The sequence below is a fragment of the Hemiscyllium ocellatum genome, chromosome 14 (genome assembly GCF_020745735.1).
Source record: "Hemiscyllium ocellatum isolate sHemOce1 chromosome 14, sHemOce1.pat.X.cur, whole genome shotgun sequence".
NCBI lineage: Eukaryota > Metazoa > Chordata > Chondrichthyes > Orectolobiformes > Hemiscylliidae > Hemiscyllium > Hemiscyllium ocellatum.
Genome location: NC_083414.1, coordinates 63,437,104 through 63,501,042, shown reverse-complemented (window position 1 = coordinate 63,501,042; position 63,939 = coordinate 63,437,104). Strand labels below are relative to the sequence as shown.

At 45.2% G+C, this 63,939-nt stretch overlaps 1 protein-coding gene across 1 annotated transcript; it reads right to left on the bottom strand.

The window, feature by feature from the left end:
- Positions 1–12,278: 12,278 nt before the first annotated feature.
- oxtra (oxytocin receptor a) lies at positions 12,279–60,122 on the bottom strand. The gene is made up of 2 exons (XM_060835742.1): positions 58,984–60,122; positions 12,279–14,513 (listed from the first exon to the last, which is right to left on the bottom strand). The coding sequence occupies exons 1-2, from the start codon at positions 59,924–59,926 to the stop codon at positions 14,251–14,253; spliced, it is 1,206 nt and encodes a 401-aa protein (XP_060691725.1). The 5' UTR covers positions 59,927–60,122; the 3' UTR covers positions 12,279–14,250.
- Positions 60,123–63,939: the final 3,817 nt, after the last annotated feature.

The following is a 63,939-nucleotide window of genomic DNA, read 5'->3' as shown; positions in this document are numbered from 1 at the left end:
CTGGATATAGATCGGCCCACAAAGGGAAACAACCTTTCTGCCTCTACAGGGTCAAATCCTGGAAGGATCTTCTGTGTTTCAATAAAGTCTCTGCTATTTTTCTGACAGCCAGTGAGCACAGGCCCAACCTGCTCAACCTCTCCTAAATCTCATCATCACAATCTCTCTGTACCCAGGGTCAGCTTAGTGAACCATCCCTGGAATGCCTCCAATGCAAGTGTAGCTTTCCTTAAATAAGGAGACCAAACCTGTTCACTATATTCCAGCTGTGCTCTGACTAGTATCTTGTATGGTTGTCACACAGTCTCCCTATAGCAATACACTATTTCCTTTGAAGTAAAGGCAAATATCCCATTTATCATCCCCATTCCCTATTGTACTGTATGCTAGGCTTTTGCATGAGGACTCCCAAATCTCTTAGTGCTGTAGCTTTCTGTAGCCTTTCCCCATTTACATTATTTAGCTCTTCTAGTCTTCCTGCCAAAGTGCATAACCTCACATTTTCCAATATTATATTCCATCTGCCAAGTTTTTGCCATTCACTTAACCTATCCATATCCCTCTGTAGATTCTTTGTGTCACCCTCACCACTTACATTCACATCTATTTTTGTTTCACCTGAAAACTTAGTTGTAGAACATTCACCTTCTACATCCAAGTCATTAATATATACGATAAATAATTGTGGCCCCTGCACTGATCCCAGTGGTATTCCACTAGTTCCAGGTTTCCATCTTGAAAATGACCCCCTTATCCCAACCCTGTGTCTTCTGTCAGTTCACCAAACTTTTATGCCTTTGTTAAACCTCTTTGACTTTCCATCCCCCTCAGCACCTTTAAAATTCACATCTGCAATTGAACCTTTGGTCACCCCCATCCAAGATATCATTCCTTTTCTCAATCTTCACCATTGTCTCAGTATCTCTATGAAGTGCCTTTGGACCTTTGTCCTACATTAGGAGAATGACATAAAATCACTTTTAAAAGGACTGTTGTGGCACAGTGGTATTGTCCCTACCTTAGGGCGGATTCAAGCTCTGGGTTCAAGTCCCATGTACTCTAGATGTGTGTCATAACACATCTGAACAGGTTGATGAAAAGACTAAAAGCAATTTGTTGTTAATTGGAAGTTGCCTTAGTCGGCCAAGTGCCTGGTGTTTGTAAAAATGCACCAACATGTCAAAAATAATTCCAACCCAAAAGAAATCCATACCAGTCAATGTTCGGTGTTTGCGATATTTAGTGCAAACTCTGTCCTACGTTGTTACTGGCCTGTCCTCCAAATGATGCCAGGTCTAAAAGTCTTTAATCATGGGGACAGGTTTGTGTAGATTTGGCTTAGATTCTCTTGAATATAGAACATTAAGGAGTGACCTGATCGAGGTGCTTAATACGATTAAAGGATTTGATCATGTGGCCATGCTGTGCTAACTCAGAAGCCTGGGTTGTCGCAACATGCCCTTTTACATGATTGTTGTACCTGGAGCCATGGATAATCACAGTGAGGCTCCAATTTTCTTTCCACCATGGGACTGACCTAGAATCTCCCCAATTATTTCCTGCCATTGGCAAATTGGAAGTTGGCAAACAACCTGTTTGACCCATCTCCCTTGGCCATCAAATTCTGACTGGGACTTGAACCCAGGGCTTCTGGCCCAGAGACAGAAATGCTACCTTATTGCATAATGAGACCACCTACTTGATAGTTCAGTACAAGACAATCTACTTTATCTGATGAAGGGAGCGCAGAGAAAGGAAATGAGCTTAAAAGGAAAGCTCGGCCAATTAGGATGACACCCAGAAGAATTTCTTCATAAAAAAAAGGTAGTGGAAATCTAGAACTCACTGCCGAAAAGCTCTTGAGATGAGGAGTCAAACACATATTGATGCACCTTTATAGGTAAGGTTATGGAACCAAGGCAGCTGAACAGAGTTTGAGATGCACATCAACCATGATCTATTTGGATGGGAAAACATAGACCAATGGCTACTCCTGTTCCAGTGTGGCCACCCTGTGGGAGATTAGCTGACTTTTCCTGTGGTATGGTGGAGTAGCAGGACAGTCTTGGAGTTTATGTTCTGAGAGAGGCAGATGTGAGGAGACAAATCGATGCACCACAACCTGTGTAACTGATTCCTGTCCAATTGTCTGATGAAAAGATGAAGGTCAGCTGAGTTCAATATGGGACTGTGGATGCCCTTCGTGACTGATTAGTCTGTGTAAGTCCTGCCCTTGTTAGTTTTACCAAAATCCAATACCGTGCATTTATCTACATTAAATTCCATCTGCCACTTCTCAGCTCTTGGCCCATCTGATCATGATCCCTTTGTACTCTGAGTAGGCTTCTTCTTCACTGTCCACTGCATCACCAACTTTGGTGTCATCTGCAAACTTACTAACTGCACCTCCTAAATTCTCATTTAAATCATTTATATCAATGACAAACAGTGGAGTCAGCACCAATCCTGACAGAACACCACTGGTCACAGTTCTCTAGTCCAGAAAACAATCCTCTGCCTCCTACTGTCAAGCCAATTTTGTATCCAACTGGTAAGCTTTCCCTGAATCTCATGTGTTTTACTAATCATTCTACCATGCAGAACCTTGTCAAAGGTTTAACTGAAGTGCACGTAGACATTGTCTATTCCTCAGCCCTAATATGTACAGTTCTGAATGCTTTGCTATAGGATGGTATTAAATTGGGGACAGTTCAGAAAAGGTTTACAAGGATGTTGCTGGGATTGGAGGGTTTGAGTTATACAGAAAGGCTGGATAAGCTGAGACTAGTGTCACTGGAGTGTAGAAGGTTGAGGGCTTGCCTTTGAGAGCTTTTCAAAATCATGAGGGGCATAGATAACATGAATAGCAAAAGGCTTTTTCCCAGGGTGGGGGAGTTCAAAACCAAGGCGTATATTTTTATGGTAACAGGAAAAATAATTAAAAAGGTGACTTTTTCACACAGAAGGTGGTTCGTATGTGGATTGAGCTGGCAGCGGAGGTGGTAGATGCAGACAGTTTCAACATTTGGACAGCTGCATGAATAGGAAAGATATAGAGGGAAAAGGGCCAAATGCAGACAAGTGGGACTTGTTTAGTTTGGGAAACTTGGTCAGCATGGATGAGTTGGACTGAAGGGTCTAATTCCATGCTGTATGACTGTATGACTATAACACAGTTGGGCGGGATTGGTGAAAGCAGCTAACCATTTTAGAACCAGGTTGGTGGACATCAGGCGAGGGTTAGACATTGAGCGCTGGGAATCAAAGGCAGATAAATGGCAATAATATTGACATTAGCTGTAATGCAATTAAATGGCAGAAACAGCTGCAGGGGCTGAGCTCTTCTGTATATCTGCCCAGCAGGATACCAGTCATTTGGGTATCAGGAGTCTATACTTGCCTTACAGTTTCTGAGCAATAGTGGAGTTTTTCATGTCCTACGGCAGTCCTGTCATTGATCAGACATTTGTCTTTCCTGTTTCACTGATTATTAGCATCCTTCGTGTGGTTGTTAGGTGAGTGTATTACATTTTCAAAGGTAATGCTGCTTCTTCCATCTCCTCTGAAACGGTAGCAACTGCAGCATAGACATTAGCTGGGTGAACTTTAGCAATGAAGCTTTTGACAGGGTTCCCCACAGGACTTCATCTTGAAAGGATTCCTTTTCAGGAAGTACAAGCCCTCTCCTCGGTAACTCTCTCAACTCTGAGATCAGGATGTGGGCACAGTGCCAGGGAACACATTTGCTGTTGGTCATCGGGGCACTCAGCCAACTGCCAAGACTCCAGAAGGTTGCATACCACAGACTTCGTTGAGTGGGAGTGAGATGCCTCCTCTGTGTTCAGTAGTATTTTTATCACCGTCTTCTCCTCTAGACATGCCCTGTGCAGTGGTGGTGACCCCTGGCTTTGCACAAGTCTGCTGGTATATCACCTATTTGTTTGCATGTGATATTCCCAAGCATCTGCTGCCCTGGTCTGTCTAGGTGGTTGAGGTTGTCAGGCATGGAAGTTCATTTTGAAAGAGTCTCGGTGATTTACTTCAGTGTTTTTTGTAGGCAGTACACACTGCTGCCACTGTGCATCAGTGGTGAATGGAGTGAATGTTTAAGATGGTGATTGGGGATGCCATTGAAGTGGGCTACTTTATCCTGGAGAATGTGGAGTTTCTTCAATATAATTGAAGTCTGCATGCGAATGAAGAGTATCCCATTATACTTGTAACTTGGGCCAATGAGCAGACATTAAGGAGGCAGGAGGTGAGTCACTCACTGCAAAATGGCAGCCTCTGACCTGTTCTTGTGGATACAGAACTTATATTGCTAGTCTATGTCAGGTTCTGATCCATAGTGAGTCTGTTGATGGTGAAGGATTCAGTAAAGCTATTGAATCGAAAAGTGTGGTGCTGGAAAAGCACAGCAGATAAGGTAGCATCCGAGGAGCAGAAAAATCGACCTTTCGGACATAAAACCTTCATCAGGAATACATTCCCAAAACATTGAGTCTCTTGCTCCTTGGATGCTGCCTGACCTGCTGTGCTTTTCCAATGCCACACTTCTCAACTCTGATCTCCAGCGATGGTAATTGGACTTGTGGTGGAGATTGTCATTGCTTAAAACAAGTAGTGCAGGTGCTTTGTGCTGTTTATCAACCTGTGCCTGAACATTGCTCAGTGCTTGCTACATGTGAACATGGACTACTTCAGTTAGTGGGAGAGTTGCGAACAGTGCTGAACATTATGCGATCATTCACGAATATCCCCCACTTAGAGTCATAGAGATGTACAGCACGGAAACAGACCCTTCAGTCCAACTAGTACAGGTCAACCAGATATCCCAACCTAATCTAGTCCCATTTGCCAGCACTTGGTCCATATCCCTCCAAACCCTTCCTATTCACATACCCATGCAGGTGCCTTTTAAATGTTGTAATTGTACCAGCTTCCACCCCTTCCTCTTATAGCTCACTCCACACACATACTATCCTCTGCCTAAAAAAGTTGCCCCTTAGGTCCCTTTTATATCTTTCCCCTCTCACCCTAAACATATGCCCTCTAGTTCTGTACTCCCCCACCCCAGGGAAAAGACCACGTCTATTTACCCTATTCATGTCTTTTATGATTTTATAAACCTCTGTAAAGTCACCCCTCAGCCTCCAACGGTCCAGGGAAAACAGGTCCAGACTATTCAGCCTCTCCCTATAGATCAAATCCTCCAACCCTGGAAACATCCATGTAAATCTTTTCTGAACCCTTTCAAATTACACAACATCCTTCCGATAGGAAGGAGACCAGAATTGCACGCAATATTCCAAAAGCGGCCTAACCAACATCCTCTACAGCCATAACATGACCTCTCAACACTTGTAGTAAAAAGTGAGGTCTGCAGATGCTTCATTCCTGATGAAGGGCTTTTGCCCGAAACGTTGAATTTCCTGTTCCTTGGATGCTGCCTGACCTGCTGCGCTTTAACCAGCAACACATTTTCAGCTCTCAACTCCTGTAGTCAATACTCTGACCAATAAAAGAAAGCATACTAAACACCTTCTTACCTATCCTATCCACCTGCGACTCCACTTTCAAGGAGCTATGAACCTGCACTCCAAGGTCTCTTTGTTCAGCAACACTCCCCAGGACCTTACCATTAAGTGTATAAGTCCTGCTAAGATTTGCTTTCCCAAAATGCAGCACCTCGCATTTATCTAAATTAAACTCCATCTGCCACTACTCAGCCCATTGGCCCATCTGTTCAAGATCCCGTTGTAATCTGAGGTAACCTTCTTCACTGTCCACTACACCTCCAAGTTTGGTGTCATATGGAAACTTACTAACTATACCTCCTATGTTCATATCCAAATCATTTATATAAATGACAATATATATATGACAAAACGTAGTGGACCCAGCACTGATCCTTGTGGCATTCCACTGGTCACAGGCCTCCAGTCTGAAAAACGACCCTCCACCACCACCCTCTGTCTTCTACCTTTGAGCCAGTTCTGTATCCAAATGGCTAGTTCTCCCTGTATTCTGTGAGATCTAACCTTGCTAATCAGTCTCCCGTGGGGAACCTTGTTGTGACGCCTTACTGAAATCCATACAGATCACATCTACTGCTCTGCCCTCATCAATCCTCTTTGTTACTTCTTCAAAAAACTCAATCAAGTTCGTGAGACATGAGTTCCCACACACAAAGCCATGCTGACTATTCCTAATCAGTCCTTGCCTTTCCAAATACATGTACATCTTGTCCCTCAGGATTCCCTGCCCACTTCTGACATGATAATGAAGGGATGAGGCACCTGAAGATGCTTAGGCCTAGGACACAACCCCGAGGAACTCTATCCTCAGCAGAGATGGCTTAGGGCTGAAATGAACAACTATTATCTTCTTGCTGTATATTAAGTACGGCTCCAATCAGTGGAGAATACTCCCTCTGAATTCATGGACTTTGTTTTGGTTGAATTCCTTGATGCTATAATTCAACAAATGCTGTATTCATGGCAAAGGCAGTCATCCTCATTTCACCCTCTAGAACTGAATTGTTTTGTTCTTAGGTTTGTAATTAGATCCAGAGCAAGTGGTCTGAGCAAAAGTCAAATGAAGTAATGATGAAAAGGTTATTGGTGACAAAGTGTGGCTCAACTGTTTGACAGTCAATGACACCTTCTGACAATCTGGTATGGATTGAGATCAGGCTCATGAGACAGTAGTTTCCCTGGTTGGATTTATCCAACTTTTCTGGGCAGGGCATACTTGTAACATCTCTTCTGTAATGTGGACTCCATACTGAAAAACAATAGATGATTGCAGCCATCAAACTCTTTGTCACAGGGCAAGTTTGAGGTGGAGACCAAGCAGCTTTTATTGGAAAATTAGAATTTGAAGAAGGGCTGGTGCATTTAAGATGGGCCGAATGGATTCATTTCTGCAATGCAATGGCAGTCTGAAGCAGGACACAAAGCAGAATTCCAGCCAAGAATGTGCAGGAATCTGCTAGACATGCAGCACTTAAGACATCAAGAAGCAGCGCTGACAGGAGGTGGTATGAAGGACTCAAATCACTCAGTGAACAACTGGTCTTCAAATCCCACAAGTTACGGCTGCCATCTCATCAACTCACCCACGCACATTCTGGTGTAGCACTGGAATCTGTACACTGGGTGTGACTGCAAATACTCTTGTTGGCTTGTTCCTCTGGTTTGTGCTGCCATTGCTCAGTCCTTGGCAGCAGAGCTGGCTATATCAGGGGCAGGAGGAAGATTTGAAAGGCAATTGCAGTCAGAGATTCAATAGAAGGGGGAATAGATGGATATTTCTGTGGCCACAGGCATGAATCCAGGATAGTATGTCATTCCCTAAGGGCAGGGCCAACGATGTCACTAAGTGGATATACAGGTGTGTGTGTGTGTGTGTGTGTGTGTGTGTGTGTTGTTGTGCGTTGTGTGTCTGTGTGTGCTGTGTCTGTGTGTGTTTTGTGTGTGTGTGTCTGCGTGTTTGTGTGCGTTGTGTGTCTGTGTTGTGTGTCTGTGTCTGTGTGTGCTGTGTCTCTGTGTGTGTTATGTGTCTGTGTGTGTTGTGTGTCTGTGTCTGTGTGTGCTGTGTCTCTGTGTGTGTTGTGTGTCTGTGTGTGCATGTGTGTGTAAGCAGATAGCAGCTATGGTCACTGAAGTATGAGGTCCTTTAGGCAGAGGTTAGAATGCGAAGAAAGAATCCAGCAAGCAGGATTTCAAAGATTCCCAGCACAACACAGTAAATCTATAAACAGGACAAGAACTGAGGAATATGTAGGAATAAGGACTTCAGATTCCTGGGATATTGGGATTGGTAATGGAGAAGATATATACAGGTCAGGCAGTTTGCACCCCGACTGGTGATCCTTGCAGGATTATTTGTTAGTGCTATTGGGTTTAAACTAACAATAAGAAGATGGACACTGAGAGGTGATGATCAGAAAACTTCAAGTTGCAGGTTGGACAGACAGCTATGGTAGGAAATAGAAAGGTATTAGGTCATTTATACACCACAAATGGGATTGAAGGGGACCATTTGGCCAGGCTGGCTGACTGCAAAGCAATCCAGTCAATCTTAATCCTCCACTTGATCCCTCTCGCCCTGCCATGTTATCTCAGCCGGGGGAGGTACTCGGATTCAACGTGCACCATATGAGATGGTGGACTTTTGAGTTCAAAAAAGATCTGGAATTATGAATCTAATGATACCCATAGTTGATTGTCTGGATCATGAATGCCCTACAGGGAAGGAAATCTGCTGTCCTTACCTGGTCTGGCCTACATGTGACAGACTAGAAATATGCGTAACTCTTAACTGCCCTCTGGACAATTGGGGATGAGCAATAAACACTGGCCTACGAAAGAATTAAACAAAGAACACATCCAATTCCTTTAAGAATTATTAATTGTTTTCACTTCCACCAACCTTTTGGATTCCAGGTCATTACCACTCACAGCATAACTCACTTATTTCTAACATTTTCCATTGCATCTCCTACCCAAAGTCTTCAATCTGTCTCCCATGACCATGACACTTAGCCAATGAAAACAGGGCTTCCGTGTCTACTTTATCCAAACATGTTGTAACATTGTATTCCTCGAGCAAATTTCCTCTCTATTTACTTTTCTCCGAAATTCCCAAATTCTCTAACCCTATCTTGTAAGTGAAATCCCCTATTCCTGGAATCATGCCAGCGATTCTCCTGCCTACTCTCAATGATTCCAACATTCTTCTTAAAGTGTTGATCAGAACTGGATGGAATACTGTAGTCGGGGTCTAACCAGAGATTTATAAAGATTCAGCATAACCTACTTACCTTTGCACTGGACTTTTGATTCCCACGCAAGGTGGGAATAAAGTCAGGACAAGGTAAAATATTGTGGATGGGGCTTGAATTTCAGAAACCGCCTTCCATCTCTGCTACTCTCAGGGGAAAATGTTTGAGGCATGACTCCGCACACAGCACTTGAGATGTCTGGCCTAGGGGTAATTCATCCTTCATCTCCAATACAATACTCAAAGAGTCAGACAGGTACAGAAGAGCTGAAAATGTGTTGCTGGAAAAGCGCAGCAGGTCAGGAAGAAGGGCTCATGCCCGAAACATCGATTCTCCTGCTTCTTGGATGCTGCCTGACCTGCTGCGCTTTTCCAGCAACACATTTTCAGCTCTGATCTCCAGCATCTGCAGTCCTCACTTTCTCCCAGGTACAGAAGAGGCCCATGTAAGAAACATTAGACAGGTGCATGGATGGGATAAGTATGGAGGGGTGTGGGCCTAACACAGGCAAGTGGGATTAGTTTAATTGTGAAAACTGAGCAGTATGGACAAGTTGAGCTGAAGGGCTTGTTTCCATGCTGCAGACATTCATGACTCTATGACTGTACCACCAAAACTACAGTAAATCTACAGTAATCCCACCTTCCAGCACTGGGCTCACAGCTTTGCATGTTATGACATTTCAAGTGCTCATCTAAGTACTTTTTAAAGGTAGTAAGGTTACAAATTCCAACTACCCTGCAGTGCATTCCCAACTCCCACCATCTCTTCTGTGAAAAACATTTTCTTCAAATTCCCTCTGTACCTCCTGCCTTTCACCTTAACATTGTGCCCCGTTTTTATTGAGCCTTCGACTAAGGAGAACATCTGCTTCCTATCCATGCTCCTTATAATCTTATCCATCTCTGTTTAGGTTGCTTCTCAATCTTCTCTGCTCCAAAGAAACTAACCCAGGCTTATCCAGTCTCTCTTCCTCACTAAAGTGCTTCACACTGAGCAATATCATGGTGAACAGTACAAGCTGACTGAGCTTGTAAATTTCAAGGGAAACCTGCAGAGGAGCTGGGAACCATCAGACAAATAAGTTTAAAGATTCTTGCCAATGTCTCCTCATATCAACTCTTCCTCCCCATGCACCCTCATATCTCCTCTGTATCTCATTCCCCCTGTACCTATGCTCCTTCTCTACCCCTTCCATTATTCCCACATATTTTTCATGTTCCCTCTACAATCTCCATATCTATTCTTCCATTATCCACTATATACATTTATGGAATCATTGAGCCATTGGCAAGTCTTGCAAGTTTCTGTAATGGTCCCAAAATGACATAATAAGCAATATGGCTTTGAAATCTCCTTTTCAAAGCAATTGCTCATCTAATAACCTTCTAAAAGTGCCAATTAAACATAGATATTTGAAGTGTCAATTATAAAGGTAACATCGTTTGACATTATCCAAATCAACAAAAAAGTATTGGGAAATAAATCAAAGAAGGAATGCAAAATAATAAACTTATTATAATGTCATAAAACCATCAAGCAAACTAATCTTCAATCTGTGTTATCAGATGCCTGATAAACTAAACCCAGTTTTCATTATTGGAACTCAGCCCAGCATTCGTAACACTAACCTGTGGCAACTATATCAACAGAAGCAGTTTGAACAGATGGTCAGACATCATGCATGGTCTTACTTTTATATAGTTGTAAGATCAACAGCACAGTGAAAGTATTTCATTGACTGAACTTGTTCAAAGAGTGTGCTTTCACTGCTTTGGGGATGATTTCCCAGACTTTGTAAGTGGCTTTGGAGCTGTTGGCCTTCATAGCAGCAGACAAGCTGTCGATGCAGCTGCATTTTAGATTTCAGTTTAGCAACAAGAAGAGGAACAACAGCGCTGTGACACTAGAGGGAGAAGAAACAATATTCTCCTTGACCACCGATACTCCACAGGATACAACCTTTTGAAAGATCTCTTGAATGTGACAATCTCTGTCAGTCCACCAGGATCCGGGCTTCCCTATTGTGTTGGCCACCACTTCTTGTGTGCAAATGCAGGGTCTGCCAGCTCTCACTGAAGATACCTGACAAGAAAGACTCGCGACTACGCAGTCCTCATTTTCAGCAATGTAAGGGAATCTTCTCCTTCATTCAGACACCATTAGAGTGCATGCTAGCTATACTGGAATTGGCAGCTAACCCACTAAATAAAAAAAACCTATCAAGGACTTGTCAATGTCTACACCTTTACAGAAGTACTATTGACAATTTAGAGAATGACTGAAGTGTTGCAGCATAAAAAGAGGCTATTCAGCCCATCATGCCTGCACTAGCACATTAAATGAGCATCATTACTTCGTGCTTATTTCCTGCTTTTTCCTCATATCCTTGCACACCATTTTTTTCTCCAAATAATCATCCAATTCCCAGTTACAGCAAGATTTCCCCTGTGCCGTCTGAACCATACTGCCAGGCTCAGTCCAAGTGAGATACGGTCACTTGTTCTCCTTCCCAGAATTTACGACCAGACAGCAAGTTCGAGAAGCTGCACAGAGTCCCAATGAGAGGGCTTCCAGTGTGAAAGATGGGAGCATGTGAGTTCAGGGTTGCTTTCTGCAATGTAGCAGTCAGTGTGGCAAGTAAAAGGGGCATGATGGGGGTTAGTTACAGGTACACTGGGAGGGCTTCTAGACATGCCTGGGATCCACACCACTTCTCTGCCCCAATTCCTCTCTGTCACCAGCAGCTGTATGGTTCCCCATTACCTCTGGAGACCAACCAGGAAATCTCAGTCAGCCTCTATTAACTGGTCTTCACCGACCCTTAAAAAGGCTTGTTGGTTGCTTCCCTCCACAAAGGAAGCCTGGGGGACGAGTGGCTTCAGAGATAGTCAGGATCCCTACCAGGAGGCTCAGCCTCAATGAGAGGGGAGGAACATCAGTCCCATGAGTCTTTTGTTGATCATGAGCAGCTGACACACTCAATCCTGTGTCCCTGTTCCTCATGTTAAATCTAGGAGAAAGATAATAAGTGAAAGAAAAGACAAAGTTAACAATAAGTGAGTGCATGTTCCCCTTGAGTTGGTCGGAATGGCTGGTGTCACCAAGGGCACTATTACACTGAGACCTTTGAACACTGCAGGAATGCAGAGATTCATGTCATTGGGAATCGCTGTCCTTTCCAAGTCCATGGCTTTTGCATGATGCAAGCAGCAATTTTTGTTCTTGGTGGGCTGGTCAGAAAGCTGCTCCATAAGGATGAGAATGGGCACAAGGAGGTCCCTGTGGCGTTTTTGGTTCAGTGAGAATGTGAACCTGCTAGAAGAGTTATGGTGTGATGGCCACAAGGTTTGTAATAAAGCTGATGAAACAAAACATGTTATGGATGTACTTTTGGATAAAAGGGTCACCAGATCTTCCAAAAAAATCCTCCAAGCACAAGTGTATGTGGAACAGGGTATGTTTAATAATGAATAGAAATCTCATAACAATATCATCTCAGAACACAATGGCATTTTATAATTTTGTCTTTCACCTCAGTAACTTCTTCCTCTATCCCATATATATCCAAATTACCTTATCCAAGATAGGAAGAGCCACAACTCCTCCCAAATATCCCAGACTCTTATGATTGTTGCACTCTATCCCATCCCTAACGTGCGCTTTAGATTCTCGAAATTGGATACTCACAGGGCCCATGGAAAATTCTTTACGTTTGGGCTACAGGAACAAGGGAGATAGAAGTAGGCCTTTCTGCCTCTTTAATCTGCTCTGTCATTCTAGATCATGCCGATCAGCTATCTTAATGCTACTTCCCTGAACTATCGCCATACCCTTTAATGTAATTAGTACCTAGAAATGTAGGAAGTTCTGTCTTGGATGTCCCCAGTGATCGAGTTTCCACAGCTGTCTGGGGTACAGAATCCCAAAGATGCACCATTCACAAGAACAAAGCAATTCCTCCTCATCTCAGTTCCAAGTCCTTAGGTTAGTCTCTAACATCCCATTGTAGATGACACCTCAAAGACCTAATTGATAATCCTGTTCAGCACTGAAGATGAATATGAAGAAATCCATAGAGAGTGATAATTTGGTCCAGCGCTTTTGGGAATTGTGAGTCATTTTGGGATCTACAATCTTTTTGAGTGGAACATACTTTCCATCTTTATTCCTTTGAATGACTACCAATGTTACCGATGTTACATCTGAATTAGGCCATAACATTCCTTAAGCCTACTATACCATTTCATTAAATTATAGCCAATCTGAATGGTGACCTTCAACAAATAAGATCACCAGTGTTATAGAAATAAAGCTACAGGGATAAACGGAACAACCTTCCATTTTTCAGGCAGAGGATAATGAAACTTAATCACTCACGTCCCCTCCATGCATTGCCTTATCAATAACCTCTAATCCGAAGGGACCAAATGTTTGGAGATACCTGACTTCAAGGTCGCTCAATGAAAATATTGCATCATCCCATATATCCAGCTATCTGGAAAATAATTCAAACAAGTATCAATGAGCTGAAGTTACGGCTCATGGATCAGGGAAAATGTCCAAAAGGGTACATTGTTTCCCTCCCCACCAACTCCCACACGTCTTACAAACTAGTAACATGACATGAGTAAATGCCCAGAAAAAAATGCCTCAACACCAATCAAAATAAATACAGAATAAGCATTCTAGTACACAACAGAAACACAAACTGACAACAAGTATGTAGTGGCACTCTGGAAAAAAAAAGCCTACTTGTACAGACCAATGGTTGTTTCAAATTGCTGGTGTGGAGATGGTGAGAAGGCACAAAAATGCAGAGGGGGACCTGCTTAAATCATTGTCACAACCTTAGTCAGGCTAGTGCTGGCTGTCACAGGACATCAGAAAGGTGCTTGTTTGTTTCCTGGTCACACCACCGTCCACTTGCATCCCCAACAACTGAGGGTGTTAACCCAAGCATCCGTTCCCCTGAGAAGGGTTCTTGTGGCCCAGTGGTAATGTCCCACTAGAAGGCCTGGGATCATGTCCTACCCGCTTCAGAGGTGTGCCACAGTATTCCTGACCAGGCTGTTTAAAGTTATCTACTCCACTCTCCCGGCTAGGCCTTCACCAACCCATCCTGTTTTGTCAGCAGGGTAGCTGTGTAAATGCCCAATGGACACAAAGCATCAATGAATACCAGTCAGGAACAGGAACCATTGTACCACCGCATTCCTCTCGTTATTTAATCTCCGCTAGCTGCCTTCTCCTGGTGGAGCATAGCCCACAGGACCCAGCCACTATAAGGACATGCTTTTGTCAGTGCATCAAAATCCACTGGAGAGGAATTAGAACTTATCGCTCATAGTTAGCACAGCATTTTACATCATGGATAAAGGCCTGGGAAACATAGAGAAAGGCCTCGGCAGTCTGGCCCTCGCGAAACATACACACAAAGAAAGAGTTGCCCAGGACTTGCTTTACTGCTCATGCTGCTGATGAAGTGAAAGGCTCTTCTGACTGCCCGAGCTCTTGAGGCTGATGGCGAGGGTGGAGGAGTTGCTTTTCTTGCTGCAGGTCAGCTCGTTGCTGGGCTGCTCGGGTTTGCTGAGCTTCGGGGAGCAGCAGCAGAGCAGTCGCTGGACCAGGTCGTGGAACAGCCGGCCAGTGAAGAACATGTAGATCCAGGGGTTACAGCAGCTGTTGAGACTTGCCAGCAGCATGGCGATGACAAACAGCCAATCTGTGGTGAGATGAGAAAGAGGAAAAAAGGGCCATTAACACTGACCATCACCCTGTTTTCTTCAGAATCAGAATATCACAACGAACAGGAGCTAGCCAGTTGACAACTCAAGCCTGCTTTCATGGCTGTTGTGATCATGGCCTTAACTTCACTTACCATGGTTTCCCACCCTACCTCTTGGCTCCCTGGGAGGTCAAAATCTTTAATATGCTAAGCCAGCCTTCACTGCTCCCTGGGTAGCGAATTCCAGAGATTAATGACTTCTGTGAGAAGAAATTCCTCCTCACTACAATCATAAATGTGAGAAATCATTTTGAAACCACGTGTCTCCACTCCAAATTCCTCCACAAGAGGTGGCACCCTTTGGCATTACCTCTGTCAAACCCCTTCAATACAATCACCTCTCATTCTTCTAATCTCCAATGAGTATAGGCCTAACCAGCACAACCTTTACTCAGATGGCAAACCCTTCATCTGCAGGAATCAGCCTTTTGAATCTCCTCCGAAATGTCTCCAGTTCAAGCTTATCCCTCATCATTTTCATCTTAAACACCATGTTTTAGTCCAAAAAGCCAGCTGGTGAAGGATAAAAGTGAAGCAATCCTTCACACACTTCTACATTTATTTAACAGGTATTACATTACATACACACACCTTGAAATCCAACAATCACAGTTTTAGTTTGTGTCTTGGGATCAGGATTCCCTTAAGGTTAACATGTGGGCTCAGTTGGTGGTGGGGAAGGCAAATGCAAGATTATCATTCATTTAAAAGGCCAGAATACAAGAGATGTATGCTGAGCCCATACAAGGGTCTGACCAGACTACACTTGGAATATTGTGAGCAGTTCTGGAACCTCTATGTAAAGAAAGATACGTTGGCATTGGAGGGGGTCCAGAAGATATTTATAAGAATGATCCCAGGGATGGTGTGCTTGTCATATGAGGAGCAGCTGAGAACTCTGGATCTGAACTTGATGGAGTTCAGAAAGATAAGAGGAAATCTGATTGAAAGTTACAGAATACTGAAATGAGTGATATTGATAGAATGAGGAGAAGATCATTCCACTCGTAGGAGAGACTAGGACCCGAGGGTACAGACTCAGAATGAAGGGATGACCCTTTAGAACTGAGATGAAGGAGGAATTTCTTTAGCCAGAGGGTGATGAATCGGTGAAACTCATTGCCCTGGAGGGCTGTTGAGGCCAATTCATTGAGTATACTTAAAATAGAGATAGGTAGGTTCTTGATTAGTAGGGGGATCAAGGGTTATGGGGATAAGGTAGAAGAATGGGGTTGAGAAATATATCAGCCTTGATTGAATAGTGGAGCAGACTCAATGGGCTGAATGGCTTAATTATGCTCCTACACCGACGGTTTTATGCTCTGCGTTATCTCATTCTTAATAACAGAGCGAAGGGTCAAGAGAGTTCTTAGTTAGTGACTATGACCTGTATACAATTAAATACAAAAGCAGATTCCCATCTCCTCTTTGAGCAAAACTTAAAAGTTAATATGCACAACCAACATTCCAAAACAGCTTAAAGTCAAAAACATTCATATTATGCAAAGTGTTACTCTGTGACAGGTCCTCTAGGATTCTTGTACATGAATGTATTTTTGTAAAGCTTTCAAAAATGTGATGACTTGCATCCACTCATTGTAATTTTAGAGATTTTCCTTCTCTCCAGCACTGGTTTCAATCTAACAATGCAATTTCCCAATATTCCCTCACTGAGACCTTTCAAAAAGTGCACATTTATCCATAATGAATGAATATTTACACATCAATCAATAAGTAAACTGTTTTCAGTTATGATAATTGTGCAATATCTCACTCAAATTATTTGCCAAATAGAATCCAATTTCATTGCTCTACCCAGATGGAACCAGTGGTTCAACAGTTGATGTACTTTTAACAAACCTTCTTATTTTCTTAGCTTCTTGAAGTAAGGACTTTATTTCCCATTTTCAGTCCCATGGACTGGAGTAATCTTCAAGAAGATCAGCATGTGAATTATTGTTAAACTGTCTAGTTTTCTACTCTTTAAGATATCTAACCACATATTTATCCAGATTTAACTATGTTAATGTTTATTTTGCTCTTAATACATTCCTGACCTTAAGACATTTTAAGGCAATACTTAACTACAATGCATCAAAACTAACAAGCAGCTAGCTCAACTGACCAATCAAGTTTCATGATTTCTCTTTCTCTTATTTATATATAAAACACCACCTTTCCGCGAGAATCGGGAGGATTTGGATTGTTGATTAAACGTTATTCCAGACTGACTCTGTTTCATTTCTAAAAGCAATACATTTCTACCTCCCGCAAGCCAAACACCCACATTTAAATTTTGTCTGAATCTTACCCATTATACATTTATCAAGTTCCTCTTGAAAGTGCCTTTGCAGGTAGACAGGGTGGTAAAAGAAGACATTTGGCATGGTTGTCTTCACAGGTCAGAGCACTGTGCATAGGAGTTGGGATGTACAAGACGTTGGTTAGGTCACTTTTAGAATATTGTGTACAATTCTGGTCGCCATGCTATAGGAAGGATGTTGTTAAACTAGAAAAAGTACAGAAAAAATTTACAAGAATGTTGCTGGGACTAGAGGGTTTGAGCTATAGGGAGAGGTTGAATAGAGTGGGGGTTTCTTTTCCTGGAGTGTCAGAGGCTGAGGGGTGACCTTATAGAGGTTTATAAAATCATGAGGGGCATAGAATAGCCAAGGTCTTTCTCCAAGGGTAAGGAGCCCAAAACTAGACAGCATAGGCTTTAAGTGAGAGGGGAAAGATTTAAAAGGGACCTAAGAGGCAACATTTTCACACAGGGACTGGTGCGTGTATGGAATGAGCTGCCAGAGGAAGTGGTGGAGGTGGGTCCAATAACAACATTTAAAAGACATTTGGACAGGTACATGGGTAAGAAAGGTTTAGAGGGACATGGGCCAAATGCTAGCAAATGGGACTAGTTCAGTTTAGGAAGCCCAGTCAGCATGGACGAGGTGGGCCAGAGGGCCTGTTTCCATGCTGTCAGACTCTATGAATTATTTGCATGCACAGAAAGACTGTCTATCATGAAGTATTCCTTCATGATACTAAAGGGAACTGCGGGATCTGCTAATAGTGGAACACAACCTATTTTCAGCAAAAAAACCCACCCACACCAAAAATACCAAACCTCAACGTAAATTCCAATATCTCTGACAATTTAATTCCCCATGCTTTGCTCTCTTTAATTTGACAAGATCATTGTTTTATAGCCACCAAGACTTGACTATCATGGTCACTTCTGCTTCTAATTCTGTTTGAGATTGTTTTGTGCCCTTTATTCCATTGTGTAATCTATTCAAGGTACAGCTCCTACTTATGTCTGGGAGGCTACTGCTGTTAAATTGTCCTAGGTTACTACCTGAGGGTGTTACTCCAGTATTTGGTCTCTTTCCAACACTGGACTCACCGTGAGTATTTGCACAATGCAAATTTTGAAGTACTGCCTTTGGAATCTGCTACGATGGGGACTCTGCAAGATTCATCTGTGCAACTCCCATCCACACAGGAATAATGACCACCTGGCCCATGGAAAGTCCAGGCAACATTTGACAGGTTTATTCGGATTCTTTCAGAATGTGGTAAGCAGGTGGATAAAGGGAAGCCTGTAGATACAGTGTATTTGGATTTCCGTATGATATTCAATGAAATTCCACATGAAAGATTACTATACAAAGTAAGAGCTCATGGGAGCTGATGTACGTGTACACTCTCTCAAAACTGGTGGTGTATAAAACAGAGTTGTCTGAAAACTTGACAATTGTTGAATGCGCCATGCATCTTTATTTTCTCAATTAAAATAATTGGACAATTTATGTTGTGAATACATGGTGCTGAGCTTATTATTGGTTTTGCTACTTACACTTTGCCTAATTCTTGTGTTTTGAGTGACCTTTAATTCCACCTGACCTTGATTAGCTTGAACTTCCCATTGTCCAAAGCAAAATCCACATCTGGCACAGCTTCAGCCTTGAGCCTGACAATTTTGAGAGTCTGTACATGTTATATAATAGTACAAATAGAGGATTATCTTACTAACAAGAAATAGACAGTAGGAAAAAATAGGTAATTTTCAGGTTACGAACTATAACTCATGCAGCATGAATTAGTGCTGGGATCTCAATTATTTACAAACCATCTTAGTAACTTGGATGAAGGGGCTGAATATATTGCAGGCAATTTTGCTGATGATACAAACATAGGTCAGAATGCTGTTTGTGAGGAGGATGCCAAAAAGTTTGCAAAGGGATACGGAAAGTGAGCACACAAAAATCCAAAAGATAGTCCAGTTCTGGTCGCCCTATTGTAGGAAAGATGTGGGTGCTTGGGAGAGGGTTCAGAGGAGGTTTACCAGGATGCTGCCTGGACTGGAGGGCTTATCTTATGAAGAGAGGTTGACTGAGCTCGGACTGTTTTCATTGGAGAAAAGGAGGAGGAGAGGGGACCTAATTGAGGAATACAAGATAATGAGAGGCTTAGATAAAGTTGATAGCCAGAGACTATTTCCCAGGGCAGAAATGGCTAACACGAGGGGGTCATAGTTTTAAGCTGGAGGAAAGTATAGAGGGGATGTCAGAGGCGGGTTCTTTACACAGAGAGTTGTGAGAGCATGGAATGCGTTGCCAGCAGCAGTTGTGGAAGCAAGGTCATTGGGGACATTTAAGAGACTGCTGGACATGCACATGGTCACAGACATTTGAGGGTGCATACATGAGGATCAGTGGTCAGCACAACATCATGGGCTGAAGGGCCTGTTCTGTGCTGTACTGTTCTATGTTCTATGTTCTATGGAATTATGTTTAGGGAAGGTTTAAAGTTGTCCATTTTGGCAGGAAGAATAGTGAAGCAGAATATTGTGTAATTGGAAAGGACAGCATTATAGAGGGATCTGTGAGCTCTTAAAATCTTAAAAAGTTAGCATCCAGGTACAGTAAGTAATTGGGAAGGCAAATAGAATGTTGGAGGATGCAGTATGAAAGTGGAAAATCTTGCTACGGTAAGGCAATGGTAAGATCACACATGGAATATTATGCACTGACTGGTCTCCCTATTTATGGAAGGGTCCATGTGTATTGGATGTAGTTCAAAGAAGGTTCATAGCATGGTTCTAAGGGACTATTGTGTCTTATGAGGAAAGGGGTAAAGATTGAGAGTTGGGCATCATCGTGGAACAGGGGTTAGCATTGCTGCCTTACAGTGCCAGGAATCCAGGTTCACTTCTTGCCTCAGGCGACTGACTGTGTGGAGTTTGCACATTCTCACCGTGTCTTCGTGGGTTTCCTCCGGGTGCTTCGGTTTCCTCCCACAGTCCAAAGATGTGCAGGTTAGGTGAATTGGCCATGCTAAGTTGACCGTAGTGTAGGGGAATGGGTCTGGGTGGGGGCGGGGCGGTGTGGACTGTTTGGGCCAAAGGGCCTGTTTCCCCACTAAGTAATCTAATCTAATCTTTCCTCGTTGAAACTTAGAAAGATAAGAGATGATCTTATTGAAATACAAAGTTCTGAGGGGCTTGATAATGTCGATGCTGAGAGGATGTTTCCTCTCATTAGAGAATCCAGAAACAGTAGCACTGCTTTAAGATAAGGGGTTGCCTATTTAGAATGGAGATAGGGAGGAATTTCTTCGATCAGATTAATGTCAGCTTTTGAAATTCTCTTCACCAGAGAGCAGTGGAGGGAAGGTCATTGATGATATTCAGGGCTGAGTTAGACAGATGTTACACAGATGCTTGATTGACAGGGGAGTCAAGGTCAATGTGGTCAATGGTGTTAAGGGTTCAATCACATTAGCTATGATCTTATTGAATGGAGGAGCAGGCTTGGTAGGTCCAATAGCCTCCTACTGTTCCTACTTGCAATGAGTTTATTTCTCCTACCCATAGAGTCTAGAACTAGTTGGCAGGATCAGGGCCAATCATTTGAGACTGTGATGAGAAGTAACTTTTATATACAGAACTTTGGAATTCCTAGTGCCAGTGAGCTGTGAATTCTCTATCATTGCATATTTGTCAAGACAAAGATGAGTACACGTACCCATTTCAGGACAAGAGATATGGAAATCAACTGAGGAAATAAAAATGAGGTCAAAGATCATCTATGAATTGTTGAAACAATAAAGAAAACACAAGGGGGTATAAGGCCTACTCCTGGCCCTATTTGTGATTTGCAAACTGACAGGTTGTGACTAGTAGTGTCCCACAGGGACCTGGCTGGGGATTCAGCTGTTCACTGTATTTATAAACCACTTGGACACAGGAATGGAGCTGCATATCTAAGTTTGCTGACGACATCAAGTTGGACACCACTGTAAATAGTGGAGCAGAACCCTGCAAAGGGAAATGATTTATTAGGTGAATGGCCAAAACAGTGGCCCAATGGGTATTTGCAACAGAAAGGGCAGAAGTTGTGCAAAGCTACACTTGACCCCACCGACAGAACTATGTTTAGGTCAACAAACTGCACTTCTAGATCAATATATTGACCTTGTAACTGGATGCAAAGCCGATTAATCAGAATTATATAAAATGGGGTTAAAAGAGTTGACATTTGAGGGCAGGATGTATAGATGATGCTTGGGATCTCTTGAATATGAAAGGTTAGAGGAGATCTTGTGGTGCAGTGAGTAGTATCCCTGTTTCGAAGTCAGTAGGTTCAAGCCCCTTCCAGGACTTGATGGCTAAAGAAGGTGGGACTAGTCAACCAAGTGATGGAGCCTCTAACATCCCTGTCCATAGCTGCAGACTATGTCCTGCATGTTCCACAGAAACTCAGACTCCTTGGTAGTTGGCTGGGTTGGATGATCCATGTAGATCATATTGGTTCCAAAAGCACAGGGTTCGATCCCTGTTCTAGCTGTAGTGGATTTGGGATCTGCCTCCCTTCCGTTCCCAGGTGGGGAATGTGGCACTATAAGTCTGCCTTGCTCTCCACAGAGAACTGAAGTAGAAGAAGTCAGATTAAGGAGTGACCAAATTGAGGCATTTAAGATGACAAATGAATTTAATAAAATGGACGAAAGCTACTTCCTCTGGTGAGATAGTCTAGAACAAGACGATACAACAGCAGCATTAGAATAGTGTCAGGAAGCAATGTGAATGATAGAAATCCAAAACACCCAAAATGTTTTTGAGACTGGGGAATCAGCTGAAAATGTTATTATATTTTTGTTAGACAAGAGCATAATGGAACTGAGGCAGGTAGATGGAGTTGAGTGAGAGATCAGCCACAGTCTAATTGGACTGAGGAACAGATTGAAGGGGTGAATGGCCTACCTCTGTTCTGAATTCTGATGGGTGGAATCCTACTGAGGGGTCTGGGGCACTGCCTGCCTGCTGGAGAGACAAGGAGAAACCTTCACTACCTCTTCCCATGAAGGCCCGATGAACCAACTGGGGGAGGTATAGGCCTCAGCTAGAGGGGAAGCTGTGAGAGTATCAGGATCATTCCTGATCAAGGGCTTTTGCCTAAAACATTGACTCTCCTGCTCCTCAGATGCTGTCTGACTTGCTGTGCTTTTCCAGCGCCATACTCTCGCCTCTAATCTCCAGCATCTGCAGTCCTTACTTTCACCTCAGGATCAATGAGACAGCCACTGGCACAAACAGGTAACACTGGGGCAGGTGGGGGGTGGGTTCTAAGCAACCTTCCCCCTTCCTGCCAAACATCCATTCCCTCAATCAGGCATGAAGTGCCTTTGATTACAACAGGCCCAGCAGAAGCAGTGGTGAGTAGTCTCAACCTGTACGAGGGCACGAAGTTGACTATGAGCTTCCTGCCATGAACCTAACTCTGTGAAGGCTCGAAGACAGAAGGCTTTGGGTCGGCTGTCACCCTGCTTAATTAAGTGGCCCTCCTGTCTATCTTCAGATCACATGGAATACAGAGAGTACTAGCCTTTTGGATTCATAACTGGCTCAAAGGTAGGGAACAGATGGTAATGGTGGAGGGTTGCTTTTCACTCTGGAGGCCTGGGTGTGCACAAGGATAGGTGCTGGGTCCACTGCTTTTGTCATTATTATCTGGATATGAATATAGGAGGTATAGTTAGTAAATTTACAGATGACGTGAATATTGGTGGTGTCGTGGACAGCCAAGAAGGTTTCCTCAGAGTACAGATCAGATGATCTCAGGAGTGGTAAATGGAATTGGATTTGGGTAAATCAGAGGTGCTGCATTTCGATAGGGGAATTAAAACAGGACTTACAGTAAGGTCCTGGGCAGTGTAGCCGAACTAAGAGACCTTGGAATGGAGGTTCATAGCTCCTTGAAAGTGGAGTCGCAGGTAGATAGGATAGTGAAGAAGGTGTTCAGTATGCTTTCCTTTATGGTCAGAGTATTGAGTATTGGAGCTGGGAGGTCATGTTGCAGCTGACCAGGACATTGGTCAGGCCACTTTTGGAATACTGTGTTCAATTTTCATCCCCCAGCTTTAGGAAAGACGTTGTAAAACTTGAAAGGGTTCAGAAAAAATTTACAAACAGGTTGCCAGGGTTGGAGGGTTTGAGCTGTAGGGAGAAGCTTCTTCCAGGAGCGTCAGAGGCTGAGGGGTGACCGAATAGTGGTTGATAAAATCATGAGGGGCATGGATAGGGTGAATAGCGAAAGTCTTTTCCCTGGGGCGGGGGAGTCCAAAACTAGAGGACATAGGTTTAAGGTGAGAGGGGAAAAATTTAAAAGAGACCTAAGGGGCAACCTTTTCACACAGAGGGTGTTGTATGTATGGAATGGGCTGCCAGAGGAAGTGGTGGAGGCTGGTACAGTTGCAACATTTCAAAGGTATCTGGATGTGTATATGAATAGGAAGGGTTTGGAGAGATATGGGCCAAGTGCTAACAAATGGGACTAGATTAATTTAGGATATCTGGTAGGCATTAGACCAAAGGGTCTGTTTTCATGCAGTACCTCTCTGTGACTATGACGCTGTCAGAAACAAAACATTCTGCTCTGTGCTTCGACAGAGCCATGTGTAGAAACCCATTCTTAGTCCAAAGTGGCCATCAAGCCCCCTCTGGTGGTCACCTAATGTCAAGACGATGACTAAAATGTCACTTGAGTTTAAGGTGCTTATTTCACTCCCATCTTTGATCTCCATTAAGTTTGGCAAAGTGTGAAAAAGATCTGTCACCTGATAATGGGTATTAAACTTCCTCCACTTTATCACTCACATTCTCCTGTTCACCTTGAGCAGATCCAATTAGGAATTCAGCATGACTGAAAACAAAAAAATGCTGGAAATCACAATGGGTCAGGTAGATTAGATTACTTACAGTGTGGAAACAGGCCCTTCGGCCCAACAAGTCCACACCGACCCGCCGAAGCACAACCCACCCATACCCCTACATTTACCCCTTACCTAACACTACGGGCAATTTAGCATGGCCAATTCACCTAACCCGCATATCTTTGGACTGTGGGAGGAAACCGGAGCACCCGGAGGAAACCCACGCAGACACGGGGAGAATGTGCAAACTCCACACAGTCTGTCGTCTGAGTCGGGGATTGAACCCGGGTCTCAGGCGCTGTGAGGCAGCAGTGCTAACTGCAGTGCCACCGTGCTGCCCACAAGGTAATATTCATCGACAACATGACTCCGCATCAGAAGAAGAAATCAGCATTTAGTTTTGAGGATTGCACCTCAGGGAGAATATAGTGGACATCCATTGTAATGCCACTCAATATTATGCAATTTTACCGATTTCATGGGTATCTCATGGAGTCCAAAAGAGGTAAGTTTCAATTTAAATTTCCTGTCTGTGAGTGAAAATTGGAGAAATAGGAGTTTTATTATGAACATGGCCAAGCAATAATGTGGTTTCATGTTTTGAACTCCAACACCTGTGTTTTAACAGACTTTCCCCCAAGCAACTCTTCCCTAGCATATTCAGGAGAATGATAGCAGGACTACAGATTAGGGGCTACAAGGTTTTCAGGCACCTTCCTATTCTCTATCCACAGTTCCTGGGTCACCCACTATCCCCTGTTCCTGGATCACCCACTAACCCCTGTTCCTGGATCACCCTCTATCCCCTGTTCCACGGTCACCCTCTATCCCCAGATCCTGGGTCACCCTCAATCCCCTGTTCCTGGACCACCCTCTATCCCCAGATCCTGGGTCACCCTCCAGCCCCTGTTCCTGGGTCAACCTCTATCTCCTGTTACGGGGTCACCCTCTATCCCCTTTTGCTGGATCACCCTCTATCCCCAGTTCCTGGGTCATCCTCTATCCCCGGATCCTGGGTCACTCTCTATCCCCATATCCTGGGTCACTCTCTATCCCCTGTTCCTGGATCAGACTCTATTCCCAGTTCCTGAGTCACCCTCTATCCCCAGATCCTGGGTCACCCTCTTCCCCAGTTCCTGGGTCATCCTCCATCCTTCATCCCCAGATCCTGGGTCACTCTCTATCCCCATTTCCTGTGTCATCCTCTATCCCCAGATCCTGGGTCATCCTCTATCCCCAGATCCTGGGTCACCCTCTATTCCCTGTTCCTGGGTCACCCTCTATCCCCAGTTCCTGGGTCACCCTCTAACCCCAGATCCTGGGTCACCCTCAATCCCCAGGTCCTGGGTCACCATCTATCCGCAGTTCCTGGGTCACCCTCTATCCCCTGTTCCTGCGTCACCCTCTATCCACAGATCCTGGGTCACACTCTATCCCACGTCCCTGGGTCACCCTCTCTCCAGAGATCCTGGGTCACACTCTATCCCCAGTCCCTGGGTCACCCTGTATCCCTTGTTCCTGGGTCACCCTTTATCCCTTGTTCCTGGGTCACCCTCTATCCCACGTCCCTGGATCACCCTCTATTCCCAGTTCCTGGGTCACCCTCTATCCCCTGTTCCTGGGGCACCCTCTGTCCTCAGATCCTGGGTCACCCTCTATCCCCTGTTCCTGTGTCATCCTCTATCCCCAGTTTCTGGGTCACGATCTATCCCCTGTTCCTGGGGCACCCTCTGTCCTCAGATCCTGGGTCACCCTCCAGCCCCTGTTCCTGGGTCACCCTCTAACCCCAGATCCTGGGTCATCCTCTATACCCTGTTCCTGGGTCACCATCTATCCCCAGTTCCTGGGACACCCACTATCCCCTATTCCTGGGTCCCCCTCTATCCACAGATCCTGGGTGACACTCTATCCCCAGTCCCTGGGTCACCCTTTATCCCCAGTCCCTAGGTCACCCTCTATCCCCAGATCCTGGGTCTCCCTCCAGTCCCTGTTCCTGTGTCACCCTGTATCGCCAGATCCTGGGTCACCCTCTTTCCCAGTTCCTGGGTCATCCTCCATCCTCCATCCCCAGATCCTGGGTCACTTTCTATCCCCATTTCCTGTGTCATCCTCTATCCCCAGATCCTGGGTCATCCTCTATCCCCAGATCCTAGGTTACCCTCTATCCCCTGTTCCTGGATCACCTATTAATCTCAGATATTGGGACACCCTCTATCCCCTGTTCCTGGGTCACCCACTATCCCTAGATCCTAGGTCACCCTCTATCTACAGTTCCTGGGTCATCCTCTATCCCCTGTTCCTGGGTCACCTTCTATGCCAGATCCTGGGTCACCCTCTATCCCCTGTTCCTGGATCATTCTCTATCCCCAGTTCCTGGGGCACCCTCTGTCCTCAGATCCTGGGCCACCCTCCAGCCCCTGTTCCTGGGTCACCCTCTATCCCCTGTTCCTGGGTCACCCTCTATCCCCAGATCCTGGGTCACCCTCATTCCACAGATCCTGGGTCACACTCATTCCACAGATCCTGGGTCACCCTCATTCCACAGATCCTGGGTCACACTCTATCCCCAGATCCTGGGTCACCCTCTATCCCCAGTTCCTGGGTCACCTTCTATCGCCTGTTCCTGGGTCACCTTCTATCCCCTGTTCCTGGGGCACCCTCTGTCCCCAGATCCTGGGTCACCCTCTATCCCCAGATCCGGGGTCACCCTCTATCCCCATTTCCTTGGTCACCCTCTATCCCCATTTTCTGGTTCACCCTCTATCCGCAGTCCCTGGGTCACCCTCCATCCCCTGTTCCTGGGTCACCCTCCATCCCCAGTTCCTGGGTCACCCTCTATTCCCTGTTCCTGGGTCACCCTCTATCCCCTGTTGCTGTGTCACCATCTATCCTCAGTCTCTGCATCACCCTCCAGCCCCTGTTCTTGGGTCACCCTCTATCCGCAGTTCCTGGGTCACCCTCTATCCCCAGTTCCTGTGTCACCCTCTATCCCCAGAACCTGGGTCCCCCTCTATCCCCAGAACCTCTGTCACTCTCTATCTCCAGTTCCTGGGTCACCCTCTGTCCCCAGTTTCTGGGTCACTGTGTATCCCCAGGTCCTGGGTCATCCTCCAGCCCCTGTTCCTGTGTCAACCTCTATCCCCAGATCTTAGATCACTCTCTATCCCCAGTTCCTGGGTCATCCTCTATCTCCAGATCCTGGGTCACTCTCTGTCCCCATTTCCTGTGTCACCCTCTATCCCCAGATCCTGGGTCACCCTCTATCCCTAGCACCTGGGTCACCCTCTATCTCCAGTTCCTGGGTCACCCTCTATCCCCCGACCCTGTGTCATTCTCTCCCCTGTTTCTGAGTTACTCTGTAATGTTCCTGGGTCACTTTTTTTTGTTAATATTTCTGAATATTGAGAAACAATGGTGAGGGTGACAAAGCATGTCAAAATGTAACTTTTACATCTCATATGACAATTACTCAGTATCTCAAGAAAGTCACATGCCTTGTGGTGGTTTAGCTTATCATGTGACTTTCACGCCTCACCTGATTTTTCCAAACATCACTTGCTTGTTGACAATAGACAATAGGTGCAGGAGTAGGCCATTCTGCCCTTCGAGCCTGCACCACCATTCATTATGATCATGGCTGATCATCCTCAATCAGTGTTCTTTCCAATTTACCTTAAAGACAGTTTTCTTGAAAACAGTGCACCATTAAATTAATTTATTTGAGGTACCTTTCCCACATTCATGCTCTTCAGTGGACAGAGAAGTTTACAAAATAAAAATGTAGAGTTAATTGCAATTTTGTTACTAGAAATAATGCCAGTTGTGAAGTTCTGTGTTCTGTGGCTATCACACAGTCTGATTTATGAGTTACACTGGGTGAAATCCAATTTTGAGTCTGAAACTTGTGAGAGAAGTCTGCTATTTGATGGGATGTAATTGGGACCCTGCGATGGAGCAGGTTGGAACTCACATTCCATTTAATACAGAGAGACACAATGTTGAGTCTCTGCTGATCAGTGTACATGTGAGAGCTGCCTGCAGAGGGCAGCAGAGCACAGGAGGTTGCAAAGCCGTCCTGGGTTCTGACTGGCATTGGAATCAAACCCAGCAAGTCCTTTTGGTTGAGATCCTTAGTGATGCCAGTTTGACTCAGTTAGGAGGAGGAAGCTGGACGGATTATGAATTGCAGCCTCACCCCAGACACCTGTGCATATAATCCAAGATGACATTTCAGTACTGAACTCAGAATTTGGAAATTCTCACTTGCCTGTGCTTCACCCCTATCCCTTCAAGCATTTCCTGTTCATGTACTTATGCAAATGTCTTTTTAATGTTGTAACTGTATCTGCATCCACCACTTCCTCTTTCTACTCACGAACCGCTCCCTGCGTAAAAATTGTGCTCTTTGTGTCTTTTTTAAATCTTCTCCTCTCACTATAAAAAAGATGCCCCTGAGTCTTGAACTCTCCCTCCCTAGGGAAAAGATACCTGCCATTATCCATGACCCTGATGATTTTATAAACCTCTATAAGGTCAACCCTCAACCTCCTACGCTCCAGTGGAAACAAGTCCCAGCCTCTCCCTATAACTCAAACCTTCTATTCCTGGCAACATCTTGGAAGATCTTTTCTGAATGAAAACATACAAGATTAATCTTGCATTTTTTTTTGGTGAAGTGTCAGTTTCATAGTCTACATGAGTTTTCTCCCCGTATTTTACCAAACTCACCCTATTAACCACTACCTCACCCCTTTTCTTCGCATTCTATTCCCGTCTTACCACACCCTCCTCCTGAACAACTCACCAATCACTGGCATCCATTTCACTCACGCAAGACTGCTGTCCACCAGACGAGTGGCCTGGTGTTACCTCTCACCAACAACATAATGGCATTGCAACCACAAACCTCACAACACACGGCTGGCTTTCCCTTGCACATACAACCTAATTTGCTCAGCTCAGTTGCCATTTAATCCCCAGGGTCACACAGTGTACACATCCTCAGTTATGTCCCACCTACATATCCTCTCCAAGTCCTGGCTACTCTGTCCTCAGTTCTCCCAGGGCACCCACAGCCTGTCATTGTGTGGATGAGGCATGGCGAAGGATCTGGAGAGTGATGTAGACAGGTTAACCTGGTGGGCAAAAACTTGGCAGATGGAAAAAAAATGTGGAAAAATGTGCGGCTATTCAGAGGGGATGAATATTATTTAAATGGGGAAGGACTGCAAGAAGCTACAGAACAGAAGCATTTCAGAGTCTTTGCATAGAAGATGAAAAATTAGCATACAGATTCGGCAGGTAATAGGGAAGTCAATGCTGTCCTTTATTGCAAAGGGAATGGGTCACCAAAATTGGGAACTATACAAGGCACTGGTTGGACGACAGATGGAATACTTTGAGCGGTCCCCATACTGAAGGAGATAAACTAACAGTGGAAGCAGTCCAGACAAGATTTACTAAGCTGATCTTGGGTTTGGAGATCCTGGGTTTGAAGGGCCTGTCTTATAAAGGAACGTTGAGTAAGTTGGACATGTACTCACTGCAGTTTAGAGGAATGAGAGGTGACCTTATTGAAACATATGAGATTCTTAGGCTCGACAGAATAAATGCGGAGAGGCTGTTTCCCCTTATGGGAGAATCTCAGACCAAAGGGCATCATCTCAGTGAAGAAGACTGTGCATTTAAGGCAGAGATGAGGAGGAATTTATTTACGTGAAATTCTTTGCTGCTCAGTACTGTTGAGGCTGGATCATTAACTTTATCTGTTGACTGAGATTTGTAATCAGTAAGGGAATCAAGGGTTATGGGCTAAAGGTACAAAAGTGAGGATTATCAGATGAGCCATGATTTCATTGAGAGGTGGAGCAAATCCTATTGGCTGAAAGGCCTACTTCTGTTCCTATGTCTTATGATCTTATTGTCCAATACACATACAGACACACTCAGTCACTCACTCACTCACTCATTCTCAGAATGTAGTCCTCACTGGTTAGGTCAGTATTTATTATTTGGCAGTGTGTAGGATGTGTGAGGGCTGGCTGTGTCACTTCACAGGACTGATAAGGGGTCAGCTCTCTTCGTGTGGGACTTGTAATCATACCCTAAAGGGTATTCATGAACCAATCAGACTTGCATCACCACTTGACAGCTCCACTGTTTCCTACATACTTTTAATTGAAAGTTTAAACCAACTTCTCAACCAGACAAAGCAAGCATTTGGCCAGGGAGCAATGAACATGGGATCAGTGGATTACTAATCCAGGCAGGTAATTCTTGCATTACCATAAACCTACTTTATGTGTAAGTGTTTGTGATCAGCATTGCAGCTCCAGCTTTAAGGTGCCATGGAGCAGAATTTACTAATTACACCTCCTATGCTCACACCCAAATCATTTACATAAATGACAAAAAGTATTGGACCCAGCTCCGATCCTTGTGGCACTCCACTGGTCACAGGCCTCCAGTCTAAAAACAACCCTCCATCACCACCCTCTGTCCTCTACCTTTGAGCCAGCTTTGTATCCAAATGGCTAGTTCTCCCTGTATTCCATGAGATCTAACGTTGCTAACAAGTCTCCCATGGGGAACCTTGTCGAACGCCTTACTGAAGCCCATATATGTCACGTCTGCTGCTCTGCCCTCATCAATCCTCTTTGTTACTTCTTCAAAAAACTCAATCAAGTTTGTGAGACATGATTTCCCACACACAAAGCCATGTTGACTATCCTAATCAGTCTTTGTCTTTTCAAATACATGTACATTCTGTCCCTCAGGATTCCCTCCAACAACTTGCCCACCACCAACATCAGGCTCACTGGTCTATAGTTCCCTGGCTTGTTCTTACCACCTTTCTTAAACAGTGGCACCACGTTTGCCGATCTCCAGTCTTCTGGCACCTCACCTGTGACTATCGATGATACAAATATCTTAGCAAGAGGCCCAGCAATCACTTCTCAAGCTTCCCACAGAGTTCTCGGGTACACCTGTTCAGTTCCTGGGGATTAATTCACTTTTATTCATTTCAAGACATTCAGCACTTCCTCCTCTGTAATCTGGACATTTTGCAAGATGTCACCATCTATTTCCCTACAGTCCACATCTTCCATATCCTTTTCCACAGTAAATACTGATGCAAAATATTCATTTAGTATCTCCCCCATCTCCTGTGCCTCCACACAAAGGCCGCCTTGCTGATCTTTGAAGGGCCCTATTCTCTCCCTAGTTACATTTTTGTCCTTAATGTATTTGTAATAACCCTTTGGATTCTCCTTAACTCTATTTGCTAAAGCTATCTCATGTCCCGTTTTTACCCTCCTGATTTCCCTCTTCAGTATACTCCTACTCTTCTGGGGATTCATTTGATCTCTGCTGTCTATACCTGACATATGATTCCTTCTTTTTCTTAACCAAATCCTCAATTTCTTTAGTCATCCAGCATTCCCTATACCTACCAGCCTTTCCTTTCACCCTAACAGGAATATACTTTCTCTGGATTCTCGTTATCTCATTTCTGAAGGCTTCCCATTTTCCAGCCGTCCCTTTACCTGTGAACATCTGCCCCCAATCAGCTTTTGAAAGTTCTTACCTAATACCATCAAAATTAGCCTTCCTCCAATTTAGAACTTCAACTTTTAGATCTGGTCTATCCTTTCCCATCACTATTTTAAATCTAATAGAATTATGGTCGCTGGCTCCAAAGTGCTCCCCCACTGACACCTCAGTCACCTGTCCTGCCTTATTTCCCAAAACTAGGTCAAGTCTTGCACCTTCTCTAGTAGGTACATCCACATACTGAATCAGAAAATTTTCTAGTACACGCTTAAAAAATTCCTCTCCATCTGAACCCTTAACACTATGGCAGTCCCAGTCTATGTTTGGAAAGTTAAAATCCCAATAACCATCTATTATTCTTACTGATAACTGAGATCCCCTTACAAATTTGTTTCTCAATTTCCCTCTGACTATTGGGGGGGTCTATAATACAAAATCAATAAGGTTATCATCCCTTTCTCATTTCTCAGTTCCACCCAAATAACTTTCCTGGATGTATTTACGGAAATATCCTCCCTCAGTCCAGCTGTAATGCTATTTCTTATCAAAAACGCCACTCCCCCTCCTCTCTTGCCTCCCTTTCTATTCTTCCTGTAGCATTTGTATCTTGGAACATTAAGCTGCCAGTCCAGTCCATCCCTGAGCCATGTTTCTGTAATTGCTATGATATGCCAGTCCCATGTTCCTAACCATGCCTGAGTTCATCTGCCTTCCCTGTTAGGCCTTTTGCATTGAAATAAATGCAGTTTAATTTATCAGTACTACCTTGTTCTCTGCTTTGTCCCTGCCTGCTCTGACTGTTTGACTTGCTTCTTTTCTGAACTGTGCCACTCTCAGCTTGATCTCTTTCCTCACTATCTCCCTGGGTCCCATCCCCCCCTCCCCCCCCACCCACCTTACTAGTTTAAATCCTCCCAAGCAGCACTAGCAAATCTCCCTGCCAAGTACCCTTCCAATTCAGGTGCAATCCGTCCTTCTTGTACAGGTCACTTCTACCCTAAAAGAGATTCCAATCGTCCAAAAATGTGAATCCTTCTCCAATACACCAGCTCCTCAACCATGCATTCATCTGCTCTAGTCTCCTAATCCTACCCTCAATAGCTCGTAGCACCAGGAGTAATCCAGATATTACTATTCTTGAGGACCTCCCTTTTAAAATTCCTGCCTAACTCTCTATATCTTCCCTTCTGAAAATCATCCTTTTCCCTTCTTATGTCATTGGCTCCAATGTGTACAATGACCTCCTGCAGGGCCCTCTTCCCTTTGAGATCATTCATCACCCCCTACATTTTCCAAAACAGCATACTTGTTTAAAATAGGGACAACCACTGAAAACTCCTGCATCACCTTCCCATTTCTCCTACCTTTCCTGGAGTTAACCCATCTATGTGACTGTATCTGCGGCTTTCCCCCTTCCTACAACTGTCATCCATCACACCCCCTTGCTCTTGTAAATTCCTCATTGCCTCTAACTGTCGCTCCAATCGATCCATTCTATCTGATAGGATTCTCACAATGGCATTTCTTGCAGATATAATCCTCAGTAACCCGTAAACTCTCCCTAAACTCCACATCCGACAGGAAGAGCATATCACTCTACTAAAGGCCATTTTTGCTTCTTCTAATCCGCAGACCCAGAAAACTGCACCATCTTGTTCCTCTTTCTGCCTTTGTTTCACTGAAGATCTCTGCTGAATTTCCACTTCCTACTGAGAACTGGAAAGCTGTTCTTTGCTGGTTGTTCCCAGCAGGTAAGCGAGTGCAACTTCTATCAATGGTGATGTTTTTAAAAAATACAAAGAGATCCAGGTTCACAAACACGTCTACATGGGAATCAGGTGCCTGCACTTCAATGGAATTTCTCACCACTCCGGCATGTCCTGAAGTTTAAAACAACTGATGAAATATTTATTAAAGTGCAGTCACAAGTTATAATTTAGGGAACGGAACAGCTAATTTATATACAGGAAGCTCCCACAAACAACAAGCACCAGATTATCAGGTTGAACAACAGTGGCTGACTGCTAATTATTGAATACAACATGCATCCCACATCCTTGTCTCCTTTGAACTAGGGGGAGCGAGGGGGAGCTTTCACATGCAACTGACAGGAGTGCACACAGAGTTTATGTTTAGTGCCTACAATGAAAAGATGGCACCTCTGACAGTGCAGTATTCCCTCACGACTGCACTGGAGTGCTTTCTAGTGCCAAGCTAATATGAATGTATCAAAGGCTTATAACCATATAAAAAGAACACAGAATAACTCCAACACATAAGAACACTGTGTTCCAGGCTGGGTCTCTCTAAACTGGTTTGGATGGGGCATGGTGAACTGCTGTTTGAGGAACCCCCATTTCCAAATAAACACATCCTTCCCCATTCACATACCACAGTAACTGGAAGGGGCTTGAAGCACTATTCTCACAGAGCTTGTCAGTTTGTCTGTTAATTGACAGATCTCAGAACGCTTAAATGGTGCAAGGCCCCTCAGGGCATGAGTGCCTGCAAGTGCCCTGAACCCTGGTGACTCTCCATCCATCCAGTAGAACAGTGCCAGTCTCTGAGCAGTCAGCTGTATCCAGCTTGGAGGAAGGCTTGAGGACTGGATACTACATGATACATGGTTTTACAGAGAGCTAGTATGCAGTCGATGGGTTGAATGGTTTCTTTCTGCACCACAATAACTCTAAGCCTTGAATAGGAAACTAAAAGTATCCTATAGAGGATTCAGACAGCAAATGCACTGCAATGAGAAGCAGCCTCTGCTAAATTTGTCATGTCAAGTATATTTTTAAGTTTGAGGAAAACTCTGTCTGGTCACTGGGCTCTGTTCAATGTTATAAATCTTTTTAGATTAGATTAGATTACTTACAGTGTGGAAACAGGCCCTTCGGCCCAACAAATCCACACCGACCCTCTGAAGAGCAACCAACCCAGACCCATTCCCCTACATTTACCCCTTCACCTAACACTACAGGCAATTTAGCATGACCAATTCACCTAACCTGCACATCATTGGACTGTGGGAGGAAACCAGAGCACCCGGAGCAAACCCACACAGACACGGGGAGAATGTGCAAGCTCCTGAGGCGGGAATTGAACCCAGGTCTCTGATGCTGTGAGGCAGCAGTGCTAACCACTGTGCCACCCATGAAGTTGATCTTCTACCAACTTGGTTCAGGGGTGGGTCACAACAGTCCTTCAGTCAACGTTACACATTTTAAAAAACTTTTACCTAACCAACCAGTTCATGGATGGCATTACACACCGCCAGAGCAGGTGGGACATGAGCCTGGATCTGCTAGTCCAGGAGTCAAGACACTACTGCTGCACCACAATAGTCGAAGCTTTACACTCTCTCTGTATATGAAACATCTGTTTTAAACTTCTAAATCTGTCAAATAGCTGAATAAAGTGAAAATAACAGACAGTCAGAGAGATGTACAGCGCAGAAACAAACCAGCACCCGGCCCATTTCCCTCCAAATCCTTCCTATTCATATACCCATCCAGATGCCTTTTAAATGTTGCAATTGTACCAGCCTCCACCACTTCCTCTGGCAGCTCATTCCATACACGTACCATCCTCTGTGTGAAAAAAGTTGCCTCTTTTATATCTTTCCCCTCTCACCCTAAACCTATGCCCTCTAGTTCTGGACTCCCCCACCCAGGGAAGAGCTTTGTCTATTTATCCTATCCATGTCCCTCATGATTTTATAAACTTCTATAAGGTCACCTCTCAGCCCCCGACACTCCAGGGAAAACAGCCCCAGCCTGTTCAGCCTCTCCCTGTACTCAAATCCTCCAATCCTGGCAGCATCCTTGTAAATCTTTTCTGAACCCTTTCAAGTTTCACAACATCTTTCTGATAGGAAGGAGACCAAAATTGGACGCAATATTCCAACAGTGGCCTTACCAATGTCCTGTACAGTCGCTACATGACCTCCCAACTCCTGTATTCAATACTCTGACCAATAAAGGATAGCATACTAAACACCTTCTTCACTATCCTATCTACCTGCGGCTCCACTTTCAAGGAGCTATGAACCTGCACTCCAAGGTCTCTTTGTTCAGCAACACTCCCTAGGATCTTACAATTAAGTGTATAAGTCCTGCTAAGATTTGCTTTCTCAAAATGCAGCACCTCGCATTTATTTGAATTAATCTCCATCTGTCACTTCTCAGCCCATTGGCCCATCTGGTCAAGATCCTGTTGTAATCTCAGGTAACCTTCTTCGCTGTCCACTACACCTCCAATTTTGGTGTCATCTGCAAGCTTACTAATAACACCTCCTATGCTCACATCCAAATCATTTATATAAATGATGAACTGTAGTGGACCCAGCACTGATCCTTGTGACACTCCACTGGTCACAGACCTCCAGTCTAAAAATCAACCCTCCACCACCACCCTCTATCTTCTACCTTTGAGCCAGTTCTGTATTCAATGGCTAGTTCTCCCTGTATTCCATGAGATCTAATGTTGCTAACCAGTCTCCCATGGGGAACCTTGTCAAATGCCTTACTGTTGATCACATCAACCGCTCTGCCCTCATCAATCCTCTTAGTTACTTCTTCAAAAAACTCAATCAGGTTTGTGAGACATAATTTCCCACACACAAAGCCATGTTGACTATCCCTAACCAGTCCTTGCCTTTCCAAATGCATGTACCTCCTGTCCCTCAAGATTCCCTCCAACAACTTGCCCACCACCGAGGTCAGGCTCACCGGTCTATAGTTCCCTGGCTTGTCTTTACCGCCCTTCTTAAACAGTGGCACCACGTTTGCCAAACTCCAGTCTTCGGGCACCTCACCTGTGAGTATGGGTGATTCAAATATCTCAGCAAGAGGTCCAGAAATCACTTCTCTAGCTTCCCACAGGGTTGTAGGGTACACCTGACCAGCTCCAGTGGATTTATCCACCTTTACATGTTTCAGGACATCCAGAACTTTCTCCTCTGTCATATGGACATTTTTTAAGATGTCACCATTTATTTCTATATTTCCATGTTCTTTTCCACAGTAAATACTAATGCAAAATACTCATTTAGTATCCCCCCCATCTCCTGCAGCTACATACAAAGCTTTGCTGATCTTTGAGGAGCCCTATTCTCTCCCTAGTTAGGCTTTTGTCCTTAATGTATTTGTAAAAACCCTTTGGATTCTCCTTAACTCGATTTGCCAAAGTCAATTAAAAGGAAGGTAACTGAGTGTATGAGGTTTGGTTTCCAATAAATTTCCAACCAAGTAATTCAAGACTGGACTGTTTCTGGTGAACGTTTAAATCATTTTACAGGACAGCAAACAGAATGGCTGAAGTGTTTTAAGGTAACGATGAATGTGCTGATATTATTGAAATGGCCTGGATGTAAAACTGAGGGTGGAGCTGAGGTTGTCAGTTTCAGTGTCAAAGAATCCAGGTCTCTGCAGTGGACAAAGCATTTCAGTGCAACGTGAGCCTAACTCTGATCTGACCAAACAGGTTTTCAGAAGCTGCGCATTTCATATATCCTCCACCATCTACAGTAGACTTACGCTAAATGGTTTCCCTGGACGCACCACCAACACAAATATTGAAAAGGGAGCTTAGCACAGAATTAATCACCACTTCACTCTACCATTGGTAACACTTCATTTCATTTTCGTTATCTCAAGAAACAAATGGTTTCTCACACAACTTCCTTCTCTTAATTAATTTATCCACAATCATATTTTATTAATTTATACGCAATCACATAAGCCTATTTTTGTGTTGAATTGCAGAGTGTTAACTGTTTTGCTGCATTTTCATTTTTAAATCGTATTTCCTTCTGGTCCTATTATTGCACAAGGGCTGACTTGCAAGGATACCTTCCTTGAAGAAGCTCTCTTCCTCCCTCTACAAGGATTTCAGTGAGTCTCTCTCTCACTGCACCCCCCAGGTCATCTCCTCTGCACAGCCGGCCTATCACCCTCACCTTGACCTCCTTCCACCTATCACATCTCCATCGCCCCTCCCCCAAGTCCCTCCTCCCTACCTTTTATCTTAGCCTGCCTGGCACCCTCTCCTCATTCCTGATGAAGGGCTCTGGCCCGAAACGTCGAATTTCCTGTTCCTTGGATGCTGCCTGACCTGCTGTGCTTTAACCAGCAACACATTTTCAGCTCTGACTATTTATCAATCAAATATTGCTGGAAATATTTGTTTTACAATCTTTTATTCAACCATAGGGTTGTAACAACATAGAAGGAGGCCATTTACCTCACTGAGTCTATGCTGGCTCCCGGTCAGACTATCTCTGCCTGTCTCACTCCCACACCATCTCCCCACAGCCTTTCAAGTAACGTGTTTCTAGATACTTATGGAATTTGCCTTTGGATGTCACAATTGAAGTTACATCCATCACACTCTGAGGCAATACAACACAGATCCTGACTGTTAAAAAGTCTCTATCTCATTTCTTCTCTGTTCTTTTGGAGCTTTGTTGTCCTTCATTTCATAACATTTTCACTCCTTTTCTCTCAATCCCGCATCCTTCTCCCCTCTTTTGTTCATTTCTCCTTCTCCCTCTTCTGAAGGAGTGAAAGGACCTTTTCTCCCTCCCTCCCCCTCAGTTAATTTGATTCTCACTCACTCTCACACTCATCATCTCTCCCTCTCTTTCCTTGCATCGTTTTCTCTTTCTCTCCACCTCTCCTCTGACCTCCTTTTTCCCTTCATTCCTTTAATTCTCTCTTCCTCCATCCTGCCCATTATTGTTTGTTGGGTCAGTATAGAGGGAGTCAACTCTGCATCTAATGCACGATGCCATTGTGTGGTGCAATGGAAGGGGACTTTTATAAATATCAACCATAGTATTTGCTTTGGCAAGGCTATAACCTTTAATTAATTTGTGTACTTAGCAGCTGCAAAACCTGATTGCATCGTACTGATATTAGAGTCAGAGAGTCATACAGCATAGGAACAGGACCTTCAGTCCTCCATTCTGGATCAGTGGTGCTGGAAGAGCACAGCAGTTCAGGCAGCATCCAACGAGCAGCGAAATCGACGTTTCGGGCAAAAGGAATAAAGGCAGTGAGCTGGAAGCATGGAGAGATAAGCTAGAGGAAGGTGGGGGTGGAGAGAGAGTAGCATAGAGTACAATGGGTGAGTGGAGGAGGAGATGAAGGTGATAGGTCAGGAAGGAGAGGGTGGAGTGGATAGGTAGAAAAGGAGACAGGCAGGTCGGACAAGTCCGGACAAGTCATGGGGAGAGTGCTGAGCTGGAAGTTTGAAACTAGGATGAGGTGGGGGAAGGGGAAATGAGGAAGCTGTTGAAGTCCACATTGATGCCCTTGGGTTGAAATGTTCCGAGGTGGAAGATGAGGCGTTCTTCCTCCAGGCGTCTGGTGGTGAGGGAGCGGCGGTGAAGGAGGCCCAGGACCTCCATGTCCTTGGCAGAGTGGGAGGGGGAGTTGAAATGTTGGTCCACGGGGCGGTGTGGTTGATTGGTGCGGGTGTCCCGGAGATGTTCCCTAAAGCGCTCTGCTAGGAGGTGCCCAGTCTCCCCAATGTAGAGGAGACCGCATCGGGAGCAATGGATACAATAAATGATATTACTGGATGTGCAGATAAAACTTTGATGGATGTGGAAGGCTCCTTTAGGGCCTTGGATAGAGGTGAGGGAGGAGTTGTGGAGACTGGGCGCCTCCTAGCAGAGCGCTTTAGGGAACATCTCCGAGACACCCACATCAATCAACCACACCACCCCGTGGACCAACATTTCAACTCCCCATCCCACCCTGCCAAGGACATGGAGGTTCTGGGCCTCCTTCACCGCCGCTCCCTCACCACCAGACGCCTGGAGGAAGAACGCCTCATCTTCCGCCTCGGAACACTTCAACCCCAGGGCATCAATGTGAACTTCAACAGCTTCCTCATTCCCCCTTCCCCCACCTCATCCTAGTTTCAAACTTCCAGTTCAGCACTCTCCCCATGACTTGTCCGGACTTGTCCGATCTGCGTATCTCCTTTTCCACCTATCCACTCCACTCTCTCCTCCCTGCCCTATCACCTTCATCTCCTCCCCCACTCACCCATTGTACTCTATGCTACTCTCTCTCCACCCCCACCTTCCTCTAGCTTATCTCTCCATGCTTCCAGCTCACTGCCTTTATTCCTGATGAAGGGCTTTTGCCCGAAACATCGATTTCGCTGCTCGTTGGATGCAGCCTGAACTGCTGTGCTCTTCCAGCACCACTGATCCAGAATCTGGTTTCCAGCATCTGCGGTCATTGTTTTTACCTTCAGTCCTCCATGTCTATTCCAACCAACAAACACCAAACTACACTAATCCCATATACCTGCACTTGGTCGAGAGCCTACTATGCCTGGCATTTTAGTACTCATTCAGATGCTTCTTAAATGTTGCAAGAAATTGTTGACATTACAATGGCCTATTTCGATACCTTGCTTCTAATCAGTGAAAGAATACCAATCCCTGAGCAGTCACCTGGGACTGACCCCTGGAAATCTCTGGTATGCACACTGGAGAGTTGGCCTACATTATACCATGTAAAACACGCAACTTGTTTTGAATCCAGTCGTGGGGTCAAGCATTTATGAGGGCAATGGTTTTTCAGGACAAGTTTGAACAGTCACTGCATCTTGGATGGGTTGCAGTCAATACCTCACCCATTCAACCAACTAAGGGTCATTGAATCATAGACAGTTACAAGACAGAAGGAGGTCATTAAGCTCATCATGTCCTCAGCATCTGTCCAGCCTAATTTCATTTCCCAGCTTTTGGTTTGTACATTGTAGGTTATGGCATTTCAACAACATTTCCAAGTATCTTTTACTGTGGTGAGTGTTTCCGCTTTCACTAACTTTCCAATGAATTTCAGATCCCCATCATCGTCTGGGTGAACAAATTCCCCACAATTCCCATCTAAACCTCCTACCTCTTAGTTTAAATACTTCTTTGGCTATGGATGCCTCCACCAAAGAAAACAAGGCCTTCTCACATGTTCTATTTAGGTTCTTCAGAATTTTATACATTTTAATTAGCTCTTTCCTCACCTTGCTCTAGCCCAAAGAAAACAGCACTAGTTTATAAGCTAAAACTCTTCGGTTCAGCAACATCTTCTTGGGTATCCTTTGTTCCCCTCTCCAGTGCAAATCATGTCTTTTCAATTTTGGTGACCACAGCTGCATGCAGTTTTCCAAAAACCGTCTAACTAGTGCTTTACACAGGAGAAAGTGAGGACTGCAGATGCTGGAGATCAGAGTCGAGAGTGTGTTGCTGGAAAAGCACAGCTGGTCAGGCAGCATCCAAGGAGCAGGAGAATTGACGTTTCGGGCATAAGCCTGTCACCAGGAACGAGGCTTGTGGGCCAAGGGGGCTTCACCCCCATCTTCATCTACCTATCACATTCTCAGCTACCTTCCCCCAGCTCCACCCCTCTCTCATTCATCTCTCAGCCACCCCAGCCCACAAGTCTCATTCCTGATGAAGGGCTTATGCCTGAAACGTCGATTTTCCTGCTCCTCGGATGCTGCCTGACCTGCGTGCTTTTCCAGTGCCACACTCTAGAATAGGGATTTACTAAGCTCCAAAATAACCTTCCAACTGTTATAATCCATGCCTTGGCTAACAAAGGAGAGTATTTTGTACATGTTGTAATAGCATGTCCTCTTGGCTGGTTGTACATTTGCATATACCAGAATAAACTGGTTCAGTTTGGTGTTGATGGCCCACATACTGCACCAGTGTTTTTGCCCGTCCTGCAAAGATATCACATTTGGTGATGAGGTGGAATTTCAGATACCCCCTAGCCAGACAAATCTGCATTGGATAAGCTTGCAACAATCCAGTAGAGAAATTGAGAGTTTTATTTCTTTCTTTTGCTGAGAAATAGAGTTAAAAATACAGTCTTCATGTAAAGGCTGTGGTTAGGAGAAAGTGAGGAGTGCAGATGCTGGAGAGTCAGAATCGATAAAGTGTAGCGCTGGAAAAAGCACAGCAGGTCAGGCAGCATCCAAGGAGCGGGATAGTAATGGAAATGATCCACAATGATGGCTGCGCTAGCGGATATTATTGAGACATTGGGAGAATATGGTTGCAATTGAAAGTCTTTTGCTGTATATATTTCTGTTTCAGTTTAAATACTGACCTTTTCGTTTCCGCCTTAGCCTGATTAACAGCCAGATTAGCAGGAATATTCAGGATATTATTCAGAAAAAACAACATAAACCACTCCACTGTGCTAATAATACCCTGGCTATTAATCAGGGAAGGAAAAGGCCAGTATTTAAAACTGAAACAGAAATATATGAAATTCTAGAATTTGCTCTGTCCTGACAAATAAAGACAAGCTGCACACAGACAGTGAGTGTGAATTTGAGCATGCGCCTTTAGGTCTTCTATTAGTCAGGCAATCCCTTGTCCATGTAAGATACTGCTTCAAACACCGCATACAAGGGCTAGGCATTCTACAGCATGTAACTTACCTCCTGTCTCCCCTAAACCCCTCTAACATTAACAAAGCGCAGACCTGGAGAATGATGGAATACTCCCCACTTGCTTGGATGGATGCAGCTCTAACAATACTCAAGAAGCTTTATGCCAGAACAAAGTAGCCCACTTGATTGGCACCACATCCACAAGCATCCACTCCCTCCACCACTCAGTAGCATCAGTGTGTAACATCTACAAGATATTCTGCAGAAAGTGACCAAAAATCCTTAAACAGCACCTTCCTCACCCATGACCATTCCCATCTAGAAGGACAAGGGCAGCAGATACATGGGAATAGCACCAACTGCAAGTTCCTCTCCAAGCAACTCACCATCGTGACTTGGAAATACACCACTGTCTCTTCACTATTGTTGGATCAAAATCATGGAAATCCCTCCCTGATGGCACTGTGAGTGTACCTGAACTAAATGGACTGCCATGATTCAAGAAGGCAACACACCATCACCTTCTCAAGGGCAATGAAGGATAGGCAATAAATGCCAGTCCAGCCACCATAGGCCACATCCTACAATAATTAAGGTTGCTGAGGAACTGCCCTTTGGGAGTGACAGTGGCACTGTAACAGAAAACCTGTTGCCCTCTCTCAGGAATATGGCATCCACTCTCCCATCACTGCCATTCTTGCCGTCTACCTTTGCTGTTGCCTTTCAGCCAAATAGCCCAGTTTGCTGGCACCCATACCACGTGGCCAGCCATTGTAGCACCAGAATAGCTCAGAGTAACCCTGCTAGATCAAATGCAGTGTCACTCAGCAATGATCAATATTACTCTGCAAGCCATGTTGCAAACAGTGAGGGACCAATGCCCAGGAGCTCTGAACTGTCAAGGGCACATGGAGGACAGACGACTAAGGTGGGTTGGGGAGGGTGGGGGGCAGCGGGGCGAGGTTTGGGGTGTTGACCTCAAGTTGACATTTGTATGCAATATTGGTGATGAGATTTATAGATGTGTTTTCATAGAATCCCTACAGTGTGGAAATAGGCCTTTGGCCCAACAAGTCCATACCGAACCTCCAATGAGTAACCCATCCAGACTCATCCTCTACATTTGCACATTACTCCACATTTCCCTCAAACTATTGCACCTAACCTACGCATTCCCTGAATACTATGGCCAATTCACCTAACCTGCACATCTTTGGATTGTGGGAGGAAATCAGAGCCCCTGGAGTAAACCCATATGACATGGGGAGAATGTGCAAACTCCACACAGACAGCCGACCAAGACTGGAATCGAACCTGGGTCATAGCACCGTGAGGCAGCAGCACTAACCCAGAAGCTAGCGTGCTGCCCAGAAGATTTTGCAATGGATTTTTTTTGTGTACTTTTGCTTTGTCATGGTCAGTGACATTGGGGATGGGAGAGAAAGGAGAGGAAAGGTTGGGTAAAAGAGGATGATAGGAGGGAGAATGACAGACGGAAGGTAAGGCAGAACAGAAGGACAGAGAGACAAGCAGAGAGAGGGAGTGAGAAAGAGAGATGAAATTAACTGAAAAGGTAAGTGTGTGACAGAGGGAGTACAAAGGGGGAGAAATAGTGAAGGGAAGGGGAGAGAATGTGAAGAAGAAGAAATTATGATTGAAAAAGGTGGAGTGAGAATGACCTGAGAAGTTAAAAGACAGAATGAAACAAGCAATGGCAGCCAAAATAGGAACAGAAACATTGCAGGTTGAAAACAATAAAAATACTGGGAGAAGTTATTATGAACATAAAGAGGAAAATGCAGCCAAACAGCTAACACTTCAAATATATGTTTGAACACAATAAACAAAATTTGGACTTAGAGTTATAAAGGTGTACAGCATGGAAACAGACCTTTCAGTCCAACTCATTCATACCAACCAAATATCCTGACCTAATCTAGTCCCACCTGCCTCTAAACTCTTCCCATTCATGTACCCATGGATATGCCTTTTCAATGTTGTAATTTCACCAGCCTCCACTACTTTCTTTGGCAGCTCTTTCCACACTGTGCATAAATATAACAAAAATAAAAAATCTGAAAATGTCAATGCAATTAATGAAGGAAATCAAACTGTGCATCAACATATTATTTCATTATGGAGTTAAAGAAAATGAAATGAAGTCATTTTAGCATTAGACCGTAATGATAAATAATTTGATGGTAGAATTTCAGAACGGTATGTTATGGCTGTTTTCCAGGGAAATTGTTCATAAGAACTATTGTGTATATAGTGTGGATCATCTGGATTATGCAGCTTTTTGAAACCCCTGCCAAACCAGTTTGGTTACCTAAACATGGGGCTCATCTTTTATAGGTGCGCCATTGAGAGCATTCTATCTGGATGAATCACTACCTGGTATGGCAATTGTACCATTCAAGATTGGAGGCAGTTACAGAGAGTGGTGAACTCGAGTCGGACAATCACAAAGACCAATGTCCTATCTATAGAATTCATCTACCAGGCCGCTGTCAAGGAAAGGTCACCAGCATTCTCAAAGATCCATCCCAACTTGGCAATGTTTTTCTACAACCTCTACCATCGGGGAGAAGGTACAGAAGCCTGAACACACATATACCAGCAGCTTTCACAACAGTTTCTACCCTACTGTTGTTAGAATACTGAATGGATTCACAATCTCATTTGCCTGTTTTTGCTTGTGCTGCTGTTTACCTATTGTTTACCTATTATTTACCTATGCTACTTAACTCTGTGATCTGCCTGTATTGCTCGCAAGACAAAGCTATTCACTGTGCCTCAGTACACGTGACAACAAATTCAATTCAATTCAATTCTTGCACTGAGGTGCTGTTTCTACTGCTGGGTAGGTTCTTTGGGTTATTATGGCACAGGAGAAGATCATTTGGGCTACCAGGTTCTTGTCAGTTCTTCATACAGGAACCCAATTAAGTTCTATCCCCTGCTCTATTCCAATTGCACCATTATCTTTTTATCCTTCAAATGCCCTTTCAATTTTCTTTTGAAATCACTCATTGCCTCCACTTCCTTATCGGCACCAAGATTGGTGTAAGGGAATCTAATGGAGCCGAAGATTGATATATGTCCCTGGGCCAATGGGTCACACCATAGGATATGAAGGAATTAGTTAGAGAGATAGTGGATGCACTGGTAGTAAACTTCCAGGAATTCTTAGCTTCTGGAAGAGTCCCAGAGAATTGATAAACTTCCAATGCAACACCTTTATTTAAAAAGGGAAGGAGACAAAACAAAAAGATAACAATAGGCTAGTTGGCTTAATATCTGTTATTGAAAACTTTTAGAGTCTATCATAACAATTGTAATAGCAGTCCATTTAGATATACATAACATGAGTTATCAGGGATGCCCAAGGCTGGGGCTGAGCACAGACCAGCTTTAAGTTTTGGAAGGCAAAATGCTGCTCTGGGTATAACAGCTCACAACATAAAGATTAGAATCTAATACATAAGGTATCATTTTGGGATCTGACTTGTTCAATGTTAACATCAGCTGAGATTCTAACAACATGGAGATCCACCTCTATGCTATCCAATGTCAGCATGTGAATGAGGCTTGAGGAAGAAAGTCAAAGAATCATACAGCGTGGAAACATTGAAAAAGGTCCCACCATATCCAACCTCTCCTTACAATACAAATCTTCCATTCCCAGCAACATTGTCGTAAATCTTTTCGGAACCTTCTCCAAGTTGATAATATCCTTCCTGTAACAGGGTGACCAAAATTGGACACAGGACTCCAGAGTAGCCTTCACCAACTGTACAACCCTGTACAACCTCAACATGACATCCCAACTCCTGCATGCAAGGGTGTGACCAATGGAGGCAAGCATGCTAAACACCTTTCTAATCACCCTGTCTACATTTAATGCAAACTTCAAAGAATTATGCACCTGAACCCCCAGGTCTGTCTGTTCTACAGCTCTACCCAAGGCTTTCCATTGGATAATTCCTGCCTTTGTTTGTTTGAATAAAATACATTACTTTGCATTTATCCGAATTAACTCCATCTGTCACTCCTCAATCTATTGATCCAACTGTTCAAGACCTCTTTGAATTCTTAGATAACTTTTTCACTGTCCCCTATCCCACCAACTTTGGTCTCATCTGCAAACTTACTAACCATGTCTTTTATATTCTCATCTAAATCACTGCTATAAATGAGAAACAAAAGCGGACCCAGCACCGATCCCCGTGGAACACTGCTGGTCACAGGCATCATATTCCTGTTTTTCCAATCAGTGCCTGGCCAGCTGGCAGCTCTTGGGTATCAGAAAGGAGAAATGCCCAAGATTTGAGTGGTGTTGAAGGAAAGGGCAGAAATAATGGGATGTACATTATCGGCAGCTTGTAAATCAGCAAAGAACATGGGTGAAAGGAAAGAAGGTTGTGAGAAGGTGGATTAGTTATGAGGGGGCTGTCATCATTGATGTTGCTGCTGCCTTGCTGTTAGCCACGGTATCTGTCATGTCTGCTCCAGTGATGATGAACACTGTCTCCTCATTGAAGGTGAGGGGCATGCAGAACTGCTGCCTGTTCATTGCTGCTGCTTGGGGTTGTGCACCAACCTGTCATGCAAGGGAGAGGGAAGTGTGTCAGTGAGTGTGGTGCCAATGTGTGGGGTGGTGTGGCTGTCAGTTGAAGAGCTTGCAGTGTGTACAAGCCGTCAGACATGGGTCTGAGAACCTGCCGCAGTGCTATGACCATGAGGTGAGGTAAAAGAATTGATATGAGTAATGATCGATAAAGATCGTGGGCAGGGCAGTGAAGCATTGAGTGGAGTTCAGAGCAGAGCTCTGAATTTACAATTCAAAGTTGTAAAGGGATTTGACTGTGTATTCATTGACCATTCTGGCACTGCACCCAGGGACTAAGGACTACATTATACAATGGCCAACCATGCCCTTAGAGCTTGTCTCAAGAGCCCCCTGATCCCAGAGGAAAGTGGTTATCTCCCCTCCTGGCCAGCTCCTGCACTAACCTCTGGTGGAGAATATTTTCTCTTCACTCTTTACCCTTTACCCTTTGCCCTTTGCCCTGCACCTTATGGCATCAGCTTCAGCCAGAATTCACCTCCCCCTTTCAGTGATGTGAGCTGTATTTAAGTGGTGCGGACCAGCTTTAGTAAATGGCTTGCCTTGCACATGCTTGGCCCCCAGCTGATGCATGAAACAAATAAACAGCAAATGCAGCCATTGTGGAAATCAGCTGGCTGTAAGATGTGTGAGCACTGTCTGTGTCGGGTGGAAGTGGCTCCATTCACTCACCCATGCAGTTCCCTGGGCATGTTTCCAGCCACTGTAGCATTTTACCCCAAATAGTATTTAAGCACAGAAAAATTAAAATAGTAGGATTGAAGATTTCACAACAATCATCAGACCATAAGATCTAAGGGCAGAATTAGGCCAATCAGCCCATTGATATTCGATCATGGCCCATGTTTCTATTCTCTTGTCTGTTCAGTGTAACGCAATCCCCTTACTATCTCGGGCTCAATTACTTGGCCTCCATGGTCTTCTGCTTCTTCTTCAGCTTCTTCTGGCTGAAGAAATTCCTCCTCATCTCAGTTCTAAAGGGTTGTCCCTTCACTCTGAGGCTGTGCCCTTGGGTCCTAGTCTCTCCTGCCAGCGGAAACATCTCCATGTCCATTCTATCCAGGTTCCTCAGGTATTCTGTAGTTTCAGCAAGTTTCATTCAGTTCGATGCAACTATTTGCAGGAGAGTCTCCTGATTTCCTACCTGGTCAGACTACCCTGGGGTAAACACATATTTTGTTGCAAAGTCGTTCGTTTGTTCTCTCCTTGTTCCACCCCTAAAGTATAGCGGGACATAGTAATTCAGGTTAACTTCTTCTATACCATCAATGTTCTTATAGACATCTGATAGGAAAGTCCAAATCTCCATTTTTGCCTCTTAATCTTGATACTGGGGAATAACCTTGTGATTCTTCCAGACATTTCCTCCATCACTTTACTGTTACTTAGCAACCAGAACTGGGTGCAATAATTAATGTGAGCTCTTATCAAACCACTGTATACTTTGATCATTGTCTCCTTTGATTTACACTCTACTATTAGAGTCATAGAGATGTACAGCATGGAAACAGACACTTCAGTCCAACCTGTCCATGCCGACTAGATATCCCAACCCAATCTAGTCCCACCTACCAGCAGCCGGCCCATATCGCTCCAAACTCTTCCTATTCATATACCCACCCAAATGCCTCTTAAATGTTGCAATTGTACCAGCCTCCACCACATCCTCTGGCAGCTCATTCCATACACGTACCACCCTCTGTGTGAAAAAGTTGCCCCTTAGGTCTCTTTTATATCTTTCCCCTCTCACCCTAAACCTATGCCCTCTAGTTCTGGACTCCCCGACCCCAGGGAAAAGACTTTTGCTCCCAGTCTTGCAGAGGTTCCTCTTTCACACTGAATTCCCACCTGAGAACACAGGTACAGAAGAGGAATTTGTTGGAATCAGCAATATCCAGAGCACCTTCAAAATGGCTGCCAGTCATTTTCTGAGCTTGTTAATCCATATCAATTGCTGCTCAGCATTATTTGGACACGTTTAGTGTCAAGTCAAATAAGAATACAAGATCTCTCTAAGGCATCATACTTAGTTTTTCAACACCATTCATAGAGGCTGATGCCTTTCCTTTCTTATGTGAAGCAATTTATCCTTGTCCACCTTAAATTTCATCTGTCACCATTCTGTCCACCTGCATAGGTTCTGACTTGCATCTGCCAATTCCACCAGCTTTCTGAGTTTTGCATCATTTGCAAAAGTCACAGAATCCTTACAGTGTGGAAACAGGCCCTTTGGCCAAACAAGTCCACACCGAATCTCTGAAGAGTATCCCACCCAGTCCCATTCATCTTGACTAATGCACCTGACCTACACATCCCTGAATACTGGGCAATTTAGCTTGGCCAATTCACCTAACCTCAACATTTTTGGACTGTGGGAGGAAACTGGAGCACCCGGAGGGAACCCATGTAGACATGGGGAGAACGTACAAACTCCACACAGACAGTCACCCAAGGATGGAATCAAGCAGGGGTCCCTGATGCTGTGAGGCAACAGTGCTGACCACTGAGCCACTGTGCATTGAGATTCTGAATCCACATTATCCATGTGAATGAGACACTGCAGTGATTTAAAACTGAGTCATGAGGCAACACATCCAGTATTTCTCTGGAGCTCTGATATAAATCTTACAACAAATATTCAAAGCCTGTATCGCTCCTTTAGAACACCACAGTGCTTTGTTTCTGATCTAATGGCATCAGCTAACGTCCAACAGCTGTCTCTTAATGATTATTAACACTTCACAAATCCCTCCTTTGTCTGCCTCAACACTCTGGGATAAATATTATTTATCATTATAGATTTACTTGCTTAAGCTCTCAATTATGGCGAAGTGTTTAATGACATTTGGGTTGGTTTTGTTGCAGAAAGCTCATATTTCCCCTTGTGAATAGTTGAATACACAAATCATTTCGGATACTATTACTTCACAGTCAATGGTGTTGCTAATGGGTTTACCAAAACTATCATTCGGTTGTTTTACCTTTTAGTTCGACAGGAAAACCTGTGGTGCTATTCTTGGTAGGGTCTTATTCTTGGAGGGACAATTGCAGGAATGTTGATCACAAAACTGGGAACAATTGCAGTCTTATTTATTTAACTCAAAACAATCCCACATGGAAGTATTAAGAATATGTTTCCAGGGTCTGTCACAATGACCAGCTCCCTGTCCCTGATCAAACGTTTTATAAATGGTTTTCCACGGTTTGCCAAATTACATCTCATTGTGTTTGTGAAACCAACTTTAATGCGATGTTTGCCTTCTGTAGCAATGCCCTTTTCCCCAAACTTCTCTTTACCCTGAATATTACTTTTGGCTTGTCACTGCTTATTTGTCTGAATGAGTCTCTTCACATTCCTTCCTGCAGGAATATAACCAAGGACTCTGCCCCCACAGTGGCAAGGTCCCTCTCACTAGTGAATACAGAAGCAAAGTATTCATTAAGGACCTCCAGGACCTCCTACGACTCCAGACACAAGTTCCCTCCACTATCCCTGATCAGCCCTCCCCTCACTCTGACCATCCTCTTGTTCCTCACATAAGTGTAGAATGCCTTGATCCTGGGTTTTCCTTAATCCTGGGTTTACGCTTTTACATGCCCCCTTCTAGCTTTCTTAAGTCCATTGTTCAGTTCCTTTTTGGCTACCTTGTAACCTTCTAAAGCCCTGTCTGATCCTTGCTTCCTCAACCTTAAGTAAACTTCCTTCTTCCTCTTGACTAGATGTTCTACATCTCTTGTCATCCTAGGTTCCTTCACCCTACCATCCCTTCCTTGCCTCAGTGGAACAAACCCATCCAGCAAATGCTCCCTAAACAACCTCCATATTTCTGTTGTGCATTTCCCTGAGAATATATGCTCCTCAGTTCCTGCCTCATAGCACTGTAATTCCCCTCCCCCAATTAAATATTTTTCTATACTGTCTGCTCCTATCCCTTGTATAATAAAGCTCAGGGAGGTGTGCTCACTATCACTGAAATGCTCTCCCACCGAGAGACCTGACACCTAACCTGGTTCATCACCAAGCACCTAATCCAATATGGCCTCCCCTATCTACATGTTGAGTCAGGAACCCATCCTAGACACACCTGACAATATCTGCTCCATCCAAACTTTTTGCACTTAGGAGGTTCCAATCAATATTAGGAAAGTTGAATTCACCCATGATAACAGCCCTGTTACTTCTGCACATTTCCAAAATCTGCCTCCCAATCTGCTCCTCCATGTCTCTGTTGCTATTGGAGGGGCGGGTCTATAGAAAATTCTCAATAAAGTGACTGCTCCTTTCCTGTTTCTGACTTCCACCCAATCTGACTCTGTAGACAAACCCTCCTTGACGGCCTCCCTTTCTGCAGTTGTTATACTATCCCTGATTAGCAATGCCACTCCCCCACCTCCTTTACCTCCCTCCCTATTCCTTTTGAAGCATCTAAATCCCAGAACATCCAACAACTATTCCTGCCCCTGTGATATTCTAGTCTCCATAACAGCCACAACATCGTAGCTCCAAGTACTGATCCATGTTCTAAGTTCATCTAAGTATTCCTGATACTTCTTGCGTTAAAATAGACACACTTTAACCCACCACACTGACTGCAACTTTGCCCTATCAACTGTCTGTCCTTCCTCACAGACTCTCTGCAAGTTGTTTCTGCCTATTCACCAGCTACCCCATCCTCTTATCCATATCTTTGGTTTCCCTCCCCCTGCCAAACTAGTTTAAATGCTCCAGAAGAGCTCTAGCAAACCTCCCACCCAGGATAAATTGGTAACCCTCCAGTTCAGGTGCAACCCATCCTCCTTGTACAGCTCCCAGCTTCACCAGAAGGTACCCCAATGATCCATATATCTGAATCCCTCCCTCCTACACCAGCTCTACAGCCACGTGTTCAGCTGCATACACTCTCTGTTTCTAGCTTCACTAGCCCATGGCACCATAGCAATCCTGATATTAATATTCTGCTCGTCCTACCTTATAGCTTCCAACCTAACTCCCTATATTCACTTTCCTGTTCCTCATCTCTTTTCCTAGCTATGTTATGTGTACCACAACTTCTGGCTGCTCCCCCTCCCCCTTAAGTATACTGTAGACTTGACCAAGACATCTCAGACCCTGGCACCCAGGAGGCAACAACCATCCTGGAATCTCGATTGCGACCATAGAATCTCCTGTCTGTTCCTCTCCCCACCGAATCTCCTATCTCGATTGTTCTTCTTTAAAATACATTTTCTAAAAAAAAAGTAATGGAAAATATTGAAAAGCTACACTACAGTGACTTTGTAGTGTTGTAGAACAGAGAGACCCGAGGGATTCGAGTGCTTAATTCTGTGAAATTAGCATCAGAGATACATAGGGTGGTGTTTAGCACCTTTACCTTCATTGCTCAGACCTTTGAGTATCGGAGTTGGGACATCATGGTTGAGTTGTACAGGAAATTGGCAAGGTATCTTCAGGAGCACTGTGTTTAGTTCTGGTTGCCCTGCTATACTGAGGGTATTATTAAATACAAGAGAGCTCAGAAAAGATTTACCAGGATGTGCCTGGGAATGGAGCGTTTGAGTTATAAGGATAGGCTGGGACTTTTTCTCTTGAGGCAGAGGAGGTTGAGGGGTGACCTTACAGAGGTTTATAAAATCATGAGGGGCATAGATAAGGTGAAGGGCAAGGGTCTTTTCCCTAGGGTGGGGAGTTCAAAAGTGGGTGCATATTTTAAGGTGAGAGGAGACAGTTTTATAAAGGACATGCGGGGCATCCTTTTTTTAACACAGAGATTGGTTTGTGTGTGGAATGTGTTGCTGGAAAAGCGTAGCAGGTCAGGCAGCATCTAAGGAGCAGGAAAATCGACGTTTCGGGCATGAGCCCTTCTCCTGCTCCTTGAATGCTGCCTGACCTGCCGCGCTTTTCCAGCAATACATTTTCAGCTCTGATCTCCAGCATCTGCAGTCCTCACTTTCTCCTTGTGTGTGGAATGAACTGCCAGGGGAAGTGGTAGATGCAGGTATAGTTGCAATATTTAAAAGACATTTCACTAAGTTCATGAGTAGGAACGGTTTGGAGTGATGTGAACCAAACACAGACAAATGAGACTAGTTTAGTTTGGGAGCATGGTCAGCGTGGATGAGTTGTTTCATATGCTGGATGACTGTATAATTTGACAGGATAAATGCTGAAAGAGAATATAAGGCATAAACTTAGAATTAAGATGCACCAATTTAAGACTGAGGTGAGGAGGAAATTCTTCTTTTAGAGAGTTGAGAGTCTTTGAAACACCTTACCACAGAAAGCTGTGTATGCAGAGTTCTCGTGTATATTTAAGGTTGCGATAGAATCTTGATCAGTAGGGAATCAAGGGTAATGGGGAAAACACAGGAAAGTCGACCCAAAGAGTGTGGGATCAGCTATGATCCTACCTGAGTGGTGGAGCAGGCATGAAGGGCTGAATGGCCAACTCCTGTCCCTATTTCTTATAGACATATTTGATATTCTGCTGCAAACAGGTGTATTTCTTCCACTGGCAATTCCCACTGCTAATCTTTTTTCTCATACAGGGTAGAAACAGGCCATTTGGCCCAACTAGTGCACAATGACCCTCCGAAGTGTACCTCACCCAGATCCATTCCCCTACCCTATTACTCTACATTTCCCATGACTAATGCACCTAACCTACACAACCCTGTGGGCAATTTAGCATGGCCTCATTCTGGAGATTTTCACTCTATCGGGAATCTGACGGGTAGCCTCTCCCATGATTAAATGGGCTGGGCTGCCATGATTTCTGCCAAGACAGGCTGATGACTAGATCGCTAAGGCACTTGTGTGTTCACAACTTGAACGTGGACGAGAATGCACCTGTGATGTGATTAGGTTTAAGACTCAAGGACCTCTTGAGGGTGAACCTCAGGGAATGGGACATTTCAACCATTAGGAGAAAAATGCACAAGAAAGAATTCCCTGGGGAGTGATCTCAAGCAGTGACATTATTCCCTTCAAGCATCAAAAAATAGCAGCAGCTAAAAGGGACGTTGGAAAGATTAAGCAGTCCAAACAAAATTAGACAATTCAATCTTGACCACACTGAGGAAAGTCATGCAGGTCCGCAATTAGGCTCCACAGATACGTTAGAATACAAAGTAGGTGACACTATGTGCACAAGCAATGACTAACTTTGATAATGAAAGGGACTGATAATTATCTAAAATGGAGGAACAGGAGGAGAGCATTTAGTCTCTCCAGCCTGTCTCACCAGGCAATGAGGCCATTATGGGTGTGTAACCTTGAGATCATTGTTAGTCTGGGATAACCCAATCTTTGTTAAATACTCCTTCATACCTTTGCTTAAAAAATATCTACCAATCCCAGAATTAAAACTGACACTGGTTTAACATCAGTTTTGATTTGTGGAAGAGAGTTCCAAATTTCTACCACCCTTTAGGGTAAAGGTGACGTGTAATTTTATTCCTGAAATGTTGGGCTCTAATTTGTTGACTAAGACCCTAGCTTTGATCATCCCAGCCAGAGAAAATAATTCCCCTCTGTCTGCTCTGTCATTTCCCCCTAAATTTCCCCTTAATTTAGGGCAGCACGGTGGCACAGTGGTTAGCACTGCTGCCTCACAGCGCCAGGGACCTGGGTTCAATTCCCGCCTCAGGCGACTGACTGTGTGGAGTTTGCACGTTCTCCCCGTGTCTGCGTGGGTTTCCTCCGGGTGCTCCGGTTTCCTCCCACAGTCCAAAGATGTGCGGGTCAGGTGAATTGACCATGCTAAATTGCCCGTAGTGTTAGGGTAGGGGTATGGGTGGGTTGCGCTTCGGCGGGTCGGTGTGGACTTGTTGGGCCGAAGGGCCTGTTTCCACACTGTAAATAATCTAATCTAATCTTGAGACATCAACCAAATCACTCCTGAACCTTCCAAATATCAGGCAATGTAACACTGTTAAAAATCACACAACACCAGGTTATAGTCCAATTGGTCTAACTGGAAGCACACTAGCTTTCGGAGCGACGCTCCTTCATCAGGTGATAGTCGCTTCGAAAGCTAGTGTGCTTCCAATTAAACCTGTTGGACTATAATCTGGTGTTGTGTGATTTTTAACTTTGTACACCCCAGTCCAACACCGGCATCTCCAAATAATGTAACACTGATTTGTGTAACCTCTCTTCCTAATCTAACCATTGGAGTTCAGGTATCATTCTGTTAAATCTGCATTGCATTCCCTCCAGGGTCAAAATTTATCCTTTCTAATTGTGGATCACAATGCTGTTTATAGTACTCCTGGTGTGGTCTAGTCAAAATTATGTAGCAAACATGACTCATACTTCCTCCTTCAGTGCTCTTTTTGACTATTTTCTGTACCTGTTCATGACAATTCAATGACCTATATACCAAGGCTGTAACTCACTTACAATCTTAATTGTTTCTAGCTTCTCAACATTTAAATGCTCTATTCATTAAGTTTGCATTTATCACATCCACTTGGTCATCCATTGTACTTCTTTTCTTTTGACACATGGAGGTTCTTGTCCCTTAGAGGTATAAACTGATTTTGTGTCTCAGTAAGTCATCTTTTGAACACCTCCTATTGATCTTTTGTTATTTTACCCATTAGCAGATTTGTTCGTTTTACTATCTCGGTCTTTGAAGTCAGCTTTAGCTAAATCTAGTATCTGTCAATGGCATTTCCTCCTTTTTAAACATTATATTGAAATTGATCACATTGTGATTACATTAGCACATTGATCACACACAGGCTATTGTCTAAATCTGACCTATTAGTCATTATTTATTATGAAATCAAAATATGTTCAGCATCCATGTCAGTCCCAGAGCATACTGTAGCAGAAGACTATCACACTATACTCATTCAAACAATTCATTATCATCCAACTTATCCCCAACTACCTGAAAGTTAAAAATCACCCATGATTCCTAACCAAGATGCCCTCTACTGGGGAAGTGATGGGCACAGGTGGGTCGTCTGTAGGAGCAGATCCAAGATGCCCATTTAATGGCCACTGCAAAGAGGAACAAAGGCTTGCCTGGAACTTTGGTCAAAATCAACTCAAAAGGACAGCTGCACTTGCAATGAACTGCTCTCTAATTAAGTGACCGATCTCCATGTGTTCAATTAGGCAGCAAAAGATTTTCAGAGTTTCACAAGGGTTTTATTGTAGGTCTATAGTTTAGCTCAAATACCAGTTTCCACTTTTTTTTTCTGAATTCTGTTCCCTGACCAGAAGCCAACCCCCAATAGGGAAGACCTTTTTTAAAAAAGTCAATGCAATGACCAAATCGCTTATATCTCTGAACCTAATCATACCGCCTGGGTATGGAGGGACTGTTTGATGGACTGTCTTATTGTTTTTCTTCATCCGCTTATTCCTATGACAATTTACGGTTACTTAACCAATGTTAGGCTATGAAAGTAATACAACCAAATAACAGTAGGTTGGGCTTGTACTCATTGACATTTAGAAGAATGAGAGTCGATCTTATTGAAACATATGTGATTCTTAGGCGATTTGAAAAGGCGGATGCAGAAACGCTGTTTTCCCTTGTGGGAGAGTCTAGGGCCAGACGGCATCATCTCAGCACAAGATTTAAAACAGATGAGGATGAATTATTTTCTCTCAGAGGGTAGTGAAGCTGTCTAATTCTTTCCCACGGAGAGTTATTGAGACTGGGTCATTAAATATATACAAGACAGACAGATTTGTAATCAGTAAGGGAATCAAGTGTTGAGGGGAAAGGATAGGAAAGTGGAGTTGAGGATTATCAGATTAGCCATGATCTCATTGACTGGCAGTGCAGACCTGATAGGCTGAATGGTCTGCTTCTGTCCCTGTATCCTATGAGGTTATATTGCTTTTCCTCCTTGTCTAATCATTACATTAATACAAGTTACCATTTCACAGTTATTACCACGTTATTGTCCCACTCCAACAAGAGTCTTAAATGTTTTTTTCTAATTTTAAACTTGATCCATAACGTCTACATTGTGTGATTACCTTTTGTTATATTCTTTCATAAAATTGAAGTCATTTTCTCCTTAACCACTAGAACTACAGCTCCTCCATTTTATGAATTTTCCCTTCATTCTCGTAGCCTCCTTAAACGGGTAAATTTTGTTTCCAGATTTGACAATTTTGGCTACAGTGACATACCCTCCAAACTGAACTTGAAATGAACAAATGCAGTTTATTCAATTTGTTCTTTGTTTGTGTATAAAGAATGCTTCTGAAGCAGGATCACCTGGCCTGAAACATTAACTATTTCTCTCTCTACAGATGCTGCCAGGTCTGCTGAGTTTATCCAGCATTATCTGTGTTTGTTTCAGATCTCCCGGATCAGCAATTCTTTGCTTTATATTATTGAATAAAGAATGTTTATTTGGGTCACATACCATAACCTGTCCCTTGATTCTTATGTTTCATTCATTTTACTTCTGTCTCCTTCATTAATAACTTTACATCTTTTAATGTTCTCTCTATTTGTAGTACCTAAAGCCCAAATTTCGGTATGCTGTTTCCTTCAACTGCTTTGGAATTATTATAATGTATATCTACTGTACTCCATCTGAAATCCCCCCCCCCCCCTCCCTCTCCAACCAGATGAACACATTAACTAGTTTAAAGTCCCAGTAATCAACGTTATAGCCCTTTCACTGGTCCGTGCTTTGTTCAGGTCAGGCTCGTGCTAATAGTATGATTCCCTCTGCTTTCCCCATTCCACTCTTTTCTGTCTCACTCATTGTTCTTCTTCATCTGCTTCTTCCCATGCCAATTTACAGTTACTTAATTGATATTAGGCTATGAAAGTAATACAATCAAATAACAGTCAATATGACTAATACATATATATCAGAATAATTAATGGAATAATATTAATGTGACACTTAATACAATTGTTATAAACCTGTCAATCTAATAATACTTGCAATTGTTATGACCAACATAAGTATTTAGATTAGATTAAATTACTTACAGTGTGGAAACAGGCCCTCCGGCCCAACAAGTCCACACCGACCCGCCGAAGCGCAACCCACCCATACCCCTACACTTACCCCTTCACCTAACATTACGGGCAATTTAGCATGGCCAATTCACCTGACCTGCACATCTTTGGACTGTGGCAGGAAACCAGAGCACCCGGAGGAAACCCACGCAGACACAGGGAGAATGTGCAAACTCCACACAGTCAGTCGCCTGAGCGGGAATTGAACCCGGGTCTCTGGCTAACCACTGTGCCACCGTACCACCCACAAATTAATTTAATTAATTAATTTAATGGTGCCAGTCACCACTCCCTCATTCACCTTCTACACCTGCTCACCTCTCTGAAATTTAGCATAATTTCAGGTACCCATTCTACTAAATAACCAAATGGAAGTGAAGCTGTTAATAGCTAAATAGCTGGGATCAGTGCTTGGACCACAGCAATTCACAACATATATTCATGATTTAAGTGAATGAACTAAGTGTTGTATCTCCAAGTTAACAGACAACACAAAGCTGGGTGGGACAGTGAGCTGAAAGAAGGATGCAGAGATGTTTCAGTGAGTGAATGGGAAAATGCATAGCTAATGAAGCATAATGCTGATAAGTGTGAGGTTATCCAAATTGGTGGGAAAAACAGGAAGGGAGATTTTTACCTGAATGATTAGGAAAGGGCAGGTGCAATGAGACCTGGGTCCACCAATCACTGAAATTACGCATGCAGGTAGTAAAGAAAGCAAATGGCTTTCATTGCAAGAGGATTCAAATACAGGAACAGGGATGTTTTCCAGTAATTGTACAGGGTCTTGGTGAGTATTATATTCAGTTTCCTTACCTGAGAAAGGATGTCACAGCTATGGCGAGAATACAACAAAAAAGTAACAGACTAATTCCTAGCACGGCTTCACAGACGGATGAAGAAACATTGGATCAGTTACCGGAATTTAGAAGAATGAGGAAGTATCTTATAACAACGCATAAAATTTTAAAACAGTACTAGACAGGGAAATGCAAGAAGGATGGTCCTGATAATGGGGGAGCCCAGAGCCAGGGGTCACAGGTTAAGGATACGGGTAGGCCATTTAGAACAGTGATGAAGGGAAATGTCTTCACCCAGAGAGTGGTGAGCACATGGAATTCTCTGCTATACAGGTCAAAGCATTGGGAGTATTCAAAAAGGAAATATATATAAAGACCAAAGAGGGAGAAGGAGATGGGGCATGGGGTCAAAGTGGGAATGGGGAGGTCTGGATTGAATTGAATGATGAAAGTGGGAACGGGGGGATTGAGTTGGATGATGAAAGTGGGAATGGGGGAATGAGGTGGATGATGAAAGTGGGAACGGGGGGATTGAGGTGGATGATGAAAGTGGGAACGGAGGAAATGAGCTGGATGATGAAAGTGGGAATAGGGGGATTGAGGCGGATGATGAAAGTGGGAACGGGGGGATTGAGGCGGATGATGAAAGTGGGAATAGGGGGATTGAGTTGGATGATGAAAGTGGGAAAGGGGGTGGGGGGATTGAGGTGGATGATGGTCATGATGATTGGCCCCGCCTGGGTTGGGGGGTTGGGGAGGAAGAGGGAGAGACTTACTCTCTTCAGGGGCGTGCTCGTCCCACACCTTCCACATCTGCACGACGAAGAACGGCGTCCAGCAGACCATGTAGGCCAGGACGATGACGAAGGTCATCTTGACGGTGCGGATCTTGGCGCGGGAGATGATCTTGACGCTGCTGACCCGGGACAGCATGAGGCTGCCGGCGGCGGACGGGGAGGACGAGGAGGCGCGGGCCTCCCGCTGGGTCTTCAACTTGACGTTGCGCCAGATCTTGAGGCTGATGAGCGAGTAGCAGACGGCGAGCACGATGACGGGCAGCACATAGACGGCCAGGGTGATCCAGGTGACGTACGCCCGGGCTCCCCAGGGCTGGGCAAAGTCCCCCCAGCAGTCGTAGGCCCCTGGCACCACTTGCTTGAGGGAGAAGATGAAGACTTGGGGGATGCTGAAGAGGAGGCTGACCACCCAGGAGCAGACCACATAGGGTCTGTTGGAGCGCTGCTGCAGGGACTTGAGCGGCTGGCAGATGGTCAGGCAGCGGTCAATGGACATGACGATCAGCAGGTAGGTGGAGGCGAACATGCCGACCACCTGCAGGTACTTGACCGCCCGGCAGAGAAAGTCGGGCGCCTGGAAGCGGAAGGTGACCTCCCAGATGAGCTGGGGCAGCACCTGGAAGACGGCCACCACCAGGTCGGCGATGCTGAGGTGCTTGACCAGGTAGAACATCCGCGAGGAGGGCTTGCGGCGGCTCGAGCGGATCGCCAGCAGCACGCCCAGGTTGCCGCTCAGCGCCAGCACCAGGATGACGGACAGAACGGCCACCTCCACGCGCGCCACCAGCTCGTTCCTCACCACCACCAGCGGCGGCGGCGGCGGCGGAGGGGCCGAGGGGTCGCACGGAGAGCTGGCGTTGCCCGGGCGGACCCCGGAGCCGTTCACAGACGCGTTGCCCCCTTGGTTGCAGAACCAAGCCATCTGGTTGGTATTTCTGTTGCGGACGGTGCAATTTCCGCGCCAACTTTTTATTGCATCCTTCACTTTTCCCCTGGTTGCAAGATTGATGCAAATTCCTCTTCTCTCTCTTCTATCTTACACCACCGCCTCCTCCCTTCTCTCTCTCTCTGGGTTGGACCTGGACTTTCTCCCCACACGCGGGTCGCTCTCTCTCCAGGAGCCGGCCCCCCCCCCCGCACCTTATCGCTCAGTCTCCCCTCGGCAGAGCCCTCAGCTCCCCCCGGGCCCTTCGCGTTCCTGCCGGCTTTACTCTCCGCCGCCGCGGGCTCGGATCGTGTCCACTTCCTCGGGGGGACCCCCGGTCAGCTTCAGCCTGTCCACCGAGGCTGAAGAAAGGCAGAAAGAGACACTGTCAACAGCGCGGCCAGCCCAAACTGTGTTCTTTGCAAGGTCCAGTCCCATTCTCGCCAAAGTCCCTGCATCAAAATTGCGCAGGTTAGGTGGATTAGTGGATTAGCCATGCTGAATTGCCCTGTACTGTTCAGGGACGTGCATGTTAGGTGTACTGGATATACAGTACTATTTTGCCCTGTAGTGTCCAGGGATGTGCATGTTAGGTGTATTGCATATACAGTACTATTTCGCCCTGTAGTCTCCATGGATGTGCATGTTAGGTGTATTGGATGTACAGTACTATTTTGCCTGTAATGTCCATGGATGTGCATGTTAGGTGTATTGGATGTACAGTACTATTTTGCCCTGTAGTGTCCAGGGATGTGCATGTTAGGTGTATTGGATATACAGTACTATTTTGCCCTGTAGTCTCCATGGATGTGCATGTTAGGTGTATTGGATGTACAGTACTATTTTGCCTGTAATGTCCATGGATGTGCATGTTAGGTGTATTGCATATTCAGTACTATTTCGCCCTGTAGTGTCCATGGATGTGCATGTTAGGTGTATTGCATATACAGTACTATTTCGCCCTGTAGTGTCCATGGATGTGCATGTTAGGTGTATTGCATATACAGTACTATTTCGCCCTGTAGTGTCCATGGATGTGCATGTTAGGTGTACTGGATATACAGTACTATTTTGCCCGGTAGTGTCCAGGGATGTGCAGATTGCTCATGGCAATGAAACATCCACGAGGGGTTATGGGTTTGGGTGGGATGATTTTCGGAGGGTCGGTGTCGATCCGCTGGACCGAGTCGCTTCTTTTTGCATGGTAGGGATTCTGTGATTCTGTTTGACACCCCTACCCTTTTTAAGAAATTCCCCTTTCCAGACTTAATAAGGAATTGGTCCCAAGTCACACACCCCCTCCCCTCCCCCCCCCCCCCCCCCCCCAACCTTTCCCCAAGTGTTTGCATTGGACCCTCCCTTTTGAAATATCCTTTCTGAGAGTTTTTTTTAATGGAACCGATTCTATCCCAACCTCCAGTCAAAGCAATACACAATTACACAACTTAGTCCGTTGCCATTCGTTGGGAAGTTAGCTCATGGCCTGAAATAGATGGAGAGCGAATCGTTTTATTTTTTTAACGCAGATGTTGTTAAAATAGTTCGAGATCCAACTTTAACACAAGGTGGGGAGGGGGGAAGAGTGACAGGGGGAGGGAGAGTGACAGGGGTCAGAGAGGTGGGGAGGGGGGAAGAGTGCCAGGGGAGGGAGAGTGACAGGGGTCAGAGAGGTGGGGAGGGGGCAAGAGTGACAGGGGGAGGGAGAGTGACAAGGGGAGGGAGAGTGACAGGGGTCAAAGAGGTGGGGAGGGGGGAAGAGTGACAGGGGGAGGGAGAGTGACGGGGGGGAGAGTGACAGGGGTCAGAGAGGTGGGGAGGGGGAAGAGTGACAGGGGGAGGGAGAGTGACAGGGGGAGGGAGAGTGACAGGGGTCAGAGAGGTGGGGAGGGGGGAAGAGTGACAGGGGGAGGGAGAGTGACGGGGGGGAGAGTGACAGGGGTCAGAGAGGTGGGGAGGGGGAAGAGTGACAGGGGGAGGGAGAGTGACAGGGGGAGGGAGAGTGACAGGGGTCAGAGAGGTGGGGACGGGGGAAGAGTGACGGGGGAGGGAGAGTGACAGGGGTCAGAGAGGTGGGGAGGGGGGAGGGAGAGTGACAGGGGGAGGGAAAGTGACAGGGGTCAGAGAGGTGGGGAGGGGGGAGGGAGAGTGACAGGGGGAGGGAAAGTGACAGGGGTCAGAGAGGTGGGGAGGGGGGAGGGAGAGTGACAGGGGGAGGGAAAGTGACAGGGGTCAGAGAGGTGGGGAGGGGGGAGGGAGAGTGACAGGGGGAGGGAAAGTGACAGGGGTCAGAGAGGTGGGGAGGGGGGAGGGAGAGTGACAGGGGGAGGGAAAGTGACAGGGGTCAGAGAGGTGGGGAGGGGGGAGGGAGAGTGACAGGGGGAGGGAAAGTGACAGGGGTCAGAGAGGTGGGGAGGGGGGAGGGAGAGTGACAGGGGGAGGGAAAGTGACAGGGGTCAGAGAGGTGGGGAGGGGGGAAGAGTGACAGGGGCAGGGAGAGTGACAGGGGTCAGAGAGGTGGGGAGGGGGGAAGAGTGACAGGGGCAGGGAGAGTGACAGGGGTCAGAGAGGTGGGGAGGGGGGAAGAGTGACAGGGGCAGGGAGAGTGACAGGGGTCAGAGAGGTGGGGAGGGGGGAAGAGTGACAGGGGCAGGGAGAGTGACAGGGGTCAGAGAGGTGGGGAGGGGGGAAGAGTGACAGGGGCAGGGAGAGTGACAGGAGTCAGAGAGGTGGGGAGGGGGGAAGAGTGACAGGGGCAGGGAGAGTGACAGTAGAGTAGATATTAGACAACACCAGCGCAGAGTAAAGACAGCGCGGATAATTATTGTCTCAGGCATTCTTATATAATCAAAAACTTCCCAAATAATTATTCACCTACCGTACCCCGGAGACAGTTACATTTCTGTAGCTAAAAGCTGAACAAATATGAAGAGTTACCTATTTGGTGTAACAGCGCAAAGTCTAGCAGCTCTCTGTCCTCACAGCCCACCATCTGGGAGTTATCGTTGTGAAAAAAAGTCCGCTGTCAGGAATTGACACCAAGGTGCGAGCACGTTTATTTCACCCCCCAACCCCTTTCGTTGGCGGGTTCGGTTTGCGCTGTGGCTTCCTTCTCGCTCGTTGACAGAAGCAGCAGTTCCCACAGACTGACCTGAGTTTGCAGCTGCCAAATATTTATAGCAGATTGTGGGCAGGGCACAGAGCGGGCCGGCTCTCCGCGATAGGGGGTGCTGCGAGACTCAGCAACTCTCGCTCAGTGTACTGACTGAGAGGGATTCAGCGCTGAATCTACATCAGAGGAAAGATCAGGAGGGGGAGAGTGACAGGGGTCAGAAGGGGAGGGGGGAAGAGTGACAGGGGGAGGGAGAGTGACAGGGGTCAGAGAGGTGGGGAGGGGGGTGAGTGACAGGGGGAGGGAGAGTGACAGGGGGAGGGAGAGTGACAGGGGTCAGAGAGGTGGGGGGGTGAGTGACAGGGGGAGGGAGAGTGACAGGGGTCAGAGAGGTGGGGAGGGGGGTGAGTGACAGGGGGAGGGAGAGTGACAGGGGGAGGGAGAGTGACAGGGGTCAGAGAGGTGGGGGGGTGAGTGACAGGGGGAGGGAGAGTGACAGGGGTCAGAGAGGTGGGGGGGTGAGTGACAGGGGGAGGGAGAGTGACAGGGGTCAGAGAGGTGGGGAGGGGGGAAGAGTGACAGGGGGAGGGAGAGTGACAGGGGTCAGAGAGGTGGGGAGGGGGGAAGAGTGACAGGGGGAGGGAGAGTGACAGGGGTCAGAGAGGTGGGGAGGGGGGTGAGTGACAGGGGGAGGGAGAGTGACAGGGGGAGGGAGAGTGACAGGGGTCAGAGAGGTGGGGGGGTGAGTGACAGGGGGAGGGAGAGTGACAGGGGTCAGAGAGGTGGGGAGGGGGGAAGAGTGACAGGGGAGGGAGAGTGACAGGGGTCAGAGAGGTGGGGAGGGGGGAAGAGTGATGGGGGAGGGAGAGTGACAGGGGTCAGAGAACTGGGAGGGAGAGGG

What these genes read in the sequence shown, in the direction of transcription:
- oxtra (XM_060835742.1), bottom strand. Translation starts at nt 59,926, where the DNA reads ATGGCTTGGTTCTGCAACCAAGGGGGCAACGCGTCTGTGAACGGCTCC. An exon ending in CGAGCACGCCCCTGAAGAGA is followed by an intron (nt 14,514 to 58,983) that starts GTAAGTCTCTCC and finishes ATCTCACCACAG; the next exon opens with ATTGGCTGTTTGTCATCGCC.